General features: G+C 33.4%; 2 protein-coding genes and 1 non-coding gene across 7 annotated transcripts; 1 reads left to right on the forward strand and 2 right to left on the reverse strand.

Annotated features, from left to right (window-relative positions):
* Positions 1–12381: 12381 nt before the first annotated feature.
* LOC107887308 (phosphatidylinositol/phosphatidylcholine transfer protein SFH8) lies at positions 12382–18958 on the reverse strand. Of its 3 annotated transcripts, none has more exons than XM_041103852.1 (14): positions 18845–18958; positions 16163–16451; positions 15961–16060; positions 15490–15756; positions 15295–15372; positions 15064–15165; positions 14916–14965; positions 14728–14827; positions 14558–14623; positions 14363–14476; positions 14028–14163; positions 13182–13573; positions 12837–12911; positions 12382–12723 (listed from the first exon to the last, which is right to left on the reverse strand). In XM_041103852.1, the coding sequence occupies exons 2-14, from the start codon at positions 16348–16350 to the stop codon at positions 12703–12705; spliced, it is 1689 nt and encodes a 562-aa protein (XP_040959786.1). In that variant the 5' UTR covers positions 16351–16451; positions 18845–18958; the 3' UTR covers positions 12382–12702. The 3 variants fall into 3 exon arrangements, with proteins under 3 accessions (XP_040959786.1, XP_040959785.1, XP_016666991.1); XM_041103851.1 differs by lacking the exon at positions 18845–18958 and adding an exon at positions 16720–16975; XM_016811502.2 differs by lacking the exon at positions 18845–18958 and adding an exon at positions 16716–16973.
* Positions 18764–23087, reverse strand: LOC107887307 (bifunctional nuclease 1). 3 transcript variants are annotated; one of them, XR_005920345.1, is made up of 11 exons: positions 22754–23087; positions 22180–22500; positions 21897–22067; positions 21759–21808; positions 21552–21608; positions 21332–21397; positions 21133–21207; positions 20260–20378; positions 20006–20142; positions 19107–19171; positions 18764–18960 (listed from the first exon to the last, which is right to left on the reverse strand). XR_005920345.1 is itself a non-coding variant. In XM_041103856.1 (11 exons), the coding sequence occupies exons 2-10, from the start codon at positions 22481–22483 to the stop codon at positions 19110–19112; spliced, it is 996 nt and encodes a 331-aa protein (XP_040959790.1). In that variant the 5' UTR covers positions 22484–22500; positions 22752–23046; the 3' UTR covers positions 18764–18960; positions 19107–19109. The 3 variants fall into 3 exon arrangements, 2 of the variants coding, with proteins under 2 accessions (XP_040959790.1, XP_040959789.1); XM_041103856.1 differs by having other exon boundaries at positions 20051–20142; positions 22752–23046; XM_041103855.1 differs by lacking the exons at positions 18764–18960; positions 19107–19171; positions 20006–20142; positions 20260–20378 and having other exon boundaries at positions 21145–21242.
* A 27156-nt stretch (positions 23088–50243) lies between these two features.
* Positions 50244–50325, forward strand: TRNAS-UGA (transfer RNA serine (anticodon UGA)). Its single transcript has one exon. It is a non-coding gene; the product is annotated as a tRNA-Ser (tRNA).
* The last annotated feature ends 15566 nt before the right edge of the window (positions 50326–65891 follow it).

Here is a 65891-nt window from a genome sequence, read left to right on the forward strand (position 1 = left end):
TTTTAACGTTGGATTTGTGGTCCCAAAACCACTATTCCGACTAGGCCCTAATTCGAGATGTTATATTTTTCCCCCTTAGGGACTTTCATGCTCGAAAGTCTTACCAGTGAACAAGTTCGGATATTGACTTTTCATGGTTTCTTCAGGTTCCCATGTAGCCTTTTCCACTCCGTGTCGATGCCATAAAACTTTCACCAAGGCTATATTTTTGTTCCTCAACTGTTTGACTTCTCGAGCCAAAATCCTGACCGATTCTTCACCATAAGTCATGTCCGGTCTAATTTCAATTTCCATCAGTGAAATCACATGGGAGGGGTCTGATCGATACTGCCATAACATGGATACATGGAATACATCGTGAATCTTTTCCAATTCGGGTGGCAATGCTAAACGGTAGGCTAATGGTCCAAGTCTTTCAGTGATCTCATACGGTCCTATAAATCGTGGACTCAGTTTGCCTTTCCGGCCAAATCTCACTACCTTTTTCCATGGAAACACTTTCAAGAACACTTTATCTCCAACTTGAAATTTGATCTCCTTTCTTTTCAAATTAGCATATGACTTCTATCTATCTGACGCCACTTTTAAACAGTCGCGTATCACTTTAACCTTTTCTTCAGTTTCCCTGGCTAAATCAACTTCATGAATCTGGCTTTCCTTGAGTTCTACCCAATATAGAGGAGTCTGACACTTTCGGTCATACAATGCCTCGTAAGGTGCCATCTTTAAACTCGTCTAGAAACTGTTGTTGTAGGCGAATTCTACCAATGGCAAGTATTTTTCCCAACTGCCTGGAAGTTCAAGAACAGAACACCTTAATGTGTTCTTGAGAGTCTGAATCGGCCGTTCGGACTAACCATCTGTCTGTGGGTGAAATGTCGTACTAAAACTCAACTTTGTACCCAAGGCTTCTTGTAGCTTCTCCCAAAATCTCGAAGTGAATCTCGGGTCCCTATCCAAAATTAATCGATAACGGTACCCCTATAATCTCACAATCTCGAATATGTACTAGTCGGCCAATCTGTCAAGAGAGAAATCTGTCCGTATAGGAATAAAATGAGTCGACTTTGTTAGTCTATCAACTATAACCCATAAGACATCTTTCTTCTTCGGTGTTAACAGCAACCCTGTCACAAAATCCATAGTAATCATGTCCCATTTCCATTCGGAAACCATCACTGGCTATAATAAACCTGAAGGTACTTGGTGTTCAGCCTTGACTTGTTAACATATCAAGCATTTCGATACAAATTTGGAGATGTCTCTTTTCATGCCATTCCACCAGTACATTTTCTTCAAATCGTTGTACATCTTGGTACCTCCCGGACGAATAGATAAATGGCTATCATGCGCCTTCTGAATAAGCTCATCGTCTCTCGGTACACAGATCCTGTCTCTGAACATCAAGCAACCGTCGGGACCAATCCGAAAATCTGATTCGGTGTCTGTTTCATATTGAGTTCTCTTGGCTTGTAAATCACTATAATTGATCTGAGCTGTACAAATTTCTTGTAGAAACGTTGGTCTGGCTCTTAACTCTGCTGAAACCAAACTATCATCTAACAAGGCCAACTATGTGTTCAAGGCTGTCAAAGCAAACAAAGATTTTCTGCTTAGTGTATCTGTGACCACATTCGCCTTTCTTACCGAATCGGAGAACTTTCTTCTACGGGGATACTTTCAAAAACACCTTATCACCGACTTGAAACTCAATTTTTTTTCATTTCAAATCTGCATAGGATTTCTGTCTATCCAATGTGGCCTTCAAACAGTCACGAATTACTTTTACTTTCCCTTCGGTCTCTTTGATTAAATCAACCCCGTGAACCTGACCCTCTCTAAGTTCGGTCCAATATAAGGGTGTTCGACACTTATGTCAAAACAAAGCCTTATAAGGCGCCCTTTTCAGACTTGACTGATAACTATTGTTGTAGGCGAATTCAACTAGCGGTAAATACCTTTCCCAACTACCTTGAAACTCGAGAACACAACACCATAACATGTCTTCCAGAATCTGAATTACTCTTTCCAACTCCGCCAGTTTGTGGGTGAAAAGCAGTGCTAAAATTTAATTTCGTCTAGAACCGCGAGGTAAATCTCGGATCTCTATCCGAAATAATCGATAAGGGCACTATATAAAGTCTCACGATCTCAGAAACATACAAATCAACAAATTTCTCAAGGGAGTAGTCGGTACGCATCGGTATAAAATGTGCCGACTTTGTAAGCCTATCAACAACAACCCAAATGGCATCCTTTTTCTTTGGTGTCAAAGACAACCCCGACATGAAATCCATGGTTACCCAGGCCTATTTCAAATCAGGAACCATTACAGGTTGAAGTAAACCCGAAGGTACTTGGTGTTCAGCCTTCACTTGCTGACAAACTAGACACTTAGAAACGAACTCTGAAATGCCTCTTTTCATTCCCTACCACCAATACATTTTCTTCAGGTCATTATACATTCTACCCTGATGGATAGATAAGCAACCACTATTTGCCTCTTGCAAAATCCTTAGAATAAGCTCACCGTCTTTTGGTACACATACCCTATCTCGAAACATCAAACAACCGTCGGTACCAATTCGAAAGTCTGATTCATTATTCGTCTTACCCTGAGTCATTTTAGCTTGTGAATCCCTATCACCCTTTTGAGCTTCACAAAGATCTTGTAGGAACATCGGTCTAGCTCTCAATTCCACCAAAATTGAATCATCATCAGCAACAGACAACTGAGTATTCATGGCTCTCAAGGTGAATAATGACTTTCTACTCAGAGTGTCAGCGACAACATTCGCCTTTCCCAGGTGGTAGTCAATTATCAACTCATAGTCTTTTATCAACTCTAACCATCATCGTTGTCATAAGTTCAACTCCTTTTGAGCCATCAAATACTTGAAACTTTTATGGTCGGTGAACACTCGACATTTTTCACCATACAAATGGTGTTTCCATATTTTCAATGTGAACACGATGGCGGCCAACTCTAAATCATGCGTCGGGTAGTTTTCCTCGTGTGGCTTCAACTATCTCAAGGCGTAGGCTACAACCTTACCTTCTTACATGAGCACGCACCCCAATCCATTAAGGAGGCGTCGCTATATGCCACAAATTCCTTTCTTAGTTCTGGTTGCACTAAAACCGGGGCTTCGGTTAATAAAGCCTTTAATGTCTCAAAACTCTGTCGGCACTTATCTGTGCATTCGAGCTTGACCTATTTTTGTAGCAACCTCGTCATCAGAATAGCTATCATAGAGAATCCTTTAACGAATGGTCGGTAATACCCCACTAAGCCTAGGAAGCTTCTAATCTCCGATACATTCCTCGGCAGTTTCCACTCAACAATAGCTAAGATCTTACTTCGATCAACTCTAATTCCATCACCTGATACGATGTCTCCTAGGAATCTGACCTTTCGAAGCCAAAACTCACTTTTACTAAACTTGGCCTACAATTGCTTATCTCTTAAGGTCTACAAAATAGTTCTCAAATGCTCCGCATGCTCTCTTTCATCTCGAGAATAAATTAATATATCATCGATAAAGACCACACAACGAGCTTATCTAAATACAGTAGAAAAATACAGTTCATTAAGTCCATGAACACCGCAGGGGCATTTGTTAAACCAAAGGGCATGACAAGAAACTCATAATGACTATACCTTGTCCGAAAAGTAGTTTTCGACACATCTTGTTCCTTTACTCTGGGCTGGTAATAACCGAACCTCAGGTCAATCTTTGAAAACACAATGGATCCTTTCAATTGGTTAAATAGATCATCGATTCTTGGTAAAGGATACTTGTTCTTCACAGTCACCTTGTTGAGCTGCCTGTAGTCTATACATAACCTCATCGACCCGTCTTTCTTTTTCACAAAAAGTACTAGAGCACCCCACGGAGAATAGCTCGGTCTCGCAAAACCCTTGTCTTTTAACTCTTACAGCTGCACTTTCAACTCCTTTAACTCCGTCGAAGCCATCCTATACGAAGCAATCGAGATAGGTGCCACACCAGGGACTAACTCGATACCAAACTCAACTTCTCTAATTAAAGGCAATTAGGGCAATTCTTCTGAAAACACATCCAGGTACTCACATACCACTGGTACCGACTCGATCTTCACAGCAAATACTTGAGTATTCAACACAAAAGCGAGGTAAGCTTCGAACGCTTTTCTCAAATATCTTTCCGCAGTCAAAGACGATATTACTACAGGCAAACTATCCACTTCACCTGATTCAACCCGAAGAACATCCCCGCTTTCACATTTCAAATCGATAACTTTTCGTCTATAATCCACTACAACACCATGAGAAGTCAACCAGTCCATACCGAGGATTACATCGAATTCATCAAACGACAATAACATAAGGTTAGCCGAAAAATAATGACCTCTAATTGTCAAGGGATAGTTTCTACAAACTTGGTTTACTAACACATCTTTGCCTAACGAGTTAGACACTTTTACCACAATTTCAGTGCACTCGAATAGCATGTTCATACTGGGTATCAATTTCATACAAAAATATAGGAATGGGTAGACCCCAGATCAATCAAAGCAACAACAAGTATATCATGGATAGAAAAGATACCCATAATCACATCCGATGACGCAACCTCTTCACTGGCGCGAATGGCGTAAGTTCTTGCAGGCGCTCTGCCCTCGAACCTCACAACAGCATCTCTAGGCACACCTCTACTGCTAGCCCTACTCCCCGGGTTCTTATGTAGTCTACCCCTTGAAAGAGTGTTACCCAATCTCACACCTTGATCCTTATCTTTCTCGACCATCGCGGGACAACTACGAATAAAATGGTCCAGCGACCCACATTTAAAATAGCCTCTTTCATTACCTCGGCACTCATTGAAATGATGTCTACTGCACTGTGAACATTCTGGTCTGTTTGGTTGAGCACTACCAACACTCACGATAGAAGTAGTTTAAGCTTTAGACACTGCATGCTGCTTGCTCTTATTTCTGCTCGCGAATCCTACTGACGCATTTGATCAAGTAGGAAACTCTCTTAATCTCTTGGATAAGGTCTGGTGTGATTTCCCCATCTGTCTTTTCTTTGAGTCACAAGACTCAATGTCAGCTCTTCTCTTCTCTTTGGCCAATTCTTTGGCCTTTCCAACTCTCTCAACAAGCACCACAAACTCCCTCAACTCTAAGATGCCAATTAACAGATGGATGTCTTTATTTAGACCATCTTCAAACCTCTTGCACATGGTGGCTTCTGTAGATACGCACTTCCGCGCATATTTGCTGAGCCTCACAAACTCATGCTCGTACTCTGTCACTGTCATATGGCCTTACTTCAGTTCAAAGAATCCTTTCCTCTTTTGATCAATAAACCTTGGCTAATATACTTTTTATGGAGCTCTTTCTGGAAGAATTCTGAAGTTACTCGCTCTCGGTACCACTAACATGAGAGTGTTCCACCATTGGTAGGCTGAGTTTCGTAGGAGTGACACTACACACTTCATGCACTCCTCCGGTGTGTACGATACTCATCAAATATTCTGATGGTATTTTCTAATGAGAACTCTACTCTCTCCGGTTCATCATCAACACTAGCCTAAAATTCCTCAGCCCTTTGGATTCTGTCCACTAAAGGTTTCTCTCTCCTAACCATTCCTACTCCACGAGGAGCTATAGGGACAGGATGGGGGATTAGAGGAGGTGGGGGAAGTGGAGTGTTTGGATTCCCACGAAGAACTCTGAGTTCCAAACATCCATCATACGGAGGTAGGCTTCTCTAGCCCCTCTACCCTAACTCATCGTCACGGGCTCACTTTCAATAAGCGTAGTCCCTTCAGCGGGAGCCGGCGCATTACTTTCCACATCGTCCACCATAGCTTTGTAGGGATCCATTTACTATATAAAAACATGATTTATATTCATCAGGAGTCGTCACACTATCAATATACAACTATGGGATGTATAGCTAGACTCATAGTCACGCTAGGTTAGTCCTAAAATCGACTAAACCATAGCTCTAATACCACTATATGTAACACCCCTTACCCGAGTCCAAGGCTAGGACTGAGTACGAGGCATTACTACACTTAAACACATGCATTCCAACATTTACAAATCATAAAAACTTGATCAAAATTAAAACTTTGCAAACCTTGTCTAGAATTCCTTATTATGGGCCTACAAGACCTAAAACAAGCTTTAAGGAAGATTCAGAACCAAACCAGGTCCTTTAAAGAACTCTGGAATATGACCCTTAAAACACGGGCACACACCCGTGTACAAGGGGCGAGATGCCCGTGTGACCTTCTTGACATGGCTGTGTTGAAGGCCCATGCAGTTCACATGGCCTAAACACATCGAGACAAGCCTGTGTTCCTAACCTGTGTGGATTTAATTCCTAATCCGAACCTACAGAGGTTTTCACACGACCTGACACATGCCCATGTCCATGGCCTGTGTTCCTCATATGGCCATGACACGCCCGTGTCTCAGCTCGTGTCCAAAAACCTTGACATTCTGTTTCTAATGTCAGCAACCATTTAGGAGCACACGGTCAAGGCACACGCCCGTGTGCTAGGCCGTGTGGTGAATTTAATTCCATATTTAAGGTGCAGACTTCACACGGCCTAGGCACACGCCTATGCCCAGAGGTCGTGTCCTCCACACGACCGTGTCTCTACCCGTGTGTTTACTACCATGCATACTGACTTGAAATTTTAAGGTGCAGGGGACACACGGCCAGACAACATGCCCATGGGGCTAACCTGTGTCGTACATGGCCCACAAACACGCCCGTGTGTCTACCCGTGCAGACAAAAATAAGGCTAGCTACCAAGCCTTTTTGCCACCCTTACTTGTACCAACCTACACAACAACAAATATCCCAATCCACACAGTAATATAAGACTAAATCAACCATAACATGACATTCAAATGCAAACCTCATGACACTCTAACAAACCAAACATGCACTTGATCATTCATACATTTTGTTCATCCATGGAAGCATCATCATTTACAGTTATCAATAATGAATATTAGCCATTAACCATGGCCTTATAAAAAAAAAGGTTTTTGTCCTAAGCCAACACAATTGGCTAACTTAACAATATGACACATAACAAAAAGACTCATTCCCTATACATGCCATACTCAAAATAATAAAACTAACTATACCAAAAGCTTCGAGTGATAGTGTGAGCGATGCCTCCGATGTTCTTTGATCCACAGGCTAATTTGGCGGCACTACAAGAAAATGGAAAGGAAAAGGGTAAGCACAAAGCTTAGTAAGTTGCATGTAAATATCGAAATAACAACCATGTTACCACATGTGATCATACTTCCAATGTATCATAACTCGCACAAAAGAGTAAATGTTCATAACACAACTTACTCATGTTCATTCCTCACTATTCATACAACAAGAATAGAGTCCAAATATCATCAATTTCATATAAGTACCTGTACCACTCACAACATGGTCATAAGCTCCATCATTTTGACACAAACCATAAATTTCCCATTGAACCATTTGCAATACTACAGGATAATCACTAAGCCTCAAACATAGGTACGATACCGACGCCATGTTTCAAACATGATCTTACACTGGCTCTCACATCTAAGTTGATGACATGTCCCAAACAAGTCTTACACTGACTTCCATACATCGAGGCCAATGCCATGTCCCAGACAGGTCTTACACTGGCTCTCACTTATCTGTGTCGATGCCATGTCCCAGACAAGTCTTACACTGACACACCTCAAGCCGATGCCATGTCTCAGACAGTTCTTACACTAGCTTGCATATCTTAGGGCCGATGTCATGTCCCAAATAGGTCTTACACTAGCTCTCATCTATCGGTGCTGATGCCATGTCCAGACAGGTCTTACATTAGCACACACATCACCCAAATGTCATGGCATGGATATCCAAATTATTCCTAAGGTTCAATCGGGAGTCTCTACTACATCAATTCTCATCATGCACATTCACTGCAATAGTCCACAATTTATGCCATATTAAATTATACAGTACATAAATACAAATAAGTTACATTATTTACATACAACTTACATCGGTACACAAAATGTAGGCAACTAATTGTATTTAATCCGCTTGCTTGGCTTTTCCCCGGTCTAGGTCTGAATTGCATATTTCTTGATCTATAATAATAAAATTTCACTCATTTAATAATCACATTAATAAAACATTCTACAATTCATAATTCAGTAAAATAACCGTTTTGCCCTTAGATTTTACAAAAATTATGATTTTGCCCTTAGGCTCGTAAATCAATTTTTATTGAGTTTCCTTATTAGCCAAGCCTAGCTGAACTCTTTTTATACCTATAGAAACTCAAAATTTCAAACATTTCACACAATTACCACCTATTTTACAAACTTTACAAAATAGTCCATTTAGGTGTTTTTATGAAAACCCTTTTCACAAAAGTTGTTTATTTAACAACCAAGATTCATTTTCTTCCATAAAGTTTCAGCTAAAAACATAAATTATTTCATGGAAAAACCCTATACTTTCATCCATTTTGCAAAATAGTCCCCTTATTAGAAAGCTCATGCTACAAGGGGTCCAAAAATACAAAAATCGTTAAGAATAACCTTCTAAATGACTTACTTGCAAGAGATACAAATGGTTGATATTTTGAGCTCTCTAAACCCCCTTAGTTGCTGAAAAAAATCGATAGAGAAGATGACACTATAGCCTCTCTTTTCTTTATTTTTATTTTAGTCAAATAAGTCACCAAATGTCCACCTAACCTAGTCAACATGACTCTTTTTGTCCCCTATGGTCGGCCACCTCTTTTAAAAGGGTCTAATTGCACTTTAAAGACCCCAAATTATGGTTCTTTAGTTATTTAACACATCTAGATAGTAAAACAAAACTTTTTCCCTTTATGCAATTTAGTCCTTTTTCGTAATTAAGCTCACAATCGCTAAAATTAATTCACCAAAATTTTCATGCACTCATATAATCATGCTATAACACCAAAATAATAATAAAATAATTTCTCTGACTCTGGATTTGTGGTCTCAAAACTACTATTCCGACTAGGCCTAAAATCGGGTTGTTACAAAAAAGCTTGGTATTTAAGTAGTCAAACTTGACTCACCTCTTTTTCCTAAGGTCCTACCTGGTGTATGGTATCTTTTCACTTCTATATTTTCATTCTCTCTATTGTTTTTAAAAATGGGGACATTGTTCATCTTAAGTTAGGGGGACCAAAAATTAAAATCATTTTTCTTTGTCATAATACATTATTCTTATAATAATGATTAAGTTATATTTTGTTCAAAAATTTAAATTTTTGTTAATTATGCTAAATTTTAGTATAAATAAAGTTCTATTATCTTAATAATTGCTATGTTAGCTGGACTATGACATAAATGTTACTCTTAATAAAGCTTGTAAATCGTACCATAAAATTTTTAATTTCTTAGGAGAGCTAGGCATATATGAAAGTTTAAGTCTCTAGAATTGACTTAGTAATTTCTTGAGGCGAAATCCAAGGAAACATGGAATTTTGAAAATGACTTAGGCAAAACTTTTGTTTGAGCCTTTCAAGCCAACCTCAACAAATATTTATCCCTTGTAACCCAACTTTGAAACTATATGGCTTGATTTTATTTGATCATTTACAATAATTTGCCATCTCTTCTCTAAATTGTACCAAACACTAGACTCAGTTTATCTAGAATATTCTTTGAAAATAAGTTTGGAGGAGTTGAGAAAAAGTATCAAATGCTAAAAATAAATTGTATTATATACAGAAATATGCTCGAAAACAAAAAAGCATGTGTACTCAAAAGAAATAAATATACAAAGAGCATGTAAACTCAAATGCAAAATGAGTTGGTGAATATGGAGATATTTATTTCAAAGGTCCAATGCAAGCTAAGTCTAGGGTTTTTAGCTTAAATTTTTCTATCTTTTACCCACCCTTAGCCTAGCCACGTTACAACCTATTAAAAAACCTATTGATTCAGATTTCTATGCTACGTACATTAGTAGAGAGAAATTGCTAAGTTCAACATATAAAAGTATAAATTAAACCTAGTGATTACAATTTAGTCTTAAATAAGAAATAAAAACTAACTGGTAAGAATTTAGCATACCTTTATTGAGAAAGCATTTAGCCTATTCTTGCTATCATGATAATAATTGAGAATAATTCGAACAATATGCATACTTGAGTTGCATAATTTCAAAATTCTTGTTCTTGAGCATAATTACACTAAACTCATAATTGTAGGAGAAATATTTTCTGAAAGAATTTTTCAAATGTGATTTTAAGCAACTTCTTTTACAATTTTTGTATTACTCAGGACACGTAATGAATTAAGTTTCAGGGTGTGGAAATACAAAAATATATAACTTTTTCAGCACCTTTTAAGCTTTAATTCATGTAGTTTCATAGTATTTTTTGTTGAAAATTATATGTTAATTATAAAATAAGTACTTTACACTCAAATTTTAATTATTTTTATAATAAATGTACACAAATTTGATTTATTTTCGTAGTTTTGCACAAAGGGTAAAAATCGACTCGATAGTCACTTCGAGAGGCTTGAACCGTTGGGCAATTTTTGCATCGAGTGAATCAAGCATATGGCTAATTAATTTTCCAACCAAGGACGGTCCAAAAATATGTATTGAATATATTTTATAGTTAACTTTGGTCCAACATAAATTGAGTTAAAAATTAATTATAAGCCTAAAGAAGAAAAGGGGTCTAAATTGTGTTAAGCAGATAATGATCCATCAAGGACTTGGCAACCCAAATCGTCCATATAGTTGGCTTATTTAGCTTATTTTATTAATTACAAAATAGCCCTTGAAGTTTTCTTTAATTCCATTCAAACCCCTCCTCTTTTCTTGCCTTCTATTTTTATCCCCAAGTTAAAAATAACAAGTTTGAATCAATCAAACTTACACCAAGCATGGCCGGCCAAGGGAGAAGGAGAGTGGATATTTCTTTGCTATTTTTAGCAGCAATCTACACCTATAAATACCCCTCTTCCCTTCCTCATTTCACATCCAACATATCCCACACATCACGCACATTTCTTCACTTCACTCACCTTTCTCTCTTCTATTTCCCTCTTGATTATGAATATTTATTGTATTGTTATTTTTGATTTAATTAAAATGACTTAAATTTAATTCATGTTAGATTGATTGCATTTTATTTGCTTCAATTATTAAAATCACATTTGTGTTGTTATAGACCTTGGTAAATTATTGAATTAAATATACACATTTTCTTAATTTGATGCTTTAGAATTTTTTTTTATTTACTTTTACCTTTTTATTTTCTTTTCGTCTGCCTTATTACCTCTTCTATAATTTCCATTAAAAAAAATATCATCCGTCAATCAAATATGGCTACATGTAAAACAAAAGCCAAAGTTCCATTGAAATTACTAAAAAGTCAAAAAAAATTCCTAAAAATACAATAAAGTTCTAAAATAATTTAGTAAAAATTAAACTTAAAAAAAACCTAAAAATCAATATTTTTAATTTATTTAAAAATTAAAAATATAAAAATTATTAAAATACATTTTAGAATGAATCTGGATACAAAAAGGTTCAAATCGTTATAAAAATAAAATTTTATTTTGAAATAATAAAAAAATATAAAACAAATTAAAAAATGCAGCCAAAATTAACATGGACATGCATCTATATCCACATTCATTATGGATGTATTCTTTTCAATAATTTTACTTTTTTATAATTCCAAAATAAATTCTTAATTTTATTATTTTTAGAATTTTAATTTTTTAAGATTTTTAATTCCTTTTCAATTTTTTTGAAGTTTAGTGTAATTATTATTTAAAATATATTTTTTTATAATTTTAAAAGCAAATTATGAATTTTTCCTTTTTTTAGAAATTTCTAACTTTGTTATTTTAATGATGTTTTGCGTTATTTTTTAATATATTTTTGAAGGGTTTTTTTTTTTTTTTTACGTTTCATTGCTTCACTTAACTCTTTTTAATGGAAATACTTAACAGAAATTTGGATTGAGGTAATAGGATAAAGGAAGAAAAGTAGAATGTTAAAGTGACCCAATAAATTTTAAAAGTATCAAAACTGAAGATTATATATAATAGAAAAGCAAATATAAGTATTAAGCCTTACAACAAAGTCTGCTTCTTCTATATGTCGATACCGTTGTTTCTAAAATTTTTTCCAAAATGTATTTAATCATTATAATTTTGAATCACATTTTATCAAAACGTCCAAAAAAAAGAGATGGGAAGTTAAAAAGTTTTATTATCCTAAACAGATTTTCAATAAATAAAAAATTCACAATCAATTTATAAAAAAAATTATATTAACCGCTTTCATCTCAATTCTGTAAGTAGGTAATATGAAATCATGAAAAGGTGGTATTTATTTTCTACGAGTACATATTACAATAAACTTGTGCAATAAACCTCAAAAACAATAACCAGGACAAACATAGGCGCATATTTATGTACTGTGTGTTCTATGTTTTGGTGTTTTTATTTTCACATTGCGTTTCGTTTGAGACACTGATATATATATATATATCACACCGGGAAAGGGATCCACAAAACCTCCATAAGAAAGTTTTTTATCCATCTTCTATGACTATGAGTATACAAAGTACGGAGTGATGATCCAAATATAATGCCATTTCTTTTTGCTACTCCACCCTCATTCTCATCTTACCAGCAAAACTTCTTTTTCTGCATCATGCATGTGTGCATGCAAGCATAGAACACATTACACATACAATCATTTATCTATCCAAATTAAAATCATTCACATCGCATGCACTGATATATATCTTTTCACTTACCCGAAACTTGGCTTCTTCTTTACTATCTATGTAAGCCAGGAGTTCTTCTTGCCGCATCCAAGCTTCATGGAGAGCCTGCTTAATTATAATTAGAACCACAATCAGTACCACACATCGAAAACTCCCATCACCAAGAAAGAAGAAACAATGCAAATCAAACAAGAAGCTATAATGACATTGCTCTTACACCAGGCTTGAGTCATTTAATAAAAGGAGCATGACAATCCGGCCATGACCCAGATCAAGATAGACAGGCTTGAAATTGATGGTTTTTACAAGTTCAGTCTCAACCTGGTGGTGGTATAGAAGAAATCATTTATGCTCAAGCTGGATCGAGGTAATTACCTTTTTTGTAGCAATTAGCTCTGCTTCTAATGCATCCACACGACAAACAGCAGCATTCAGCAACTCCTCTTTCTCATGAGGCATCTCAAATCTTTTTGACTGTAGCATCTCAACCTTCTCTTCTAGATCACCCAGCCTTCTTACAACAGATGACACCAGGTCTACCTCTGTAAACCTTGGAGCAGGTGAAGGAGGACGAGTTTCGTCCTTGAACGTTGATTCAACATGCTGGTCAGGAATGCTACATGTCAAATCACTTACACTCGGCTTCTTCATCAGATGCAGCACCATTGTTTGGATAAGAGAAAAAAGGGTCAAGAAGGAAATAACTAGAGCAGTGATATGACCATAGATTCCTTTTGGAGTATGCTCTACCAGTGCCATAGGAGTCCCTGCAATTGAAGCCAAAGGACTTTACCAAAGTCGGGTATTTTGAAAATATAGCAAAAAATAGTCAAGCTCTGGTTTGATTACACTGTTCTCACAATGTGATTAAATCTGTTATGATGAGCTAAAAGCTTTTAAATGAGAGTGAGGAAATGTCCAATGCTTGGCAACACTGTTTCTTTTGGGTGCTGAATAGTTCTCAATAAATCTTGACGCTGACATCGTATATCTTGCAAGAGAATACGTAAAATAAACTGTTGCAAGACCATTTAGAAGGCAACAAAATTTTACTTTAAGCATATATTTAAATGCAGGATGATCCTGCAGCAAAAGTTCCAATATAAACGAACCTATTTATAGCTGAGATGGCATGCAGTATGCAAAATACTTTCTTCTGTACATGCCAGTCATATTGGTCAATTAAAAGAACAGATTTTAGAAACAACTCGTATTGCTAACCTTCAGAAATAAATGGACTCTGATGTGATGATACTTGTATCTCACACTCAGAATCTACAACCTTGTCAATCATGGGAACATATTCATCACACTCCAATGAACCAGCAGCAGAAACCGCCTTACCAGCCATTCTAGCCTATACAAACATCATAGTAGTTAGTTCAAGATTTGAGAATTTATAGCATGAGATTCTAAGTGTTATTTTATTCAGTGAAAGCACTCTTGCACAGACGAAAAGACCATCCTTGTATTCGGTGATGTTTTAAACATCTGGAATGTAATGAATGACATCCTTTTATGCCAATAATCATTCATTACAATTTGCAAGCACATACCTCTTCACTGACAGGAGCCAATAGAGGATGTAAATAGCTTTTAGTTGGCATAGGAGAAACAATTTCTTCCACTTCAGATCCTGATTCAGCTGTAGATGTGTCGCTACTCTTTATCTGACCCAGGATGATAAATAAATGAGATTCACTGTGAAAGACAATCTAGTGACTCTAACATGGGTTATCATAGGCAATTACCCTTCCTTCGCTGTTTGAAACTGTCACAATCTGTCTGGAATATAGCGCTTCACCATTGGCAATCATCTTTATGAAGACATTCAGTCATATTAGTAAAACATATATGAGAGAACACTGAGAAAGAAAGGGATCATACAATCAGATCAAGTTTAGCCACAGCGTAATCAGACCTTTAATATGTTGGGGTCTTTCCAGGGACCTTTGTCAGATCTCATACAACCTCCCTGATCAGCACAGGTGCAGCTACCTCCCAGAAACTGCGGTAACTCACTAAATTTAATTGATATCAAGAACTTTAGTAGACAATACAATTGAATGTGAACTAACCAACATATATGCAACAAACAAATTTAGTTACCTTGCATCAATAATTTCAAGCAACTTACTCTGGTAGTTGCTACCAAGGACCTGAGAGAATTTTTGGAAATGAGGTAAATTCAGTTGACTGAGGAGTAGAAACCTCAACGAAAATTAAAAAGCCAAACTATAGAAAATATTGAACTTACATTAATCTTACTAGCTGTTTTGGAATCAAGACAAGATTTGACAGCTTTCCAGGCCATCTTAAAACCAGAACCAGCATTGATGATAAACATTCGGCAAAGAGTCTGCAGAGAGAAGATAATTAAAAGGGATAACCTTGATTTTGGTCCCTGACAGATTTCTGTCAATGCTGAAACAACGAGCCATTTTCATAACACATCTGAGCACATTAGCAACCGAGACAATCTACCTACCTCAGGATAGTTATCACCATCAATCTTCTGCAGACACCTAACAAGATCTTGTGCAGACTTGCTGAAGCTTTTAAGACCCTACAAGAAAAAATGACTGGGGATGAGCAATATGTAAATGCAATAAACTTTTACAAGGTAGACATAAAATGATGCCAGGGAAGACTACAAAATCTAAAATACCGCATCAAAACATACCATGCCTTGAACATCCAAAATAGTTGTATTGGAATCTATGTGTCTCTTTGCAGCAATGGAGCAAGCCGGAAACTTAGTTGCAAAACACTTCTCGAATTCCTGCACATGGTATCTTACATACCGTTCCAAAGTTGTAACTCGCATGAGCTTATCAGGTACAACTTTTCCTATCAATTCTATGTAAACAGGTCTTCCTTCCTTATCCACCCCATGATAACCTTGAGGGTAGTACTTCAACACTTCATCCAACTCATTGAAATCAAAATGCTGATTAAATCATAATATCAAATATTTTTAGAGACAGCATTGCTCCATATGAAACCAGAGGAAAAGTGAATAAACAAGTAGGGAAAAAAAAAACAAATTTAACCATGTGCCTATGTCCTCAAGACTTAGAATCAACTATTGACTGCAGTAATTAACAAAAATCCCATAAAGGATTTGAGTATTCCTGCAATAAGATGAGATCACCTCCAAAATAGTATCAGTTCCAAAGTCCTTCCTCCATTGAAGCATATTGTCCCACATGTGCTTTGCTTTTTCAATATCGAACTTCCTTGCTTTTAAGAATCTGCATGAAAACACCGATTGAGAGAGAGAATTTTTCTTAAGCACAGAGTAAACTAAATCAATCTGGCATCACTAATTATACAGTGCGAAAATCGCAGCCTACCTGAGTAGCATATGATAATCATCATGTCTTGAAGGAAGCAACTGGTCAGCGATTAATGCCTGACGGAAAGCTTCAACAGCCTGCAACTCCTCGATATCTCGGACATCCTTAATCGAAACAGATAGATCACTTTTCCTCCTACTACTTTTCTTCTTAAGAGAACGTCTGAATTTACTCGACGCCTTCATTGCTTTCTTCTTAAGATTCCCAATTCTAGTCTTCTTATCATCTTCCGAGATTTCGAAATCCGATTTCCTATCTTTTCTTTCATCATTATTACCTTCAAAACCTACATACATGATCAAAAAAGAAGTTCATTCACGATGGAATCAAGATGAATTTAAAAGGGCACTTCCTGAAATATTAATTCCACTTATAACGGACTTAAACAAAAGTAACAGCAAGTATCAATCAGGAAAACTAATAAGTAAAAAATTATGAACGGACGATTGAGACATTAATTAGAATTCATAAGTGATAAAAACAAAAACGGTGCTCACGACCATCAAGTTATTAGTAAAATAGGAAATGCAAAAACAATAAAGAAATTCACATATAGGGCCTAGCGAAACGATCTAGAGGACCGGACATGCTTGAAGGATGAATGAGAGTAACAAATAATTAAAGACCACAATTGGGATCTAAAAGAAAGGGTAGTTCAAAGAGCTAGATCTTCGGAATTAAGGTGGCAGCTGAAGCTTTAGACACACATGGCAAAGCGTAAAAAGGAAAATTGTAATGAGTAGATGAATTCATTTAGTTATGAACGAAGCAAACGACAGACGAGCGGATACGAAACGCAGAGGAGAGGGGAGAAGGGATAGGGTGTAGGGACACTGGGGTCCGTTATCGATTGCTTGAAAACGTTGGAAGGGTGGGTCCCGCTATTGAAAATTCGACAGGTGGCTTAATTACACAGCTGTCGTCTGTTGATATCCTTGGCGGGAGTTCGCTGACTTGTAACGAGTTTCTGTCGGCGCCTTGAATTTTTTATCCTCCGCTTTTAAATTTCAAAGGGTATATTTAGAATAAATTATTTAAAATTCCAGTTTATTTTTCAGATTATTTTAAAAATATAAACCAGTTTTTTAACAACCTATGTCAAACATGGTGATTACAGATAGCAATACTTTCCTCTTACCATGGTACCTTTTCAGCTTTAAGAATTTTTATTTTTATTTTAAATGTGAAGTCCGATTCAACATGATAATAACATCTAACTTATCATTTAATTTAAAAATATTATTTTTCCTTTCAAAGTTTTCGAAAATATTCTCTATATTAAACTCAACATTTAATAAGTGTATTCAATCAGCCAGTTTAATTATTAACCAAACAAAATTATTAATAATCGAATTGCCAAAAATGTAAAAATTTTTAACCGTTAACTAAATTCAAATATTTCGATTAATTCAGTTAATTACTGAATTAATCAAAATTTATATATTTTTGTCTTTTGATCAAAATAAGTATAAAACATATAAAATATATATTTTCTTTTTTTTAATAATTTAAAAATATATTATGTATTATATATTATTTATTCGGTTAATATAAAAAATAATATTTCGAAAAATAAATTGCTAACACAAAATATATATTATATAATATATTTTATTTATTTCAGTTTGATTAATCACTTGATTTCAAATCAAATTAATCGATAATTAAAATTTAAAAAAAATCATTAATAGACTTCCGATTAAACTAAATTTACCTACCAGCGAATTAACCGAATCAGATCAATTTGATTTTAACAAAATTATAAATACCCTTACGAGTTCAATTCTTTCTAAAAAAAAAATTTAAATACAAAAGTCACATGTATTTTCAATAGAAAAAAAAATGTTCCTTGAAGATGTAGACAAATCAAAATATTTTTATACTTCTAATTTACTTTTACAAGTTACTCGTAAAAAAAAATAATTTCAAAGATAATCCAAAGAATAGTGGAATCCCAGGAAACTATTTTTTTTTTACAATACCATTTCTGTTTTCATGGTAAATAAAATATACACTAGAATTTTCAAAAATTCTATCCTTTCAACCATATCGTTCTCTTTATATGAACATCAACTATTTTCTTTTTTTAAAAAATATTATTAAAATAAGTAAACATAAATTTTAATTTTAAGTAAAACTAATATCACCTGATTTAACATTTATGTTTTTTTAATTTATTTTAATTTTTTTCTTTTTTTCATATAGACTTTAAACCTGTGAAATTTCAATGGGTGATATTAATCCTATTAAAGAATTTCATTTTCTACTGATGTGATGGCTCTTCAACTTACATTTTAGCTACGACATATTTCTAATTATCAGAAAATCGTTATAAAAATTTATTGAACAGAAATCCACCATGACCAGATCCAGATGACCACCCAAAATCCTGGTTTTTGGTTGTAAGAAAAATAGTAAATTATCATTTTTAACATGATGTAAAATTACACAATATAATGTCTTAAATTTTATATAAATATATAATATTTTATACAAAAACTAATTTACCCAAAAAAAAAAAACAGAAACACGATTATGCAAATTCAGTCCTAAATGATAAAATGATAAGCATAAATCAACGTGCTGAAACATATAAGATAGAAAATCACCAATTTTAAACTGCATCTGTACTGTACATATATATATATTCACAGATTTTAGTTATAGTTACATACATACATGCATCTTTGGCAGAAGATTAAGAAAACTGATTGCTGCTCTACGTAGCCAGCCACCATCCAGTTTATCAGCTTCCAATAATAATTCCTATTTACAATTGAAGTCACCAGGGACAACTGAGACAAAAAAAAAAAACTTGTTTACTGTCAATTCACTGCTGCTCCAAGTCAAAAATCAGAAAAGGGGAAAAGGGGAGCCTAAGACCACTATGGAACTCCATTAGACCTTCAGGATTCACTCGAATTTGGGTTTAGTATATCACCTGTTATGTATATTTCCTCAGCTTCCTTTGAGCCCGGAATTTACGAAGTTTGTCTCTCAAGTCAGCTGTCAGGGGGCATCAGACTAGGATCATTAAGATATTAACAGGAGAAAATAAATCATGCAGGAAAAAAATAGATGAGAAAGGTCATGTTACAATTATAGTTCACTACCCATCTCTTCATAGATATCCAACTATCTTAAGATCTGGCCCTGACATAATTAAAATCAAGCCAACAAATACATTTACTTTATCTTAGTTCGCAACTAAAATAGATATAGAGTTACTCTTAGGATAGAAGACAAAAGCAACAGTCTATAGTAATTTATATTCAGATATTGGTGAATATCCAAATTGCTTTCACTGGATTCCGATAATGTACATTCGAATATTCCAATTACTATACACAACACATTTAGGATGGGTGTGAATATTAACCCTTAAAAATTCATTATCTGAATCCATTCTACTTTTACTAATAACAAATTTGGACTTGGATATCCTTCTCCTGAATCCGCTTTACTTTTGCATCAATAGATTTGGATTTGGATATCCAAAATTCCAATCCATCATTCACTTTACTCCTCAAAGTTTTTATTTAAAAATTATTCTTGACCTTACTAAAAGTGAATATCTGGCATATTATTTAATGAATTCAAATTCAAATAGTAATACTCAGATTTAATGTGAATAATAAATGAATCTGGATTTTAAAGCAAATTTACAGATTCAGATTCATATTCAAAATTAACAAAAATTGCAATTATGCAACCTGCTGCCATCCTTAAAAGCAGTTCATCAAAACAATCTCCGAATCAAGGATATTGTCAGTGAGACAAGCAACCTAAAAGAACTTGGATCTTTTTTTTTCCATAAAAATTGGGAAAAAAAAACTCAACTCTAAGTCAGGGGTTATTGGATGATGAGAGTGAGAGGAAGAGTACCAGCATCCTTGAAGCGTTCCTGATTGATAGCCTCATTTAATTTGCAGACCATATTAAATTCCTCTGTATCAAGACAATGCTGACCACTTGGCCTGAAACCATAAGTCAAAGCATTTGGCATTTTAGATTAAGAATCTCGTGCAAGTGTTAACATGTCAAATTCAATCAAGAAAGCAAATACTATCTCCAAAAGAGGTTTCAAGACTAACCGGTCCAGTTCAGTGAATAATATCCCATTTGAAGCTGGAGACTGCATTGATAGTTTCCCTGATTCAATCACTCGCATCCCATCACTGTATGCCAAGTACTTGTTCACTTGTATAGATACCTGCACAGTGTATCAATAGGTTTCCAATGTCATATTTTCTGAAAATTTTCCACATTCAAGTAGGAATTAATTTATCCCAGAAAGTATCAGAAAATTTGGTATATGAATTTTATGTTTAGAGCATATCTTAATTTAATCAACCTAGAAATGGAACACAAAAAATAGATATGTGAAAATTTATGTTTAAACCATATCTCACTAAACAATCTAGTTTAGGTGACCAAGAAAACCAAAAAGAATGGTAGAACCAATATGAGGTCATTGCAAAAGTGTAGTAGTTAGCAACAAGAATGCTTCTCTATAAAGGATACAGCATTTCTGCCATCATATCGATCAACAACGAGAAGGTAACATATTTTGAGAGATCCTTGGACCTCAATCATTGAACTGGCATAGACATGCGAAAGAATCCAAAACCATATCTTCGGTATTCTTTCTGATCAACACAGACTTTGAAATTATTAATCAGCATTATGAATCATTTATACATGTTTAGCTGTTAGAAAATACTGTCTACCAAAGATTTTAAAGCATGAAGTCAAAACAATCACTTATTAAATAATTTAATATGTTTCAACAAGGATTATTAAAGCATCCAACTAAGACCTCCTCATAATATATGTAGTACTTGAAGAACCTGGTAGATGCAATTCTAAAACAGTTACATTCGAGATACTCTACTGCCACCATCAAATGCTCCAACAACCATTTGGTAACAAATTAATAAAACTACAGAATTACACATAAAGGGTACCTTGCATCTCACGGCAATGTTGATGGCATCAGAAGGCCTGAGGTCAAAAATGACAGACTTTGACTCATCACCTACCTGTTAGGACATCCACATGGTCAGTCAAGACTAGTCTACAAGAATATCCCAGAGTAACAAGTCAGACAAATGCACTAAAAGTGGAAAGGAATGAATAGAAGTCCCATTTGAAGTAGATACATACCTTTGTGAGGTACAACTGAGCAAAATAGGCCTCATGCACTCTTTTAGTAACTCTAACAAGCTTTACCTGAGAACAACAAGATAGATATCACAAATTCAGAACCCAGATCTCAAAGGATTAAAGACTTGTTGAAAAATAAGATGGCATCCTCTGGTAATCATAGTGGCAATATGAAATAAGATATCAAGAGACAAGAACTGGAAAAGAGAAGGAATAATACTGTGTAGCCCATCTTGTCAATCATGTCCTTCACTACTTGATACATGGTAGGTCTAGCCTGAAGTCAATGGCAAAAACATTATTGGCATTAGCATTTGATAAAAAAGCAGGCAATGAAGAAGTCCAAACTCCAAATTCAATATATAGAAAATGGCCAAAAAAACAGAAAAAGCCCTGACTGAATGGGGGAGAGAAAACAATAACATACAATTTGGACATTGCGCACTGCTGCCATGAGCAACACACTTGGCATCTCCACTGCAATTAAAACCACAATTCAAGTTAAATATGAATCCAGAAAGTAACATATGGAGCCAAATGATTGGAATCATGTAAGGTCACATACAAACAATGATTGGGAGAAGAAGACCGGTCCCATCTTCCATCTTCAGAACGATGGCAGGGTGTGGTGCATAATCCGGCAGATGCCCACCTTGAGGATTGTTATGGACGCATCTTAAATGCCTACCATCCCTCATTTTAATCATGAATCCATCAGCTCCACTCCTCACCTCAACTATATAAAACAAATATGAAACAGAAAAGTTTATCGCCCATATATCCAACAATTATAGACTTTAAAGGCATCAACAATAAAAATAGTAGTTGCAGAATTAGCATCCACATACCAGCTTCAAGCACACTGGAATTTACATAGTCTTCATCATTTTCGTTGAAATTCTCGGCCATGCTTCCATTCCCATCAGAAGATGAACTGAAAGTACACTGCACCGTGGTCCTGCACTTACGTAATTTGAGTTGACGAAAAATAGCACGCGCCTTATTCTTTCCATCAGTTATCCCTCGATATCCCCATATATCACTTCTATACAATTTTGCCCTCGGGAAAGGCCCGTTCGCCGGTGGCATGTAAACCCCAAATTGTTTGCTCCGAACGGCTGGGCAAATCACCGGTCCTTGCAACGAAACCATCTTTCCTCTTTCACCACCTACCCCCAATAAAGACAAACAAGTGAACATCATAAATTGTAACATCCTCACGAGAAGATATTAAAAAGGAAATTTACAGTTCATTTTTTTGTTACGTTCCTTCAATTGAACTCCCAATTTAGAAACTAAAAGAAAAATCAATTATTTTTATAATATTAAAGACGGTGGATGATCCTATAATCCAAAAACAAGTTGAAGTCATTAAAATTAAAGCATCAATTAAAGTAAAATCAATAGATTAAAAAATTACACCAGAAAAGGTTTCCGAAGCAGGCACAACAACTATACAGATCAAGAAACGATGACCGATCACAGCGAGTTCGTCCAGAATCACGAGAATCTTCGAATATATGGAGAATCTTCGAAATTTGAAGGGTTCTTTTCTCTTTTGAAGATCTAAATGAAGAGGGGAGGGGGAAGCGAAAAGAAGAAGCGAGAAAAAGGAAAGATAGAAGGAAATGAAGGAAGAGAAAAGAGTTTGGAGAGTAAAACAAATAAACGACAGGATGGGGATCAGATGCGAGAATGAGAGATGGCAAAACCCATAAGATAAGATATTCTTATTTTTCATTTATTTATTTTTGGATGTAATGAAGCTTTGGGTTAATATATATTTTGCCCGTAGTCTTGGATTATTTATTCTTATTTGGTACTCATCTGATTTTTTATTCCGTTACTACTTATGTATTAATACCATAAGTTAATAATTAATTAAGTCATGAATGTGACAATCTTTTAACATGTTATATGACACACATAAATAAAAAAAGAACTCTTTAAAACTATATAAATTAATAAAAACATATATATAGAATCCTTTTACATCAAGAATAAATTTTAACGTGTAATTGTCTAGATACATCTGAATTTAGACAATCATTTGTTATGTATAAAATATGTGTTTTTAGTAATTTACATATTTTAAATTATTCTAATTTTTTAAGTTATTATCATTTTTGAAAAATATATAAAATATAAATTTATAAATTTATAACAAAAATTATATATATATGCAATTAAAAATATGTAAAAAGGCCTTTGAAAATATATAAAAACTGTAATATATAATTTATAAATATATAAAAATTCATAGTTTATAAAAATATATAAACACATAAAATTACTAAAAAGCACGTGTGAATTATTTTTATGTTTTTATATTAATTCATATATTTTAATTTTTAAAAATTATATATATTTAATTATATAATAATATAAATAACTTTATAGTTTATAAAAGAAAAATGAAATTACTAAAAACACATCTAAAATGAATCTCGACAATTAATTGTTTAGGTTCATTTTTTATGTGAAAAGATGTATATATTTTTAAAAATTATTTTTTATTTGTGTGTCACATGACATATTGAGAGATTGTCACGTGTCATTATGAAATTGACAATCAATATCACATCAATACAACTAATGATGTTATTATAGAGATATCAAATTAAATGATGGAACACAAATTTGAATACTACCTAGGTCGAAAGAAATAAGTACTAACTAGTTACAAGTGAACAGTTTCTAAGAGGAAATATATATTAACCTTAAAACTATTAATCAACATATGAAACTCTTTTCTCAATTTTTTTATCCCTGCTACCCAATTTTTTATCCACCGGTCACTACAGCCCCAACCTTAGATTTTGGGCTAGTTCTCAATTGTTGTTACATTTAAAAAATATTTTCAAAAGTGTTTTTAGGAAAACGTGTGAGAGCAAAGTATGGTAAAAAAGTGTGTTTGTTAGTTTTTAGTGCTTTCCATTATTGTTAAAAATTGTGGTTAAAAATTAAAATGTTATTTTTAGACATAATAGTAAAAAGTAAAAAAATTAAAAAATATAAAAAATATTTAAATAATTTAATATAATGATATTTGAAATATAAATTTTAAATACCTTTTAAGTAATTAATATAAGTTAGGGTAAATTACAAAAATAGTCACTTCTTTTTGTCTCAAATTATATTTTACTAATTTATATTTGCAATATTACGTTTTAGTCACTTACGTTATCGTTTTGTTACTAAGTAGTTACTCTACCATTAAGCTCCATTACCTCCCTAACGACAGTCCTACGTGGCAGTCCGAATGGTTTTTAAATGCCAACTTGGATGTCCTACGTGGCAATCCAAATTAAATTTATTTAATTCCAAACCTATTTTCATCCCAACAACGGGATATCCAAGTTGGCATTTAAAACCCATTTAGACTCCTATGTAGGACTACAATTAGGGAGGTAATGAAGTTTAGCGGTAGAGTGACCACTTCGTAACAAAACAATAACATAAGTGTGTAACGACCCGATAGTCACGAGTATCAGAAAGTGTACTTTCGGGTCTCCGTTTTCGTAAAACGGATTTGTAAATATTTATTAAAAATATTTATGAAGATAGTTGTGTGGTTAATTAGGTTTTGGCTAGATGGAGTAGCTTGAATTAAGAGTAATTAGGTGTGATGACTAAATTGAATATTGGAAGAAAGTTGAATTATAGACTAGAAAAAAGTAAATGGACTAAATAAGGAATTAAACCATAAATTTACAAGTGTTTGGTATTGATGATAACATGTGTAATATTTATATACATATATATATAATAATTATATACATTTGCTTATTATTTAAGAAATTATTATATTATTATATTATTATATTGTTATATTATTATTTTATTATAATTAAAACATAAAATAAAGAAAGGAAATTGAAAACAAAGAAAAGAGAGAAAGAAAAAGAGGAGAAAATTAGGGTTTTAAGGGTTTAAGCTTAAATTGGTTAGTCAATTTAGTCCTTTTTCTTGCAATTTTTATGTTTTTAGAGTCCTAGAGTTAAATACTACTTAATTTATGTTGCAATTTTACAAAATATTGAATTTTTAGATGGTGTTCATGTTGGATAATTTAAGTATTTGGGGTTAAATTGATAGAATTTTAAGTTAGAAATGAAAAAGGGATTTAAATTGTAAAATAAATTATAAGTTTTGAGCAATAGGGACTAAATTGTGAAAATATTAAAATTTAGGGATTTAAGTGAAATAAAAGAGTTGAATTTAGTCTAAAGTGGAAATTGAATGAAAATATGGAACTAATTTTGAAGAAATGAAGTTAGTATCGGTTTAGGGACTAAATTGGAATTTAGGAAAAAGTTGAATAACAATTTAAATATTCAATGTGAAATTGTATTGTATTGATGAATTTCAATTGTTTCAATTCCGTAGCTAACGTTGTGCCGAAAACCTCGGTTAGAAAGGGAAAAGAAAAAGTCAACGAGGAGTAACTCGGAAATTACGATTTGTATTTTTATAATTTGAAACTAGTTATTAATTGTTGAAATTTTTATTTAATGTATATGGTAAGTATTGAGGTGAGTAATTGATATTTTAATAATTGATTGAATGAATTGAATTGGTAGATAATTATATATTTTGAATAGATTGATTTTTGAATTGAAATAATTTTATGTGTAATTAAGTGATTATATGAAAAATTGATATTGGATATTGATAGTTGTTGACAAGTGAAATTAAACCCTATTAACTGTATCTGGCTGAGTCGGATATAGATGGCATGCCATAGGATTGGAATAGTTCAGGGAATTACTTCGACTTTGAGTCGATGAGACACTTGTTGCACATTATTACTTCGGATAAATTCGATGAGATACTGAGTACCAATTTACTTCGGCAAGGCCGATGAGACACTGGGTGTCAACTTGTTACTTCGATTTATCCGATGAGGCACTGGGTGCCAAACTGGTGTGTTTTGGTTGGATCCGTGTATCCATCCGAGTCTGAGTCATGTTAATAGGGGTAATTGAATTAATCAGTGATATGATTTATATTGAATAATGAATTGAGATATGGATAGAAACATAAAAATTGTGAATTTATGAATTGGCTACAAATAAACAACATTGTTGTTGAAATGAATTGAGTTTACATTTTGAAAAGCTATCGAGGATAGCAAATGATAAGAACTAAATGTGTTATAAATGCATCCCTATGAATTGATTAATTGTATAACTATAATTATTGTATGATTTAGTGTATATGTTATATTAATTTACCATTAAGCATTTAGATTATAGAAATACCACTGAGTTCATACTCAGCGTATGGTTTATTTTATGTGCGCAAGTTAGGTGTTAAAGTTGATCATTGATTCGACATCCACAACAATCTCGATCTCAAAACGTGGTGAAGTATTCTTCCTTTTGGCAATGGCATGTACCTAGGGTGTTTATGTTTGTCATTTTGGGAAAATGAATGTAAATGATAATATAAAATGATATTGGTTTGCTTATATATATATATCTTATATATATATGTTAGGGCTTAATATGGAATGTATGAGTAAATGCATAAGTGAGTACGATACAGACATATTTGGGTTGAAAATTTACATGATTTTAGAATTGACTTGAATGTAGTATTATTGGATTGTTTTAGATAATGTATGCAAAGTACCTATGAGGGTACGTTGGTTAGGTCATTTGGTTAATTATTTGATATGTTTTAGATGTATTTGAATGTATTTTGGATTGGTTGAATAAATGATTTTTGAGTTGCTTGGTGTTTAAGTTTGCAGGGAAGGGTAAACTTGATGTATAAGATTCATTTTAAGTCCACACGGCCAGACACACGGGCGTGTGACTGGACCGTGTGAGACACACGGCTAACATATGGGCGTGTGATTTGGTCGTGTGTCTCCCGCAACTTAAAATTTTAAAACAGAATGCTCAAGTATTTCTAGACGGGCAAAGACACGGACGTGTGTCTCAGCCCTGTGTGACATACGGCCTAACATATGGGCGTGTGGCTGGCCGTATGATCTAAGTTAGAGAGTTACACGGGGTCGGACGCGGTCTGAGGCACGGGCATGTCTAATGGCCACACGGGCGTGTCCCTTGTCCACACGTGCGTGTGACCCCTGCACCTAGGAAAAATTTTGAAATTTCATGAAAATTTTCTAGAGTACCCGATCTAGTCCTGATTTGTTTCTAACATATATTTTGGGCCTCGAAGGATTAATAAAGGGACAATTTGATTAAATTATGATGTGTATGTTAAATGATTATTGATCTGAAAAGTCCGATATGTTAAATGATTATGTAAATGTACGTAATTGATCTGAACATTCCGATAATGCTCCGTAACCCTATTTTGGCGACGAATAAGGGTTAGGGGGTGTTACAAAGTGACTAAAACGTAACATTTCAAACATAAGTAACTAAAATGTAATCTAAGATAAACAAAAGTAACTATTTTTGTAGTTTTACTGTATTAATTATTTGGAAAATCGATGATATATATATTTAAAAAATTAAATATAATAATATATAAAATTTAAATATTTTTTTTGGTAAATCATAAGTGTCCTAATCCATTTTAAAGTCTGAGTATAGTCCTGTTCAAGCCGTAATGATATTGAAGTAAAGCTCTTTCATAGTAAATGATATTTAAATAATTGAATATAATGATACATAAAATATTAAATAATTTAATATAATGATATATAAAATAAAAATTAATCTAATTTTTTATATACCTTCAAAATAATTAATATAAATAATAATATTTAAATAATTTTCACTTCCAAACACAAAACCAAATGTAACTAAATCTTAGTTTTTGCATTTGGGAGGAAAAACACTTTTTGATCATACTTTTAATTACAAAAGCCAAATGTTATTTATTGTTTCTATGATAGAAAAACACTTCAACCTAAAAGTACTTTCCTACCTCAGCGGAGAACACACCCTCTATAGCGACTCATTCATATTTGTTGTATTTGATCCAGTTTAATTTTTAAAATTATTGGGTAAATTATATTTAACTGTTTTTATTTTATCGCTTAATTATAAAAAGGTTTCAATTTTATTATTAATATTCTTGACATTTAATATTTTCGTCGGTACATTAAATTGTAATAGATTTATATACTCTATTAAATTAGTATTAATTTTAAAAAATAAAAATATTTAAAAATATATATTTTTAAAAATAAAAAAGTAATAAAATTATTAAAAAATTTAAAAATATAAATATTTAAAAATACATAATTTTTTTATTATAAAAAAATTCATAGATTAATTAAACAAAAACATCTGGATTAATAACCTCTCCAAGGGCCTTAACACGCATAACGAGTAATAAAACAATTCGGTGGCTATTGATAATAGACATGCAAAGAACTAGTAAACAAAAGATCCACTATAAAGGGACAGAACCGATTCAATTGGAGTTGGTGAAATTTATTAAGGAGAGTGATGCAATAATGAATAAAAATATGTAGCAAAAAATTAATAAAATTCCAATAACGAATTAAGTTGCTACTAATAATAATAATAGCTTCAAGTTGTACAATGATATTAGATATATTCTTGTCCTTAGCAATCATCACCATCTTTAAACTTGTCTCAACAATTGTACCATGCAGAATATGCTTATAAGTCCCAAAAAAAAATGGTATGAAATTGTAATTTCGTATTATTTTATTCATTTTTAATAGGAGAATGGTAAATTAAATTTTTCTTCATAATTTTTAACTTTTTCTTCTTGAAAAAATTCAAATTAAACTAAAAATGCTAAATGTGATGAGGAAAAATCTTATTTGTCATTTTCCTATTTAAAAAAAATAGAAATGACGTAAAATAACAGTTTTATACAACCATTTCTCTAAGCCCCAGTGATCCAATTCCCTTAATAATATCAAATAAACATTCTTGTTTCTACCTTTGCGAGATTAGCTAAGGTGAATTCATTCATTCTCAATTTGTGCCATCCTTGAAGTGGTGGTTGTCATTTGATACAACCCCTATGAGTAGTCAGTATCTGCAAGGATGTGTAGATAAAACATGAAATTTCGTAGGTTTGGAAATAGATTTGGTGTTCAATTGAATTGATTTGCCAAAACAAGAAAGAAAGAAAGAAATGTTAGAAAAATATCCACATCACGTATAATAAGAATAAATTACATGTTAATTATTTCTTATCATAAAAGGTTAGCTCAAATTAAAAATAATTTAATTTGGTTTAAACTTATTAGGCTTCAGTTATTAAATAAAGCATAGGTCAAATATGTGTTTATACTCAGTAATTTAATTTCTAGTTGGTGATGGATTGATTAAAAAATAAGGTTAATAGGTAAAAATAATGATCAGGAGTCATCACACTATCACAATTTATATAATGACATGTATAACTAAATTCGTATTTGTTATGTCAAATCCGAGAATTGACTAAACCGTAGCTCTGATACCACTAAATGTAACACTCCTAACTCGTGTCGTCACCAGAACAGGGTTACGGAGCAATACCAAGAATTTTCGAAACACTTTCATATATTTCATGTAAATTACTATTCATTAATAGAGGTTTATTCAAAACATCCCTTGATTGGACCCTCGAGGCCCAAAACGAGTATTAGAATTGATCCGACACTTAACCGAAAGCTCTAAGAATTTTTCGTAAAATTTCAAAAAATAATTTCTAAGGTGCAGGGCTCACACACCCGTGTGGTCTAAGGGACATGCTTGTGTGACCTTGGGACACGCCCGTGCTACAGGCCGTGTTTGACCCCGTGTAACTCTCTTACTTGTGCACATGGCCTGTAACAGCCCATTTTTAGGGTTAATCAAAACAGTAGTTTTGGGGCCACAAATTCAACGTCAAAAAACTTATTTTATTATTATTTTAATATTTACAGCATGATACTAGGGTTGTGTGAAAATGTCATGAAGAAATTTTACCGTTTGAGTGGTTTATTCAGTAAAAAGGACTAAATCGCATAAAGCGCAAAAGTTCAGTTCTATTAGCTAAAGGTGTCTAATAGCTATAGAACATTAAATTAAAGGTCCTTATGTTGATATTAATGGACATGAAATGGATGCTTAACATGTTTATTAATTAAGGATAATATAGTAATTTAGGAAATAAATAAGTTTAATAATAAAACAAACACTTGTATCATCTTTCTCCTTCAATTCTCCATCGAAAATGAAAAGTTTGAACAGCCATGGAACTTGAGTATTCGACCAAGCTTGGAAGTTAATTCAGTGAGTGGTTTTTGCCCGGTTTTTAATGATTTTTACGTTTTTGAGATTGTTACTTCGTAATCGAGCTAGCCCGTACCTCTGATCTCAAAAATATTAAAGTATTTGAATGTTGCCATTGTTGAATGCATGAGTATTTCGATAGTTGATGATGGAAAATAAATTATTGTTGTTGGATATACATGTTTTGCAAAGTGAATTTTGGTAAAAATGTCAATTTTGGACTAAATTATGAATTATTGAAATTATGTAGTTGAAAGTGTGATTATTTGGAAAATATGGGCTACTAAAGCAATAAGAAAAATTCGGCTAAGCATGGGTAGGATGAAATTGCATGAAATTGTGATTTTATGTGATAATGACTAAATTGCAAAAATGTGAAATAATAAGGGAAAAGTGTAATTTTGCCAAAATGTGTAAATTATGTTAAATTGAATGAATTAATGATTAAATAAGTAAATTTTGTTATTATATAGATCGAAAAAAATGAGATTCGGATCTAGAACGGGGGAAAATAAAGTATCGGATTAGTCAACCTAATTCGTTGTTATAGCGGACGAGGTAAGTTCGTATGCTAATAACGTATTTAAATTGTGTTTTAAATGCTTATTTATCATTGAATTTAATTGAGTTATATATGTTTCATTATCATTGAATTGCTACGAATGTTGAATGAGTAAATACGAGCAAGAATCGACGAAGTTACAATATCCGAAAGTTCCGTACGAACCTTAGGAATATTATAGGATACAAATGTCATGACATTAGGATTACCGAGATGTGATTACATGTAAGACCATGTCCGGGACATTGGCATTGTATTGTGATTACGTGTAAGACCATGTCTAGGACATTGACATCATTATATGATTTCGTGTAAGACCCTGTCTGGGACAATGGCATCGATATGTGATAACATGTAAGACCATATCTGGGATATGGCATTGTATGAGGTTTATGTGATTTCCGAGTATCCTTAACAATTCCGAATGGTTCAACGAGCATAGTTAAGACGAGAAGGAAAGTACAATTGAATTAAGTGATACAGGTTTGTACAGAACTTATATGAGAATCAAATGAAGGTAATTTGGTAAGTTTTTAGTGTATCATGTATATGAAATGAGAAAGATTTATGTATAAGTATGTTCCATGCCAAAATGTGTTTATTTGGCTATAATAAGGTATGAATTGAATGATATGTGAGATATGAGTTATAGTTGTTTTAACTAAATATACATATGATACATAGTTCACTTGGCTAAAGAAAAGGTGATGGTAATTGAATTGAATAAAGTTTTGCTTATGCATATGAAGATGTGAATGAATTGATAAGAAGTATTCATATGTGTTTTGAATGAATAAACTCATGAAATTCTTGATTAACTATGTACATGAATTTGAGATAGAATGGTGCAATCATATGAATTATATCATGTTTTGAATAATGGTTTTAAATGCAGATATTTAATAATATGAGTTTATTACCATACAAGCTTACTAAGCTTTATAGCTTACTTTGTGTTATTTTTCTATGTTTTATAGTGATTCAGACGTTCGCTCGAGTTGGAAGTCAGAGGAGATCGCATCACACTATCCGATTTTTGATTTCGGTATTTATACACTTGTGACTTGGTTATATGGCGTGTATAGGCTTGAGTCTTTTTTATAAAGGTTTTGGTGATGCATTTGACCATTTTATATGGCTTATTAATGACTTATGTTTGATGTGTAATTTTCCTTAAGTAATGGCATAATTTGGTATAGTTGGTGATGGTTCAAGATGATCATTTGGCTATTTGGTATATGTTGAGTATTTACTTATGAAAAACATGAATTTGGACTTAATAAATGAATTGTTAATAGATGATTTATGAGTCAAACTTTGCTTGTGATTGATAGTAGTAAAAACACATATTGAAATAGGTTGTATTAATGAGTATGATATGTACTTTGGTATATGATTGAATAGGCAAGTAATGAGGAATGAATCATGCTAGTTAGTATGTGTTTGAATGTACAAATGGTATTGATTTGAGTAGTAAACTGGTTAAAGATGAAATGGCATGATTTATATATGAATTGGCATGTTTTGGTTGCCTATAATTGCATTGAAATGGTATAAAATGATGTGGTTTAGGTATGCTTGGGGAGGGTGACAAATGTGGCTTAAACCAAGCCTAATTTCACCCTACACGGTTGAGCACAAGGGCGTGTGACTCGACCGTGTGTCTGCTGTAACTTAATTAATCAAGTTAGTGAGTTACACGGCTTAGACACACGGGCGTATCTACTGGCCGTGTGTGACACACGGGTATGGGCGTGTAACTGGTCGTGTGACCCAAGTCAATTTACCCTCTAGTTTTCCCACGGCTATGGCACACGGGCGTGTATTCGGCCGTGTGGTGCAAGTCAGTATGTATGCCTTGTTTTCACACCGCCTATGACACGGGCGTGTCTGGTGGCCGTGTGAGGCACACGGCCTGTTCACACGGGCGTGTGATCCCTTTATGCATGAAAATTTTCTAAATTTCCCAAAGTTTTCAAATGTTATCAGTTTAGTCCCGAACCTCTTCCAAGTATGTTTTAAGGTCTCGTAGAGCCTAATAAGGGACATTGTGATTATATTTGATTAATGTTTATGTGATAATGGATTCAAGTATGAGAAATGTTTGTTGTATGCTCTATCTAATCGATAATTCCTCGTAGCCATATTCTGGCGACGGATACGGGTTAGGGGTGTTACACAGCCATGCCACACGCCCATGTGCTAGACCGTGTGGTTAATTAATTTAATTTGAAATTAGTTGTAGGTTTCACACGGCCAAGATACACGCTCATGTTCTAGGCTGTGTTGCACACACAGCTAAGACAGATGCCCGTGTGCTCAATTTTAAGCATTCTATTTCTCAAATTAAGGGGCAAGGGTCACACGACCTAACTACACTCTTATGTTACCAGGCCGTGTGTCACACATGGTCTAGACATATGCCCGTGTGTCTGCCCGTGTGGACAAAATAAGGTCATTTCTAGCCATTTCTCACCCAAAATTACACCTAAGATCTGCACTTGAAACACTCATCCAAAACCAACCATTCCAAGCGTTTCTAAGCATTCAAGTTAAGCAATTTCCATCATTCATCATGGCATACCATTACATGCAAACATGCTCAAAATCTTACCTTGATTCAATCCATATATTAGACATAATTTGTGTTGGAACGCCGGTGCCTCCAAGGCGCAGCGGAAAAATAAAATAATTAAAACATCCCGGCGATCCAAACCAAGGATCCATGTGTAAGGAACGAATCGGGGTGATAAAAAGGGTTTCGAAATTACCGAAACTTCAATCTGAGTAGACAGCGACGCTTAGGCAACAGGAATGCTGAACCACTATCGAACCAAGCCACAACCTTTTCCGATGTCGGCCACTACGTAGTCCACCCGATTGACAATGGACGGTAGAAATCCTAGAAAACTATTTTCAGAGAGTATTTTGCTAAATGGCTGCTAGACCACATTGCATATTTTCGGGCTAGTTCTTATATATACTTTTTTGGGTTTTTACCCTTTCTATATATAACTCCCTCTTAATTGGTATATATTTATAACGAATTTTAATTCATTAAAATTAATCCGAACATAATAATTATCATTCAAATAAATATAATAATGTTTAACCGAAAAATTATAATTACATTAAGTATAATAAAGATTTCGGTAAACTATGTTTATTTAAACTTATATACGAACTAAATTCATATATCAATAAAATTATGTTCTGATTATGTGTACAACATCCTTGTACATATAGTATGTTCAACAATTTGATTGCCCAATTAAATTAATTCTATAATTAATTTAATTCATGTGACAACCAAGCAATATACCAACTATGTTTTACCTCGTTCATTTCAACCATAGGGTGTGACCTTATAGGTTATTGTAACGTTAGCAGTAATATTAGAACGAATCTAATGTTACAAACAATGAGTGGCATCTAGCAATGCATTAATGCTACCTAAGTTACAAGAAGTCATGATTCGACATAACCTTTTGTGATTAACCTTTCATGCATTAATCCTTAAGTCCTATATCTTTGGAATGGACACAAGTCATGGAATAGTCACACTTGCATAGTCCATCCCATGTTTCTTGATACCTTGAGTAGACTATGATACACAAATAAGTATGACATCTCATATCAACTTATTTGAGCATGGCCATGCATTTCTAGCCTCACTCAATCAAGTGGCCTGAGATATTACTTCCATTATGTAGGAGGGACTTATCCTATATTGATCAACTATATCCCTCAACATAGATTGTGGTATATCCAACATCAGTCTTTATAGAACAACCAGTTACGATGTTTGTTCGACTGTATCAAAATATACAACTCACGATGTTGGGATAAAGATGATCTCAAGTATGAGGATCATATACATATTAATCACTATGAGTAATGTTGTGACAATTACATAATAATCCAAGAAACATACTCATAGCGGGTCAATCCAATATGTTGTTCTCTAACACACATATTCATGCATTGATTCTGACACTCCATATCAATGACAACTCTTTATCATCAATCAACTACATGTTAGTCTTAATGCATTATTATTGTCCTAGCCAACAATAATACTTGACTAAGGATCTTTTAAGAATAATCATATTATTCTCAGGACATTATTATAAAACAGTTTATTTATGCACACAGAAAAGAAACTGAAATAATAATGGCAACGCCTTATTATTAATAAACATGATAAACCAAGTATGTTATTACAACCATCTCGTGATTGATCTTTGGGCATACTCTTACAATCTCCCACTAGCACTAAGACCAATCACTTATATATCTAATACCAAGTGACTTAGTGTGACGATCATGCTTCTGCTGTGTCAGAGGCTTGGTCAGGGGATCAGCAATGTTATCATCTGTAGGTACTCTGCATATCTCTACATCCCTCGATCGATAATCTCTCGAATAAGATGGTAGCGCCTAAGTATATGTTTGGATCGTTGGTGAGATCTGGGTTCTTTTGCTTGTGCAATGGCTCCATTGTTATCACATCGAAGTTCTATAGAATCTAATATGCTAGGCACAACCCCTAGTTCAGTAATGAACTTCTTGATCCAAACCGTTTCTTTTGCTGCCTCAGTAGCTGCAATATACTCAACCTTTGTTGTAGAATCAGCTACTGTACTTTGCTTTGAACTCTTCCAGCTCACAGCACCACCATTAAGGCAAAACGCAACCTGATTGTGATCGAGAATTATCCTTGTCGGTTTGGAAGCTGGCATCAGTGTAACCTTTTACACTTAACTCTTCCTCACCTCCATATATTAGGAACATATCCTTAGTTCTTCTCAAGTACTTAAGGATATTCTTGACTGTGGTCCAGTCACCTTCACCGGGATCTACTTGGTACCTACTCGTCATACTTAAGGCATATGAGACATCTGGACGGGTACATAACATGGCATACATGATAGATCCAATAGCAGAAGCATATGGAATTTTACTCATGCGTTCTCTCTCTTGTAGAGTTGTAGGACACATTTCCTTCGAGAGTGAAATACCATGTCTCATAGGTAGGAGTCCTCTCTTAGATTCTTCCATATTGAACCTTTTCAATACTTTATCTATATATGTACCTTGACTTAGACCTAGTAGTCGTCTTGATCTATCTCTATAGATCTTGACTCCTAAAATGTAAGTGGCTTCGCCCAAGTCCTTCATAGAAAAACAACTTCCTAACCAAGTCTTAATAGACTGTAAGGTAGGTATGTCATTGCCCATGATAAGTATGTCATCCACATACAGTACCAAGAATGTGATTGTGTTCCCACTAACTTTCTTATAAACACATGGCTCATCTTCATTTTTGATAAAACCAAACTCTTTGATTGCATCGTTAAAATGAAGATTCGAACTTCGAGAAGCTTGCTTTAATCCATAAATGGATCTTTGTAACTTACATATCTTTCCAGCATCCTTTGGATCGACAAAACCTTCAGGTTGTGTCACATACACATCCTCTTCAAGTTTCCCATTAAGGAAAGCTGTTTTGATATCCATCTGCCAGATTTCATAATCATGAAATGCAGCTATGGCGAGCAAGATTCTGATGGATTTAAACATAGCTACAGGAGAAAAGGTTTCATCATAGTCAACACCATGAATTTGGCGAAAACCTTTAGCGACTAATCGCCCATTGTATGTTTGTACATTACCATCCATGTCGGTTTTCTTTTTGAAAACCCACTTGCACCCTATAGGTTTAACCCCTTCGGGTGGGTCAACCAAAGTCCAAACTTGGTTTTCATACATGGAATCCATCTCAGATATCATGGCCTCAAGCCATTTCTCAGAGTCTGGGCTCGCCACCGCTTCTTGATAAGTCCTAGGCTCATCTTGATCTATAAGAAGAATGTCACCATGCGTTGTAATGAGAAATCCATATCTCTCAGGTGCATGGCGTTCTCTTAAAGATCTACGCGGTGGTTGTGTTTCCACAGCAGTTACTTGTTCCTCAATTTCTTGTGGAATTTGCTGTTGTTCTATCTCTGGTTCAGTGGTATCTTGTGATTCTCGAATTTCTTCAAGTTCAATCTTTCTCCTACTTCCTTTTCTAAAAACAAATTCTCTCTCTAGGAAGACACTAGTCCGAGCAACAAACACTTTGTTCTTAGTGGGATTAAAGAAATAATATCATTTGGTTTCTTTCAGATACCCCACAAAGATACACCTTTCAGATTTGGGTTCAAGCTTAGTAGACATCTGACGTTTAACATAAGCTTCACAACCCCAAATTTTCATAAAAGACATACTGGGACGTTTCCCAGTCCACATCTCATATGGCGTCTTTTGAACCGATTTAGATGGAACACGATTTAGTGTGAAAATAGTTGTTTCAAGTGCATGTTCCCAAAAGGAAGTTGGTAGATCAGCGTGACTCATCATGGATCGAACCATGTCTAATAGAGTTCGATTTCTTCTCTCAGAAATTCCATTCTATTGAGGAGTACCAAGAGGAGTAAGTTGTGAGACAATCCTACATTCCTTCAAAAGATCATCAAACTCTAGGCTCAAATACTCTCCACCTCGATTAGATCGAAGTGTCTTAATAGTTTTGCCTAGTTGATTTTGTACTTTATTTTTGAATTCCTTGAACTTTTCAAGGGCCTCAGGTTTATGGCGCATGAGATAAACATAGCCACATCTACTGAAATCATCAGTGAAAGTAATGAAGTAGTGAAATCCACCTCTGGCTTGTATATTTATTGGTCCACATACATCTGAATGTATTAAGCCCAATAAATCACTAGCTCGTTCACTTTTACCAGTAAAAGGAGATTTAATTATTTTTCCTAATAAGCAAGATTCACATACTTCAAATTGTTCAAAAACAAATGAATCTAAGAGACCATCTTTATGGAGTTTGGAGATGCGTTTCTCACTTATGTGGCCCAAACGACAATGCCAAAGATAAGTTTGATTTTAGTCATTTATTTTAGATCTTTTAGTATTTATCTTGTAAATGAGATTCTTTTGATCGAAAATATAGAGGCTATTAAGCAATTGTGCCGAACAATAAAAAATATTATTGAGATAAAAGGAACAACAATTATTCTTAATTATTATCTCAAAACCAATTTTGTCTAAAGAAGAAATTGAAATAATGTTTTTAGTCAAACTGGGCACAAAATAAAAATCCTCTAAAATTAAACCAAGTCCACTAGGCAAAGATAAAGTATATGTTCCCACAGCTAATGCAACAACTCTTGCTCCATTTCCAACTTGCAGGTCCACATCCCCTCTAGCCAAAGTCCTACTCCTTTGTAGTCCCTGTACAGAAGTACAAATATGAGAACCACAACCAGTATCTAATACCCAAGAAGTAGTGGTTGATAAATTAATATCAATAACATAAATACCTGAAGCAGACGTTCCGCTTGCTTTGGCCTTCTTGATTTCCTCAAGATAGACAGGGCAGTTCCACTTCCAATGTCCAGTCACACCACAATGAAAACAGTTTCCTTAGACACCCCACCTTTAGGTTTCAGTGTAGCCTTTCCCTTTCCAAGATTGGGCTTACCTTTGCCTTTGGGATTTGTCGGGACTTTAGCCTTTCCCTTGCCCTTGTTGTTACGGACCATCAGTATGGGCTTGGGTCCAACCTTTTTCATGTTGCCTTCAGCAGTTCGTAACATACTGAGCAACTATGGCAGAGTCTTGTCAATTTCATTCATATTGAAATTGAGGACAAACTGGCTGTAACTATCCGGCAACGATTGCAGAATAACATCAGTGGCCAACTCTTGGCTCAATGGAAACCCAAGCTTAGATAGGCTTTCAATATAACCAATCATCTTAAGAACATGAGGTCCTACTGGGCTTCCTTTAGCCAGCTTACATTGGAATAGGGCCTTAGAGATATCGAACCTCTCTTGCCTTGCTTGCCCTTGATATAGTTCTTTCAGGTGCTCGATCATATCATAAGCAACCATATCCTTATGTTGCTTTTGAAGCTCAGGATTCATAGTGGCAAGCATAAGACATCCAACGTCTACCATTTCATCGAGATGCTTCTTGTAAGCATCTTTATCAGCCCTTGAGGCATTAGCCGGTGGTTCATCAGGAAGTGGTTTTTCAATTACATATAATTTCCATTCTTGTTTGAGGACAATCCTCAAGTTACGGAACCAATCAAGAAAATTCAAACCATTCAATTTGTCCTTCTCAAGGACCGATCGTAATGAGAGTGTGTTAGTGTTTGCAGTCATAATATATCTACAACAATAAAATATGCATGTGAATAAATTTACCAAGTTTATATCAATCATTAAAAGGACTTTATTAAATGATGTTCCCACTATTTTATTTCAAAATTAATGACCCTCAAATATTAATTTCAGAAAGACTTTCTTGAAAGTATTTCTAGTGGGTTAAGGATCCATATTTCACCTCCTCTTAACTCAGCTTTGGCTTTACTCTCAAGATTATGGTTATTTAGGTAAGCAACACTTGCTAATTACATCATATGTAACTCCTACAATTTGGTGAACAACTCTTGTTCTAATCATCTTATGATTTATCCAAATTACTTGCCTCTAGGTTTCGAATCCTATTAGAGTAACCTAGTTAAGTCATTAACCAATTTTTAACCAGCAAATATCACTTGTTTATTCTTCGCATTTAACCAAGATAAATACTAGTACTTCGCTTTGGCAAAACCTACATAGTATTGATCGAGGCCTTAACGAGGGCATAAATTGGAAGGCCATGTTGACTTAATATTTTAATAGAGGGATTTTATTAGAGTGTTACATCTCACCAATTATGGTCTACTTTAGTCCATTTAATCTTTTAATTGATCTCATCAATTAATGGGGTTTATTATTACTAAATTTGCATGCTTTAGACATCCACAGCATCTCATACATGAGTAAGTAAAGCAATCAATAAATGCAATAGTTATAGCCCATAAACTATGGTGGTTCAACCCAAGCCAATGGGAGAACCAAAAGGGAACCTAAAAGTGTCAGCCGTTTCACAAGCTGTCGATCCACACTAGTCAGCCCATCTTCCTTCTCGTCTAGTCCACAACAACTTTTACAAATTACAAAATTCAGAAACTCGTTTTACATATGAGGGAGTAAGATGAGAAGATAAATACAAAAGAATAGTAGTAAGGCACAACACGCAGGCCGTATTTATAAAATTACAACCTTTTATCAAATGGGTCATCGGGATATAACTATGCATTTCAAAAATAGCATATATCATTCAAAGTTTTTGTCAAGTGAAATATTAAAATATCTTTTCAATCTTTTTATGGCCTATTAAGTTTTATTTATTTACAAAAGATACTGGAAGATGATGGGGATCTGAAGGTGGGGGGTGCGGGGGCAGAGCCCCCGCGGTATGGACCAGGGGTGCGGGGCGAAGCCCCGCGGTACGAACCACAAACCCCAGTCAAATGAAACCTCACGATTTGATAACTTTTATCAACATAATCGTGTTTTTAGGATTTTAATCCTTGAGGTTTCATACCGGAACAACCCTTGTTCCATTGGCCAGTAATTTGTTACTGGAAATTGTAAATGCCACCTCTGCTTCATCATAGGTTTCTTAAAGTTAACAGTAAAAACATAAAACCGAATAGGCCATAACATCATGATTAACATTTAATCACTTATCGAAAGGAACAATCATCAGATTCCGCCTAAACGATTTAAACAGAAAAACATAATAAAATTAAAACATGTATCTCATACAATTATATCACCCAAGTATTTAAACCCGAGTCCATATCACACAAGTGGCTCTGATACCACTGTTGGAACGCCGGTGCCTCTAAGGCGCAGTGGAAAAATAAAATAATTAAAACATTCTGGGTGATAAAAAGGGTTTCGAAATTACCGAAACTTCAATCTGAGTAGACAGCGACGCCTAGGCAACAGGAATGCTGAACCACTATCGAACCAAGCCGCAACCTTTTCCGATGTCGGCCTCTACGTAGTCCACCCGATTGACAATGAACGATAGAAATCCCAGAAAACTATTTTCAGAGAGTATTTTTCTAAACGGTTGCTAGACCACCTTGTATATTTTAGGGCTAGTTTTTATATATACTTTTTAGAGTTTTTACCCTTTCTATATATAACTCCCTCTTAATTGGTATATATTTATAACGAATTTTAATTCATTAAAATTAATCCGAACATAATAATTATCATTCAAATAAAAATAATAATGTTTAACCGAAAAATTATAATTACATTAATTATAATAAAGATTTCGGTAAACTATATTTATTTAAACTTATATACGAACTAAATTCATATATCAATAAAATTATGTTCTAATTATGTGTACAACATCCTTGTACATATAGTATGTTCAACAATTTGATTGCCCAATTAAATTAATTCTATAATTAATTTAATTCATGTGACAACCAAGCAATATACCAACTATGTTTTACCTCGTTCATTTCAACCATAGGGTGTGACCCTATAGGTTATTGTAACGTTAGCAATAATATTAGAGCGAATCTAATGTTACAAACAATGAGTGGCATCTAGCAATGCATCAATGCTACCTAAGTTACAAGAAGTCATGATTCGACATAACCTTTTGTGATTAACTTTTCATGCATTAATCCTTAAGTCCTATATCTTTGGAATGGACACAAGTCATGGAATAGTCACACTTGCATAGTCCATCCCATGTTTCTTGATACCTTGAGTAGACTATGATACACAAATAAGTATGACATCTCATATCAACTTATTTGAGCATGGCCATGCATTTCTAGCCTCACTCAATCAAGTGGCCTGAGATATTACTCCCATTATGTAGGAGGGACTTATCTTATATTGATCAACTATATCCCTCATTATAGCTTGTGGTATATCCAACATCCATCTTTATAGAACAACCAGTTACGATGTTTGTTTGACTGTATCAAAATATACAACTCACGATGTTGGGATAAAGATGATCTCAAGTATGAGGATCATATACATATTAATCACTATGAGTAATGTTGTGACAATTACATAACAATCCAAGAAACATACTCATAGCGGGTCAATCCAATATGTTGTTCTCTAACACACATACTCATGCATTGATTCTGACACTCCATATCAATGACAACTCTTTATCATCAATCAACTACATGTTAGTCTTAATGCATTATTATTGTCCTAGCCAACAATAATACTTGACTAAGGATCTTTTAAGAATAATCATATTATTCTCAGGACATTATTATAAAACAGTTTATTTATGCACACAGAAAAGAAACTGAAATAATAATGGCAACGCCTTATTATTAATAAACATGATAAACCAAGTATGTTATTACAACAATCTCATGATTGATCTTTAGGCATACTCTTACAATTTGATCAACTACTTAACATATATTTAACTACCATAACATTACATTACAAGTATATCAAAACAACCATTACTAGCCATTCCAATGGCTAGATTACAAGCATCATTTTCAAGCCACTAATGGTCAAGTTGTCCAATACATGCCATTATACCAAAATGATTTTACTAAGTATACCCAAAATAAGCTAGATGATAGTGTGGCGGTGCTCCAATGATCTCTAACCTTCGCGAGCTTCCGAGCACTATAAAACAGGGGAAAAATAAAATGGAGTAAGCATTACATGCTTAGTAAGTTCGTATAACAGAAACTAAACTTACCAATCCTGTTTATTAAATCTAAGCATAAAATAACATGTTTTCCATCCATTTGGAAAAATTGCCTAAACACATGCATCGAATCAAACATGTTAGTCACAAAGTTTACATATTCATCAAATAAGGATAGATGAGCTCATCATGCAATACTCTTTCAAGACATTATCATTTCATCTCATAATTCTCATGCCATGTCAAGAGTTTTATGTCTGTTGAATCATTGAAATTCCGATGGCTACTCAAGTAGTACACTCGGGGTGTACGATTCAATAATCTGTCAATTCTTATTCAAGGGTACCCATTAGGACACTTAATCAAGGAACATACTCTCGAGCCACATATTGTATAATAGGATTACCAGTCCAGGCTAAATCCTTTATATAACGTAAGCTCAAAAGAGCTCAATTAAGATTACCAGTCCAGGCTAAACCCTAATCGTAACGTATACTCAAGAGGTATTATATCAAGATTACCTGTCCGGGCTAAATCTTTTCTATAATAAGGTCAATAGGATTACTCATCTGAGCTAAATCCTGTCCGCAACAAATGTAAGACCTTATTCGTTTCGGGAAAGCGCATATAATCATTGAAATCCAATATTCAATCGGGACTTAACCCTTTTTCACCATTTCAAACATGTATTAAAATTTTCATTATAGCATACAAATAATGTACATCGATATAAGTCACATTCCATACAAATACAATATTCAATTAAACATATTTATAAGCTCGATTAAGTTACACGAACTTACCTCGACACTTGGTCGCGTATAAAATCTAATAATTCGAAACCTTTTCTTTTCCTCGGTTTAACCTCGAATTTATGTTGTCCGAATCTATATAAATAGCTTTAATCATCAATTCCACATATTTCATATTTATTTGGACTCAATTTACATCCTTTTGCCCTTAACTTTTTCATAAATTCCCATTTCGTCCCTAGGCTCGAAAAATGAAACTTGTGCAATTTACTCCCTATTCCAAGCCTAACCAAAATCCCATTACAAAATTTATAGCACATGTATTCATAAAAATTCAGAATTTTCATCAAATTTCACAACTTTACATTTTAGTCCCTAAATCATGTTTTCATTAAAAATCACTTTGTAAAAGTTGTTTATCTATCAAAAACCTTTCATTTTCTACCATAAATTTCTAATTTTCAGCATATTTATCCATGACCCAAATTTCATACCTTGATAACTTTTCAAATTAATCCCCTAAATAAATAGATTAGACTATCCTGGTTTCAAAAATATCAAAAAAGGGGACAAGAAAACTTACCCAATTAAGCCTTGAAAGTTTCTTCTCTCTCTCCTAGGGTTTCTATATAATTTTAGGGTTGAAGATGAAAAAATAAGGTGATATTTTCTTTTTATCATCTTTTAATTTAATTAATTATTTCAATTTCCAATTTAGTCCATACTTTTTTCTAATTTTTCCACAGATGAGTCACCAAAAATCTACGTACTTTTCTTTTATGGTCAATTACCATATAAGGACCTCTAGATTTGAATTCCATAGCCATTTAATCCTTATAGCTACAAGAATTCAACTTTTGCATTTTATGCGATTTAGTCCTTCTCGTTATCAAACACTTAATAGATAAAATTTTTGTATCGAATTTTTCACACGACATGTTTATCATAATACGGACGATATAATAAAATAAGAATAAAATTTATTCTTGGATCAGATTTGTGGTCCCGAAATCACTGTTCCGATTTCACTAAAAACTGGGCTGTTACACAGGCTTAATCTGAAGTTCAGAGGTTAAGAGACCAGATGACTCAAATGCAAGCGAGTACAGTTGAGCAAATTGCTCAACTTAAAGTGGAGGCAGCATCGAGAGAAGTAGAGGCTAAAAGAAAATATGATGAACTCCAGCTATAACTTAAAGTGGAGGCAACAACGAGGGAAGCAAAGGCAGCAGCAAGGGCAACAAAGACAACAAGAAAATATGACGAACTGCAGCTACAACTTCAAAATATGATGAAGATGTTGCAGCAGAATCAATTGCAGAATCCACCATCTTAGACTTTTGTTTTCTTATTGTGAGAATATCTTAACAATGTAAATTTTGAATATATTTTGTTATTCTAGTTATTAATTTAGATTATATACATATTTATTTCGTGATAGTATCATTTAGATTTGAAGTTATAGGAAAATATGTTGAAAATTCAGGTTCTATATTAAATAAAATGGGTTAGTAAAATTTGTTAATGTTAGTGGCGTTTTCCCACAAACACTGCTATAAAACATGATTTTTAGCTGCAATTTTACTACAAACGCCGCTAAAGAGCATGATCTTTTATGGCAATTCTAGCTACAAATGCCACAAAATGCTCGACTCTCTTGCAACGTTTGTAAACAAAAGCGCCGCTAAAGATCATGTTTGGCGTTTTCCCACAGCCGCAAATTTTAGCGTCGCTATCTATAGCGGCGTTATTTGCGGCCCTTATAAGCACTACTATAGGGCCAAAAAATGTTGCTAAAAATCTGTTTTGCTGTAATGAAAGATCATGGAGGCCCTTGTATTAGAAGTCAAATTGCATTTTGCCTCCTCTATTAAAAAAGAGAGCAAATTAGTCATTGTACATTATATCAAAAAGCAAATTGGTCCTTCTGTTAAAACTTTATTTATTTGTATTATTAAAAACTAATCTTTATACGTCGACATGAAGCATACATAGCTCATTATGTGTTATTGTTTGATTATTTCATCAATTATACCAATTTTAATAATAAAATGAAAATATTAACTAAAAAAACTGACTTGTTTCTTACAATGTTTTAGGTAAAAAAACTGGAAAATATAATATCACTCCATAATATTTTTTCCTGAAAACTTAGAAAGAGACTCACCTAATGCTTCAAAGGTCTCTATGAGAACTCGTATCCCCCACCAAGGGAAATAAATACTAATATAATAATATTGTAGTAAAACATCAATCAAATAGAAATTTGAAAGAAATTTTAAGTCATATAAAACTTTTTATATAAAACCGTAAATTTTGGAAATGCTTATTTATTGTTGAAAATTTAATTTAAAGATTTAAAACTTTCAATAAATAATTTCCTCATTCGTATCTTTGGGTGAATTACTCAAAAAGGCTATTTTTTAATAAAAAAATTAGATTAGGCTGGTTTTTCAAAATTTATTGGATTAGATCGATTTTAGAGAGAGAAGAAAAATGCGTCCAGCTGGATGAGGTTTCAGCGAATTTGACAAGAAAACGTTTCTAGTTGGGCATGCTTTCCTTTTGATTCAACAAAGTTGCCAGTCACCAATAAGATATATTGAGAATCCCGAGATAATATTTTCTGAACATTTTGGGTCAACCTCCACCTACCATAAATTACGAGTGACCAAAACTCGATTCAATTTGAAAAAATTGAAAAAAAATATGAATTTCGAGTTAATGAAATCGAGTAATTCGAGTTTAGATTTCAAATTGAGTTAAATTTTACAATTCGAATAATTTGAATCACAAATTGATATAAATACCCTTTTGGTACTTGTCAATTTTGAAAATTACCAAATTGGTTACAAAATAATGACAAAAAACTTAGAATAATTTCAAAATTTTAAAAATAATATTATTTTTAAAACTCAAAATATTTATAACAATTCTAAAATTTATATTTTTCAAAAAAATATAAATATTATAAAAATTCTAAAAAATATATAAAAATGTTAAAAATTAAAAATTTTCCTAAAATAATAATTTTGGGACTTAAAACAAAAACCCTATACCTTAAACTTTAAAAACTCTTACAAACCTTAAACAAAAACCCTTAAAAGAATCTAAAACCCTAACCCTAAAAAATCTAAAAAAAATCACTAAAAAAGCCCTGGAGAGAGATTGTTGACTAAGGACGAAAGCGCATCTAGTTAAAAGTATTTTTCTGTCAAATCTGTTGAAAATACGTTGAACTGGACACGTTTTCCTCCTCTCTTTCTAAAATTAACCTAATCTAATAAATTTTGAAAAATTGACCTAATCTAATAAGTTTTTTTTGGGTAATTCACCCTGCAATTTTCGTCCTAACTTCGTCCCGATGCGGTTGAAGAGTTTTGTTTTTTCAAGAAAAGAGAAGAGAAGAAACTAAAATAAATACATGGCCAAAGAACATTGGCTTCCAATTTGGATTTATAGCACATTCTTGTTAAAATCATATAAAGTGAAATGGTAGATTGACATTGAGAGCATCTTTTGGACTTTTCTGATAACTTTATAAGAATTAATGATTTATTTTTGTTTTAGTCACTCAATTATAATTTTTATTTTTATTTTTATAACTATAGTTATCATTGTTTTTATTTTCGTCATCTCCATTAATAGAAATGTTTTTTTTACTTGATTATTTTTATTTTTTGTACTTGATATAATTACATAGAAAAAGTAACATTTTGAGAGTTTAGATTTGGATTTAAAAATAATATAAATTAAGTGAAAACAACAACATTCATAATTATTTCTAAAATCCATGAATTTATTGATTGTCTATATAGTAATAAATTTGAAAATTCAAGCTTTTTATAATTTACAAATATGTATTATATTGAAAAATAAATTATCATTACAATAGATAAAATCTAAATTCACATATTCCAAACAGTTAATTTTAAAATCTACAAATGTTTAAAAATGAATATAAGGGTGTAATATTATTTATTTTAAGGGCTTGTATGATTTTCAATTTTTATATTAGGTCTCCTTACCTTCAAAATAAAATATCAAGCTGCTCTAATCAGGCGAATTCATAACATTTTATCACAAGAAAGTTATTGGATTTTTAGATACATTCTAAAGAAACAAAATCAAGTTACGGATTGTATAGCTAAGTAAGCTTTGATCGAAAAAGTTAATACGGAGAGGTCTCATAATCTTATTGATAGAGATAAGCTTACGAGTGATTCACTCACTCAATTGTTGTTTTTTTGTAATTTTCTAAGGTATTTTATTATTTCACCAAAAAAAAAAATCAAGCTGCTTGGCCTCTTCCCCAAAATATCCAACTTCATAAATTAGCATATAGACAAAATGGGTAAATTGGTCAATCAAAGAAACAATTCAAATGCTATTCAAGTTGCCATAATATAATTTCAATCCCGTTTCATGATTTACGTTTGGCTTTTCCAATAATATTATTTTTAAAATTTAAATGTTTATTATGAGTATAATTTATTTTATTATTTTGCCCAATATTTGTTGGTATTTTAGAAAAATATTTAATGATGTACCTATTAGCTATTTCCATAAAGGTAAAAATTGGTTAAATCTTTTTATTTGTCCCTGTACTTAGCAAATGTTGTGAATTTAATCTAAGTATTTTTATTTGATCATTTTTAGTTCCTATACTTTCCAAATTTAAAAATTTCAGTCCTCACCAAATAATGATTTTTAAATTCATTACGTAAAGTTCTGTTATTTTCAAAATCTGGTGTGCCAAATATATTATCCTATGTGTCATGTCATGCCAGCTTATTATTTCTACATATTACTCACTAATAATCCAATTAATGGATTATCGACTACCATTTACATTAAAACTAAAATTTCAAATTTTCAAAAAAAATAGGGACCTAGAATGATCTAATTGGAGAAAATGAACTAAATCAAGAACGGCACACATAGTATAGGACTAGTAATTGAATTTAACTAAACAAATTTAGTTGTTACTGTTTGGGCCAAGACTAAAATTTACCAATTCGCAAAGTATAAGGGCTAAAATTGATCAAATAAAAGTACAAAGATTAAACCTACAACTTTCATAAAGTACAAAGACTAATAGCAGAATTTAACAAAAAAAAATTCCCCACCAATACTTGACAATCCAAAATTGCACTATGGCGAATCTATTTGCTTTAATTCCTGTAAAAATGGAGTGGAAAGAAAACTTTATTTCTTGGGGAAAATCTAATGTTGAAGCAGAAGATGAATTATAGAATGGATTTGGTAATACATCCAACTTTCAAAATTTGGAGAACTAGTTTTAATAAGAGCCAATTTCGGAGAGTGCAGGAATGAAGAGTTGGAATCTAGAGAGAAGCGAAATCCAACAAAATGCTCTTTTTCAAGTTAAAACTACAATGCATTATATATTGCAAGCATATGACGGGGGAATTATGGACCACATCATGCACGGATTTGTTTATTTTCTTTTTCTTTTTCTTTTTAATTTTTGCCTTTTTATGCTGTATATATTTTAGCCTGCCTTTAGATAAAATTTTAATGTTACAGTAGAGAAAATATGATCTTTATTATACAGGTATTTTGTAAGTGAATCCCTTTTACTAAAGTACTTGTTGGCATAAGGATTACCATCTAGATTCATTGTCACATTAATCACATCTCAACATTCATAATAAAATTTTTGCAATTCTATCATTGACTACTTACATAATGGTCCGATCACATCTTAGTAAGACACTATTATTATACCATCAACTTTACAAAAGTAGGCATCTACTTAGTGGGGTTGTTGTCGAGCTCTCACTCCTATCTAAGGACTTCCCCACTAACAAGAAGGCTAGAATTCTCCATGCACATCAATAATTCACTCAAATTCTTTAGAGAACTCCCGTTAACACATTAGAACTTCCATTAGTGACTTTTGACACTTTATGCGAAGCACCTCCAATCATCATCTTAACCTTTCATACCGACAAGCATGATGATGACACCAAACTCTATACCAATTTTCCAATAGTACATGGAACTACGAATCTTCAAACCCAACTTGAAAACCAAAAACAAATCCATCCCCAACATGAAAATTATTGGCCTTAGGCAATTTACCCCATCAACATCAGAACTTACTTTAGAAGGCACTAAGACATAAAACGGTTTAGGTACAAGATATATCAGCTTGGATTGGTTGATTTTACGAGTCATTTATTATAAAAGATAACATTGAAATTGAATAAAGAGATGAGGGCTTTACCCAATTATTTTTTACCCTATTAAGACAACATAAGCCATATATTGTACACTTACTATAACATTTCAATAAAAGTAAACTAGAATGGGAAATCAAAAGCTAAAACTTACTAGAGATTATGACTGACAACAAGTATAGTTAAAACCTTTCTTCATATGCTTTAAAAGTTTTCACAACATTTGAATGTGCTTTACACTCAAGGGTAAAGAAATCTAAAACGAATGAACTACTTATGTTAGTAACTCAGAGAGTTGTGCTTTCAGCTAAAGAAAAAGACCAAAAAAAAATTATAACAACAATCAATAACCTCTATTTATGAATGGAGTTGAATTAGGTCAACTAGTCATGTACCCTTGAATGTATATGAAGCTGGGTACGCTATGAAATGATGATTTTTATTTTGGCAATTAGGTAGTCTCCTCTCTCTAAGGTTGGGAATTAAGCTAAGGTTTGGTTGTAACCGATAATAGCCTATTCTAGAGCAATCTAACAACACAACGTCGATATGTCCGAGTGGTTTAGGAGACAGACTTGAAATCTGTTGGGCACTGCCCGCGCACGTTCGAACCCTGATGTCGACGAATTCAATCTACTTTTTCTTTGAATGAATTTTGTTAAGTTAATTAAAGTTGTAACTACTTCATTTTGGTTCCAAGAGTTTCCAAAGCCATTTCTGATGTGTAAAATAAATATATGAAGGTGACTAATTAATTATATAGACTAGACATGATATTAAATCAAGAGTTTCCAAACTAATTACTTTTGAAAACATCCATCATATCTTTGGTTTTGAATGCAAGCATTATTTTTAAGCACTTAATCTCTGTAGTGTCGAGAATTCTTCACGGTTCATCCTTTTATGCCTAATTGAATCTCGTAAGGAATATTGGTAACATGGTTTATTGATGGTAATATGTTTCTGTCGTGATATTGTATTGTTGTTCTATCCATTTCTGGGAAGATAGTTAGCTGCATTAATGTTTTTATTTCAACCAAGTCTAAAGAATTACTGTTGTGTTTTAGACCATGGAGAGAGTCAACAGAGGATTAAACCACATGTTAAAAGCAATGCTGAGAAGGTTTAAGACTTGGTTATTGAAAATCATATTACTTGGATTTTTTTGGGGTTAAATCACTATTTAGGATCTAAACTTAACTTTTTTCACATTGTGGTTTGAAATTTATTTTGGTCCAAATTAAGCCCTAAACTTGCAATTATTTTACACTGGGGCCTAAACTCGCCATTTGTTCCCACATTAAGGCTTAAACTTTAAGGTTTTCAAGGATTAACTTGGATAAAAAAAAGTTGAACTCCCAATGAGGAAATATTGGTCAAGTTCAAGGCCTAACTTGGATAAAAGAAAAGTTTAGATCCCAATGTGGAAATAATTTTCAAGTTTAGGGTTTAACTTAGGTTAAAAAAATTTAGGCCCCAATATGAGAAAATTGTCTTCGCAGAATTCTTGTACGATTTCATTTTGTTTTCTTTCCTTGTTAAGTTGTGCAGTCCAAAGTTATTTCTTACAACGATTTTGATCTTCCGATTTTTGTACTTTGTAAGCAATTTAGTAAATAACCATTGAACGTAAATGATTATTATAACCTTCTTCACAATAATTATACACCTTATGTCATTCAACACCCTACACCGTGGCACATAACAAAATAATGGAGAACAAAAAAAATGAAAGAGATTGAACTAAGAGGGTTGAACCCTTCCTTGCTTCTAGTTAAAGTGCTTCACAAATTTACCAATTTGATATTCTTTGCCTATAAAAGTAAACACAATAATATTACACATAATTTACACACAGGCCCACCAAAGCAAAGAACTAAGCATTTTTAAAACTATAACATGGAATCAATTGAAAACAATGTGATATGGATAAAATCAAGAAAACTCATTTCTTATTTGTCTTGGTTATACATAATACAAAATAAAAAAAATATATAAATTGCATTCTCTAACTCACCGCAAAGAATCCAAAAACACATTATCATAGAGAAAACCGAACTTGTATTTTCTATTTAAAGCAACACCAATGGCATGATAAAGAGAAAGAAATCCAAGAACAACCCGAAAGAGAGAGCAAAAGAACCAAAGAAAATCAAGAATGAAGCACTGTTGAAGAGCATACTTGTAAAGGAGTTGGAAAAAGGCAATTAAAAACTGAAGGCATAATTGGTGGATGTTATGCTTTTTCTTGCTTTTGCAAAGTTAATTTTCTGAGATAGAAGAGTACACGTGAATGAATAAAGAAGAGACTGGTATGGAAGGAAATGTTTTTCTATTAATTCTATTAAGTTTTGGTTATATTAGTTGTAGTAATGTGCAACGTTTTGATTAAAAAATGTTGTAAAAATGGTGCCTAGAGATTAATGTTTAGTTAGGGTAAAAATGCCACATTTCATGTGTCAACCGTTTAATGAAACAGTGCATATGAGGAGGGGCTACGACTGTAGAATAACAACTTGTAAACCAACCCATAACCATTGTTGAATTTCATCTTTAAACAGAAAGAGAAATAGAAATTCAGTTATGAAATCAGTGAATGAGTTTCCTGCTTATTCTCTCTCATTCTCCACTTCTTCTTCTTCTTCTTCCTCTTTTATGTTATTTTCTCTTCTCTTCAACCTTTCGCAAAAAGGTTATCAGGGCTGCTCGATCTTCCATGGCCAATAAAGGAATCACAACTCGATTGCAGAAGAGGATGGGACATTTTCAACAGGAGGCTACCTAACTTCAAGTGGAGCTTTCTCAATAGGACATCAAGTTCGAATCTCACTTGAAGAAGCTCAGAGATAAGTTTAGAGATGAGATCAAATCTGAACTGCAAACCTTGTTCGAGTAGTATTTGGGGCACCACCTTCTGTGCCTACCACTGGCACTTCTCAAGACAAGGGAAAGGGGATCCTGGGAGATCCCCAAATTGGCTTCTCTTCAAAAAAGGCCGTGATTGTTTCGCCCATGACGGATCTAGTGTGGATGGGAATACCTTCTCGCACTAGTAGTGTGGAAGCACCACTGAGACCTTACAAGCTTAAATGTTGACTGATTTCAGAGGTTGGTGGTCTAAGTTGAAATAATACTTTGAAGCTGAAGGAGTCATTGATAGTGCCAAAATGAGAACAATCATGTCACACTTGGAAGGGAAGACTCTTGACTAGCACTATTTCTGTGCACAGAGGCAAGGAGGGTTTCACTTACTTACATAGGACAATTATGCTCGGGATCTGAAAAAGAGATTTGGATCTAGCTCATTCCTTGATCCTATGGCAGAACTGTCTTACTTGAGCAACAAGGTTTAGCTAATTAATTTCATGATGCCTTTGTAAGTTTACTCAACCAACTCCACTTACCTGGGAATTATGATTTAAGTATCTTTATTAGTAATTTGAAAATGGAGATTGAACAATACCTACACTTGTTTAAGCCTAAAATTCTAGTGGAGTGATTTCTAATGGTGTGGCAGGTTGAGGGTATTCTAGTGTACCATCAGAAGAAAAACCTTTCAGTTGGAGGTGGAAGGTGTAACACCCCACACCCGTGCCCTACGCCGAAACGAAATACGAGGCGTTACTAAATTTAAACACATACATTCAAACATTTACGAGTCACCAAGACTTGATTAAATGCAAAACTTTTTCGAACCTTTCCAAAACTTCTTATCAGGGGCCTATAAGGCTTAAAGGATCTCTTGGAAATCACTCGGGACCAACTCGGGCCCTTTAATCAACACTAGGAAAATGACCTTTGACACAGGGCACAAGCCCGTGTGGATGGGGAACACGTCCGTGTGGAACTTGAATATGGTCGTGCTGATGGCCCGTATGGCACACACAGCCTGAGCACTTAGGGACACGCCCGTGTCCCATGCCTGTGTAAATTAAATTCTAAATTCGAACCTACAGGGGTTTTCACATGGCTTGATACACGCCTGTGTCTATGGCTCGTGTTCCTCACACGGCCATGACACACTCGTGTCCTAGCCTGTGTCTATGGCCCGTGTTCCTCACACGGTCATGACACGCTCGTGTCCTAGCCCGTGTCTAAAAACCTTGACATTCTGTTTCTGACATCAACATCCAATTAGGGGCACACGGCCAAGGCACACGCCCTTGTGCTAGGCCATGCTCTTTACATGGCTGAGACACACAGCTGTGTCTCCACCCGTGTGTTTACTACTATGCATACTAACTTGTAAAATTTACGTGCAGTGGACACACGACCGGGCACCACGCCCGTGGGGCTGGCCGTGTGTCATACATGGCCTAGACACACGCTCGTGTCTCTACTCGTGTGGACAATATAGGGCTATTTACCAAGCTTTATGCCACCCTGAAACAAAATTTAATACCGACCAACATGTCAAAGTCTACTTTAATATGAGCTCTAAACCAACAACCATAGCTAAGGCCTATATGCATGTCATATATTCAATCATGCCAGTGATTTTACATTCGTAAAAGTCTATCTTGCATTCATATAATAACTTACAATATTAGCCATTTTCATGGCCTTATACAAAATGAGTCAAATGCTAAAACAAGCCAACACCTTTGACCTAAAAAACAATGTGACACAAAAATAAAATCAAAGATTCCTATACATGCCATAATCAAAATGATAAAACTAGCTATATCAAGTACTTCAAGGATAATGTGATTAGCTTCTCCGATGTAGGCGATGATCCTTGAACTACTTCGGCAGCACTAAAAGGAAATGGAAAGGAAAAATGGTAAGCATGAGAGCTTAGTAAGTACATATATGCAAATAAGTGTAATTAGCAACACATTCGTCAAACAATGGCTTATCATACTTAAATGATATATCATTTTAACCTCACTATCTTGCTCTTTCCTTCTTTTACACATACTTACTACATCTCATCACATACAAGGTCTTTATTCGAGAGTTTAGGATACATACCCGTAATTACCCGTAGAATAACTCAAGTTCATTCTCTCTATTGACATACCTCATGGAAGTACTGTCAATCCATTCATCGAGTTACCCTTTTTGAATACTCAAAAATACCAATGAATACATAGATAGTTTACTCTTAAGTACTATACAAGTAGCCAAAGCTACCTTGTACTTTGTAATACTTGCATATTTGAGCTACTCAAGGGTCTTTTCACCAAGTCAGTATCCGGACCCCATAGCTCTTATCATTTAATGCCCGCTCATTGAGTTACTCACGGGTCTGCACACAAAGTCAGTACTTGGACTCACATTACATAGTTCACTTATCTTATGAACTCAGACTCAACTCATGAGTTCAGACCACTCAATTTCTCATTGTTTATATTTTATATCCTATACTATTTCTGAGGTTCAACGGGATCTTGTGTCTAACCTAATGTTGTCGCATTTGTTCATAATGTGGATTACTCTTATTTCTCAATATTTATACTTTCATGGTATCGAGTAAGATTATGATACATGGAAAAATTATAAAACATTTAAAAGTAAGCTATAATAACAAATTGTTTACATATGTACTTACCTTGGCACAAAATGATGAGAACGAGCCTAATCCTCGTAAAGTTTGTTCTTCCCTCGATCAAGACCCGAATCACGTTTCTCTTAATCTAAAATGTCAAAAATTAGCTTATTTAATACACAAATCATTCAACTCAACTTAAAACTCATACTTTGATAAAATGACCGTTTTGCCCTTGAACTTTGCAAAAATTATGATTTTACCCCTAGGCTTGAAAATTGATTTTTATCATATTTTCTCACTAGCCAAGCCGCTGATTACTTTTTATGCTAGAAGCAGCCACAATTCTCATTCTTTCACACATTTATCACCTATTTTACAACTTATGCAAAATGGTCATTAGTTAGGGTTTTCATGAAAGCTACTTCACAAAAGTTGTTTATTATATTACCATAGCTCATTTTCTTACATAAAATTTTAGAAAACAACATGAACACACTCATGGTAAAACATAAACTTTCAACCATTTTGCAAAATAATCTCCTTTTTAGAAAGCTCATGCTACAAGGGGTTCAAAAGTACAAAGATCACTAAGAATAACCTTCTAAATGATGTACTTGCAAAAGATACAAGTGGATGATATTTTAAGCTCTCTAAACCCCCCTTTGTTGCTGAAAAATTAGTAGAGAAGATGACACTATAGCTTCTTTTTCTTTTATTTTTATTCTAGTCAAATAAGTTACCAAAAGCTCACCTAACCTAGTCAAGCTTCTTTTAAGGGTCTATTTGCCCTTTAAATACCATCACTTATGGTTCTCTAGTTATTTGACACCCTTAACTATAAAAATAGGACTTTTTCACTTTATGCGATTTAGTCATTTTTCGCGATTAAGCTCACAACGCTAAAATTAATTTACCAAAATTTTCATGCACTTTTTAAAACATACCAATGCACATAAAATAATATTAAAAATAATTTATCTAACCTCGGGTTAGTGGTTCCAAAACCATTGTTCCAACTAGGCCCAAAATCGGGCTTTTATAATACTTACGTTTACCAACTCTATTTCCTACCCCAAAAGTTCATATTAGTGGGAATTAGATGACTACTCCTAGAGGGCCTTCTTTTACTGCCAATGGTCAGAAGTGCCTACTAAATCTTTGTCACAAACTAATATGGAGGATATGAGAAGAAATGGCCTATGCTTTTGGTGTGCAGCCAAGTACACATCTGGGCACAAATGTATGAAATCTCAATAATATCAACTCTTATTATATTCAGACCCGGAGAATTGGGTTGGGTTAAGGGAGTTACAAGTTAAGTTTTAGAATAAGCTGATACTATTAGGTATGAAATATATGGTAAGATGTTAAGTTTTATAATAAGCTGATACTATTAGGTATGAAATATATGGTAAGATTGCATGCTTGAAATGATCATTTTAGGCATTTTTACATTAGTGTTTTGAGACATCAAGAATGTGTCCTGAGACCATAAGAACAAATTTTACCAATTGGGGTATTACACTAGCCCAGTCTCGAGACTGACCTTATAAGTCTCGGGACAATTTAGCTTTAGTCTTGAGACAGAGTGACCTCTGTCTCAAGACAAGGGCACATCAAAGCTAAAATAGATTTGCCTTGTTTCAAGTCTCGAGACAAGAACCCCTTGTTTTGAGACACCCAAACATCAAACCTAAAATATAAAAACAAGGGAACCTTTCCTCAAGACATAAGGGAAAATGTCCCGAGACAAAAATCCCTTTTTCTTGAGACATGTAAACATCAAAACTAGGGGTTTGAACAGGGTAGACATGTCTCGAGACTAGATATCCATTGTCTCGAGACACTTTGCTAAATTTTGTAAATTTGAGTTAGATTCGATTCCTAAATCCATATTTGACCTCATTTAATCTTGAATTTCTTATAACGAGATCACCTGACATTCATTGAGCATGTACATGTGATTTAATTGAAATCATATATGATTTATTTGTTTGAATGTATGTTACTAGTAAAATCATATACTGTTCATGTTTACATAAAAAAATTGGAAATAAATGAGATTTATTATGTTTGTAATCTAAAGTTTATTTATTAAATAAATTAATTTTGTCTGATTTACTCTAGAAACGAATGTGATATCTCGTATTCAAATTTGATGATCGGGACGGGTATGAGGTGTCACACAAGTGGGCAAGTCCAATTCCACTAATTGAGCCCAATTTCCTTATATCATGATCAAAATGGTCCGTAAAAAAATTATTTATCAAATATGTCATCTAAATAATATTTTTCATCCCTTAATATTGGAGAAATAACCAAATTACTCTTTTATCACAAAATTACTTTTTTGCCTCTTTTCTTCACTTTATAGGATTTCTTTACAAAATCAGACAATTTTCAAAACCAAATCTTAAAATTCATTTAAAACCTTTAATATGGATTTATGGACGTGAAAATTAATCTCCAATCCTTTCTTAGTAAAATTTGGAAAATTTACAATTTAGTCATTGTACTTTATAATTTTCTAATTTAGTCTCAAAAGTGATTTTTGTCTCTCCAGCACATATTCTAAGTGTTCTTCTGCCAATTCATAAGAAATAACTCATTTTTACCATTTTGATCGTACTAGCATTTGAGTCCTTCAACTTTTAAAAAATTCGTAATTTAGTTCTTTTGTCAAGTTCTCACTTCTAAAAATTCTTTTCATAAACTTCTGTCTCAAATATCCAATTGTTTTCGAATCTTTTACTTAACCCATTTTCCAATCTTGAAATTTACTTCTCTGACACTGATATATCATCACGTGTCAAATCAAAAATTTTGGGATGTTACACAATCATCCTATAATCTCAAATTTTCAAATAACGTCAAGATGTTATAATATAGGGTGTAATCCCATTATGAACACTTTATTAGGTTATCTAAGATTTTAGGTAGAATCAATTATTTTTGACAAAATTACCCATTGTCTTCATACTACTTTATAGTTTATTGCATTGATTGTTGATGATTTTTTTAAAATGTTATTTGAATGTTTTAGGAAAATGATTTTGTTATATAAATTTTGAAATTTGATATTAGACTAAACCACAAAGATAAATTTATTTAATTAATAATTTATGAAATTATTTGATTAATCTTAATTACTAAATTCTTTAATTGATTTTATTTTTAGTAATAAATGGTTAGAAATCTATTATTTTTTAAACCCATCACTATTTTGATTTTGGAAAAATATATTATTTCTTTATCAAAATATTGCTCCTTCTACACATTCGTCTAACCCTTAAGAGGGAATAACTAATAATTAGGACTCATAAAAAAATTGATAATTACTCATAATAAATTTTTTTACCATATTGGGCACTAATTTATTAGATTCTTATATAAAATAATTTACAAATAAGAATACAATAGCTTATATTACTAGACAAAACCGAAATTGCCACAAACATTAAGAATTTTAGAAAAAGAACCTAGACGATTAAAAAAAAATTCTAGTCTTCTTAAATTTGTTGGGCACCCCAAACTGTATTAAATAGAGCATAAAAATTTTGAGTTTACGTTATAAATTTTAGTTTCACTTCTCTTTTTATATTAAAAATAAACCAAATTCTCTAAATAACGTTGGAGGAACAGAACTCATTGTCTCGCTACGCTTCGATGACGCTACAGATGTTGAGTCATAAAGATGAGGGGCAAATGAAGGGCCGGCGAGGTCACTTTCTTATCCGAAAAGGAATGCCACTAGTTCCACTTATAAACCATATATAAAAAATATCATTTATCATATTCAATGATTGTTAAATTGATTTCATATGGTAAATTCAAGGTGCAGTAAAAATAAATTTATTAAATTATTATAATTTTATAAAAAATTTAAAACTAAAAGATGTTCAACTTATAAAAACAAAAATTACATAACAAAAAACGATCTAGTAAAATTTGCAGGTAATTTTACATTCTTTCAATCAAATATATAAATATTATGTTCTAGCAAAATAAACTAAATAATGTAATCTTATTCCACCCATAATATTACATTCCCATAATCCTAGTACAAAAAGTAATCTAAAGTTTTTGCTAACCAAATACATTTTAAGATTCTATCAAACCCCACTTAATCCATATATAAAAATATTTCCTTGGAAGTTTAATTTTGCTCCCGATAGCATATTAATTTAGATCATGTGACATTTTTATTTGTATTTTTATTTTCTAAAAAGTCTACACAATAATATTATACATGTAGAAGATTAAATAAGTAAATAAAAATATTGAATATAGGGTTCCAAAATTTGAATTAAGAGTTGTAAGGTTCTTCAACACTAATAGAAGCAAAATGGAAATCAGTTTTTTTTTTTGCTTACATGGCTTCGACACAATTCTAAACAGGTCACATGAGCAAGTTCTTTTAAAAAATATATATATATATAGATGAAAATCTTAAAATTAAAAATAAAAGGGCTAAATTTCAAATATGTAAAAAGTACAAGGTGTGGGAGCAAAAATAGACCTACCTCTGATTCATTTATCTTCCTATAGTCTATTTACAGAGTTTGTTTTCTTTTTTTCCCCGAAGAAAAGAGTTTGTTCTTAAATATGCAGCTTTAGTACAATTAGTGCAAGACGTCAACACTAAAAAAGTAGATTGTCAGCATACTGATTCAAACACTTTTGCTTATATATTTGGGGGAGGGGGATCTGATATATATGAAATTTATTCCATGATTACGTTTTCGATTATAAATTGCTAACAAAAGCTACTTTGATATGGTAATGGGTATGCAATGGAGGGATCCACTCTCCCATCTTCTCCTCCATTTGAAGGAATAAGCTTAAATGTTCCTCTACTTCCAAGCATATCACTTTGTGAAAATAAAATAAAATAAAATAAAGAACACACAGATTTTACGTGGAAACCTTTTTGGAAAAAAGAAGAAAAATTCACTATGTCGAATTCGAAAATAATTACAAGAGAAATAGATTATGTCTATTTACAGGTTTGTAAAGCCATATTCTAGTAAGATTAAAACACCTTATTCTAATCAATATAAAATAGATGGAGTTTGATAAGGTTTAAAAAACCTTATTCTAAAATAAAATAAAAGAAGTGTTGTAACATCCCGAAATAGGGCCTAAACGGAATAGTGGTTGCGAAACCACAAATTCGAGGTATAAAAATTTATTTTATTATTATTTTGAGTTTCATGATATGATTGCATGATTGTGTGAAAATGTCGTGATGAAATTCTATGTATAAAGTGCTTAAGTTGAGCTTAGGGACTAAATCGAATAATTTGCAAAACTTGCATTCTAGAAGTTTTTAGTATGAAATTGCTTTGGAATATTAATTAGGAGGGTTTAAATAAAAATTTGACCAATTTCTAAGTTCATGGACAAAATAGGACATGGATGGAATTTTTGAAAGTTTAATAAGGAAGGGCATTTTGGTCATTTGGATATTAAATGAAATAAAAAGGGAAAAATAACACAAAATTCATCATCTTCTTCATTAGCACGAAATTTCAAGGGTTATCCATAGCTAGGGTTTGTTTCAAGCTTTCAAGCTCCATAGTAAGTGATTCCAAGCCCCGTTTTTAATGTTTTTTTACGTTTTCGGTGTCCCGGTAGCTCGATAAAGCTTATGCTAGCAATAATTTAAGTTAGGGTTCATATTTGGAAAAATACCCATAGGTGAAAAGTGTTTATTTTGATTTTTTATGATAGAATATGAGGTTTTAAATTATGTTAGACAACTTGTGCTACTCGGTTTTAAGTGAAAACGAGTAAAAGGGCTTAATTGGTAAAAATACCTAATAGTCATAAGTACATGTTAGAGTGTGAATTTGATGTTGTCATAGAAGGGAAAAATGATCAGCATGTCATAAAACATAAGAAAATAGGATGAAGTTTAAATTACGAGCCTTGGGGCAAAAGTGCAAATATGTGAAAGTTTAGGGGCAAAAATGTAATTTTGCCAAAGTTTGGGTCAAGGACTGTTTTGATAAATGTGAATGTTAAATAAGTTAAATTTGCTATTATAGATCAAGAAGAGCAAAATTCGGGAGTAGATCGGGGAAAGAAAAAGTAAAGGACTAAATTGTAAAGTTTAGTCACATTTTGTATCGAGGTAAGTTTTCAGTAAATAAATGCAATATTCTTTTATTTTAATTATTATTGCCAATTTCCAGCATTTATATACTTATTTTCTTTGAATATTTAAAGTCGAATTAAAGGCGAAGTGACAGAGAAAAAACATTAGGAAACCTCGTTTGAACCTTAGGAATGTTAGGATATTGGGGTTGACAGGACAGGACAGGACAGGACAGAAATGAGCCATGCAAGTCCATATCAGTTATATGGCTTTTTAGACAGGAATGAGCCATGTAAGCCCATATTATTTATATGGCATTGGAGACAGGAATAATTCATGTAAGTCCATGTCGAAGACATGGCATTGGCAGGATATTGATAGACAGGAACGACCCTAGTATCCTTAGTATTCCGAGTGGTTCAACGGGTCATTGTACACGTTAAATTACAGTGAATTATCAGCAAAAGGGAAGGTAGATTATATTTATCAATAGTGAAAGGTCAGGTAAGAAAGAAGGTAAGTGAGTAAAGAAGAAGGTAGAAAATGAGAAATAAAGAAAGTTTATGAGGCTAGGTGACATCATGTATAATTATTCATTATGTTGAATGTTGTAATTTATTTTCTTGTAAGCTTACTAAGCCTAGTGCTTACTCTCTTTATTTTCTTTTCTTATAGTTTTTATCAAGCCACTCGGGGATCGAAGGAAACGTCGGAGACCCGATCACACTATCGAAGAAATCACATTGGTATAGTTAGACGTTTCGTTTTGTGTATGGCATGTATAGGAACTTGGTTTCTTTTGATATGATATGATCAATGAATGATGTGTAAATACTTGCTAGTGATTAGCTAATAGAGTGGCTGATGATATACATGTTTAATAGTATGTATGATTAAGTAGTAACTATCACATGAAAACTAAGAAAAATGTGAAAGTAACTTAAAAACAGATTCAAGTATCAGAAATAATGGGATTTTGAAAAATCACAAGAAATTGTATAGACATGGGTTGATGGTGAATAATATATGAAATTAAATCTCGTTGTGTCTATTTTCATATGGAATAAGCAAAACAGGTAAAGGTTTTGTATTTTATAGGGTATCTGAGTTTTGGTGAAATAGGGCCAGAGCGATTTCTGGATCCATTGTTCCAACTTTAGAAATTCACCATAAATTTTAAAAAAATAATTAGGTGGTGTACTTTATATGGTTAGAATCCTTATTGAATCTAGTTTTAATAAAAACAAACGGTAGTCATATGATTTTTGTACAGAGAGAAAAGTGGTTCGTAGTAAGTAGAGGCCAGTGCAGTCAAATTTTGAAACAATGGTAACTTTAACTAATAAACTGTACTAATTGGCTAAGTCAAAAATTCTAGAAAAAAATTAGTAAATAGATATATGAGTCTAGTTTCAAGAAAAATTTACGGATCTTAATTTCGAGTTTTGAAACTCGAGAAATGAATTTTTAAGCAACCATGATGCAGAAAAACAGTTTATTCTAAAAATTAAAATAAGTGGTTTAGAGTTGTTTAAAAGGTAAGATAAGTTTAGTAACACCTTAAGCTTGACTCCGGTGACGGTTTCGGGCGTGAGGGTGTTACATTTATTGGTATCAGAGTAGGTTTAGTCGGTTCTCGGAACATTTAGTGTGAGTAAAAGTCTAGCTATACATGCCATACCTGTATTTTGATAGTGTGACGACTCCTGACGATTTTTAGATATTTTGTTTTATAGTAATGGATCCCGAGTGAGCTTGTGATGATGATGTAGAAAGTAATGCGCCTACTCCCGCGGAAGGGGCAGCGCCATCTGAGAATAGGCCAGTAACAGTTAATCAGGGAGGAGTGACTCGAGAAGCTCTCTTCCAAGCTTTGAATGATTTGTTTGCCGAGTTCATTCGTACGAATCCGGCAGTTAGACCTCCACCCCCTCATGATTCTCAGGCTACCCATGTAGCTCAAGCTCCCCTAGTCACAGGTACAGTGATAAGAGAAAAGCCACCAGTTGATAGAATCAGGAAACAAGGGGCAGAAGAGTTTCGAGAAACAAAAGATGATGATGCAGAAAGAACAGAATTTTGGTTAGAAAATACTATCAGAGTCTTTGACGAATTATCATGTACACCCGAGGAATGTATGAAATGTGTAGTATCACTTCTTAGAGACTCAGCCTACTACTGGTGGAAGACACTTGTATCAGTTGTACCAAAGGAGAAGGTCACTTGGGATTTCTTTCAGGAGAAATTTCGTAAAAAGTACATCAGTCAGAGGTTTACTGACCAAAAGAGAAAGGAATTCCTGGAATTGACACAAGGTAATATGAAAGTGACCGGTTATGAGAGCAAATTTGTCAGGCTTAGTAAATATGCTCGAGAGTGTGTGTCCACAGAGGCTATTATGTGTAAAAGGTTTAAGGATGGGTTAAATGATAATATCTGACTGTTAGTGGGTGTCCTAGAAATAAAAGAGTTCGTTATTTTAGTTGAGAGAGCCTGTAAAGCAGAGGAGCTGTTAAAAACAAAAGGCAAAGTTGAGACAGAGACACAAGATACAAAGAAGAGACAGATGAGCAGGTCATTCCAGGCTACATCCAAAAGACCAAAGGAGTTTTCTACCAGATCTAGTTTCTCAGCCGGGTATTCTAGTCAGAATAGAGGCAGTAGATTTAAGGATTCGAAGGGTAGATCAGGGTGTTCACGGTGTGGTAGACTTCATTATGGTTCTTTTCGGGCAGGCAAAAATGTTTGTTATAAATGCGGTGCTCCAGATCATTTTGTACGAGAATGTCCAGAGGTGGCTAATCGAGAGATAACACAGAGTGCTAGATCCAAAAATGCTCCTACTAGAGGCAGATCACCGAGGCAATTGGGAGTAGGAGCAAGTAACAGAGGTACCTCAAGAGATTCGGCTGTGAGACCAGATGTTAGAGCCCCTGCAAGGACTTATGCTATTCGTGCACGCGAAGAGGCATCATTCCCCGATGTGATTACGGGTATATTTTCTCTATATGATATTAATGACATTGCTTTGATTGATCCGGGTTCAACTCATTCATATGTTTGCAAGAAATTGATGTCTAGTACAAGTATGCCTATAGAATCTATAGAATTTGTGATTAAAGTGTCGAATCTATTAGGCAAGCATGTATTAGTAGATAAAGCAATTAAGAAACAAAAGTATTGCACTTGTGAAAGTACTATGGAATTGACATGGGGTAGACGAGGCTACATGGGAACCCGAAGAGGCTATGCGAAAACAGTACCCAAATCTCTTCACAGGTAAGATTTTTGGGGACGAAAATCCCTAAAGGGGGAGAAATGTAACATCCTGAAATAGGGCCTAAACGGAATAGTGGTTGCGAAACCATAAAACTGAGGTAGAAAATTTATTTTATTATTATTTTGAGGTTCTTGATATGATTGCATGATTGTGTGAAAATTTCGTGATGAAATTCTATGCATAAAGTGCTTAAGTTTAGATTAGGGACCAAATCGAATAATTTGCAAAACTTGCATTCTAGAAGTTTTTAGTATGAAATTGCTTTGGAATATTAATTAGGAGGGTTTAAATAAAATGTGACCAATTTCTAAGTTCATGGACAAAATAGGACATGGATGGAATTTTTGAAAGTTTAATAAGGAAGGGCATTTTGGTCATTTGGATATTAAATGAAATAAAAAAGGAAAAATAACACAAAATTCATCATCTTCTTCATTAGCACGAAATTTCAAGGGTTATCCAAAGCTAGGGTTTGTTTCAAGCTTTCAAGCTCCATAGTAAGTGATTCCAAGCCCCGTTTTTAATGTTTTTACGTTTTCGGAGTCCCGGTAGCTCGATAAAGCTTATGCTAGCAATAATTTAAGTTAGGGTTCATATTTGGAAAAATACCCATAGGTGAAAAGTGTTTATTTTGATGTTTTATGATAGAATATGAGGTTTTAAATTATGTTAGACAACTTGTGCTACTCGGTTTTAAGTGAAAACGAGTAAAATGGCTTAATCGATAAAAATACCTAATAGTCATAAGTACATGTTAGAGTGTGAATTTGATGTTGTCATAGAAGGGAAAAATGATCAGCATATCATAAAACATAAGAAAATAGGATGAAGTTTAAATTACGAGCCTTGGGGCAAAAGTGCAAATATGTGAAAGTTTAGGGGCAAAAATGTAATTTTGCCAAAGTTTGGGTCAAGGACTGTTTTGATAAATGTGAATGTTAAATAAGTTAAATTTTCTATTATAGATCAAGAAGAGCGAAATTCGAGAGTAGATCGGGGAAAAGAAAAAGTAAAGGACTAAATTGTAAAGTTTAGTCACATTTTGTATCGAGGTAAGTTTACAGTAAATAAATGCAATATTCTTTTATTTTAATTATTATTTTCAATTTCCAGCATTTGTATACTTATTTTCTTTGAATATTTAAAGTCGAATTAAAGGCGAAGTGACAGAGAAAAAGCATTAGGAAGCCCTGTTTGAACCTTAGGAATGTTAGGATATTGGGGTTGACAGGACAGGACAGGACAGGATAGAAATGAGCCATGTAAGTCCATATCAGTTATATGGCTTTGGAGACAGGAATGAGCCATGTAAGCCCA

The sequence above is a fragment of the Gossypium hirsutum genome, chromosome A03 (genome assembly GCF_007990345.1).
Source record: "Gossypium hirsutum isolate 1008001.06 chromosome A03, Gossypium_hirsutum_v2.1, whole genome shotgun sequence".
Classification (NCBI taxonomy): domain Eukaryota; kingdom Viridiplantae; phylum Streptophyta; class Magnoliopsida; order Malvales; family Malvaceae; genus Gossypium; species Gossypium hirsutum.

Bases quoted from the DNA above. Each gene is read 5' to 3' on its own strand.
- LOC107887308 (XM_041103851.1), bottom strand. From the start codon at position 16,753: ATGTCCGGTCCTCTAGATCGTTTCGCTAGGCCCT. The intron at 14,828-14,915 runs GTAACTAAATTT...AATTAAATTTAG, and splicing joins CTTGAAATTATTGATGCAAG to TGAGTTACCGCAGTTTCTGG. The intron at 14,477-14,557 runs GTAATTGCCTAT...ATCCTGGGTCAG, and splicing joins TTTCAAACAGCGAAGGAAGG to ATAAAGAGTAGCGACACATC.
- LOC107887307 (XM_041103855.1), bottom strand. From the start codon at position 23,072: ATGAAAAATAAGAATATCTTATCTTATGGGTTTTGCCATCTCTCATTC. The intron at 22,501-22,753 runs GTGTAATTTTTT...TATTGGGGGTAG, and splicing joins TGCTTCGGAAACCTTTTCTG to GTGGTGAAAGAGGAAAGATG. The intron at 21,398-21,551 runs GTATTATTCCTT...TGTTGTTCTCAG, and splicing joins TTGACAAGATGGGCTACACA to GTAAAGCTTGTTAGAGTTAC.